We start from the raw sequence: 72,089 nt of genomic DNA, 5'->3' as shown, positions 1-72,089 counted from the left end.
AGATGTATTGTGAAGCGGCCGTGAGAATGCCAATTTCTTTAAACAATTCTCTAAGGGATGCTCTTGCTTTCATTTTATACAAGTATCTTATCGCACGTTTTTGCAAAATAAATATTGTTTCAAAATCTGCAGCTTTGTCCCATAGCATGATTCCATATGACATTAGGCTATGAAAGTAGCTAAAGTAGACTAAGCGAGCTGTTGAAACATCGGTTAATGACCGTATCCTTTTTATTGCAAAAGCCGCTGAGCTGAGCTTTCCCGCCAGAGTTTCTATATGGGGGCCCCACTGGAGTTTTGAATCCAGGGTAATTCCCAGAAATACAGTAGAGTCTACCAGATCGATTGCATTATTATTAAGTTCTATTTGAGTACTAACTGTTTTTACGTTTTTACGTTAGGCAAAGAGAATTTTATACATTTTGTTTTCTTTGCATTGAGTTGTAAATTATTTGTAGTGAACCAACTTAAAACTCTTGTTAGTGCATTATTTACATCGTCAAAGTTATTTTTACTTCTGTCGATATTAAAAATCAAAGACGTGTCATCAGCAAATAACACGATTTCGCAAGAGTCCTTAACAAAATATGGTAGATCATTAATGTATATAAGAAACAAGAATGGACCCAGAATGGACCCCTGCGGAACTCCCATTTTCACAGGTGACCCAGAAGACAAAACACCATTTATGTCAACTTTTTGAACTCTAAAGTTTAAATAGGATTGTATTAAATCCAAAGCCGAGTCCTTTACCCCATAATAGTGCAGTTTGCGAGTTAGCGTTTGATGTTCTACGCAGTCAAAAGCTTTTGAGAGATCACAGAAGACCCCTAGTGCATTTTGAGAATTCTCCCAAGCCTCGAAGATATGTTTAAGTAGTGCAACCCCAGCATCGGTGGTGGAACGACCCTTGGTGAAACCATATTGTTCACTATGAAATAGTTTATTAGAGCCAAAGTGAATCATAAGTTGCTCCTGTATGATTTTTTCAAAAATCTTGCTCAGAGCGGGCAAGATAGAAATGGGTCTATAATTGCCAGGGTCGGTTTTGCTACCAGACTTAAATAATGGCATTAGTCTACTATGTTTCATGAGGTCGGGGAAGATTCCCTTCTCTATGCAATTATTGAATATTATCGCTAACTGTGGGGAAATTATATCAATAATGTGTTTGACTATCTTGACAGAGATGCCCCAGATATCAGTTGTACTCTTTACGTTTAAAAGATTAAAAGTTTTAGTGATATCTAATGGAGTAATATGTTTAAAAGAGAAGTGCGAGTCACAGGGTGTCACGTGGGTTTTCAATATTTCTTAGTTAATTAATGAATAAAAACAATACTCCCCTGTTAATTTGTTCCGTAAATTTGAATTTATGAAGATTTTTCGTTGACAGCTGACGAAACTTTGTCTTCACTTTTTTGTCTTAAATATTAAATATTTTCGTCGGATAACACTCGTATACATTATTTATACGATAAACAATTGATTTCAGTAAATTTTATCACAATATTACACGAAATTATAGTAAATTAACATTAAAAATTTGACCCCGTTAAAATTACGCGTCTGACAGCTAGGGATGCCAGCGCAAAAAAAAAAAAAAGAAAAAAAATTTTAATTGTTTAATTCAATATTCCGCTGTAGCTGAAATTTTGTCATTAAAAAGTTGTTCAAGTTGCAATTGCAGTTTCCAACGTCGGTGCCGTTCATTGAGAAGGACATTATAATACGAGTAGTATTTAAAAGTATGTAAACGACACTCATTTAAATAATAAATTGACACTGCCCAATTAAATTAATTAAATAATGACTTCTACTTAATAGTCTTGCACACGGCTCTAGAACCGTGCGCAAAAAGGCTTTCACGATTGCCTACGTGTTCTTAAGTCCTTTAAATAGATAAGGGAAATCATAAGTTCTTGAATTACAAATCAGTAGCGGTTCACTACCCAAGAGACAACGACATTCGGTATCTCTTATCAATAAGAAGTCTTTAATAAGGCGATAGCTGTAATCATGTGATTGTCTTATCCCTATTGGCGAATTGTGAACAAAACGTGCTACTTGTATTAACAACTTTAATCAAGTTTTAATCCTATTTCTTTTGTATAGACTGATGTTATAAATCAAATTAAATAACTGTCATTAAATACCTGTTATTAGATCTGTCGTTATGACAACCGTCACTATGTCTGTTTTGGTATAACGATATCAGCTTGATGCTTGTGAGACCTCTCCTGATGGAGCCAAGGAGGATTTTCCTACCTATCTGGCATAATATTATATTATCTTATGCTGTGGCAATAATAATTATCATCAAAAACATATTCTTATATGTACAATAGTCAAATCTGCGATTTTGCATAAAGGTGTCTCTACCTATGTATGCGTGAATATAGAACCTGCCCATCGATACCGAATAGAGTAGAAGATTTTTTGTTATGTGTGTTTCTACTAAAACTTAAACGAGACTGAATAGTATTTTAGATGGCAGCTTAATAGAAGACAATTCTGTAATATTCTATGTTAAATATTAATTCATTGTAGTACGCCTGTTGACGTCATTTATACTGACTTTAGTAAGGCATTTGACAGGGTGGACCATCAAATTCTAATATCCAAGCTTCACCACTGCGGAATTGGTGGCAGCTTGCTTAAATGGTGTGCATCTTACCTGGTTAAGCGGTCCTCGAGGGTGGTTGTGAATGGTTTTACATCAGATGCGTTTAAGACGTCGTCGGGCGTCCCGCAGGGCTCGCATCTGGGTCCATTGTTTTTCAATATATTCGTTAACGACGTCGCAGCCTGTTTTCTTCATTGTCAAATTTACTTATACGCAGACGATCTTAAAATAGTTAAACGACAGAAGAACGACAATGACCAGATTCTACTTCAACAAGACTTAAATCGGTTCTCATCTTGGTGTGATTCCAATAACATGAAACTTAATGTGGATAAATGTTACTTTATACATTTTTCTAGAAAAAAGTCCCCATACTACAAGTCGTTTACCATCAATAGCAAAGTTATTAAAGAAGTTGAAGTTATTCGAGACCTCGGAGTCCATATAGACAATAGGCTCCGTTTCCATATCCACGTTGATAAGATAGTTAAAAAAAGTTTTAAACTCTTAGGCTTTATATTGCGAAATTGTAAGGACTTCAAAAAAATTGGCAGTAAAATAAAAATATATAATTCATTAGTGCGTTCTGGTTTAGAGTATTGCAGTGTAATATGGACCCCTTATTATGAGGTGCATAAGCGTCGTTTAGAGGCTATTCAAAAAAGATTCCTCTGGCACCTATCTTATCAATGTGGATTGGCAAAGCGCCTTCCTACATATGAGTCCAGACTGAAATACTTTAATTTAAATAGTTTAGACAATCGCAGAATAATTTATGACCACCTTTTTTTGTACAAAATTATTAATGGGCAAATCGACTGCCGGGATCTACTGTCTCAGGTTAATTTTAACACTCCTTACAAACTGGCTAGACCGTCTAGGTATATGGCTTTCCGAGCAAAAGAGTTTAGGACTAACTTGGGCCATTTTTCGACAATCAATAGAATCCAATCGCAGTTTAGCCGCCTGTCACGGTCATCTTCTGGGAACATCGACATAATATCATATTCACCTCGTAAATTTAAAGCTGTATTGCATGACTTGTTCGTTTCGGATAAATAGTCTAAAGATTGGACTATGTATCCGAAACGAACTGTAGACTCTAAACATGATTTATGTAAAAGAGAAAAGAAAATTGAAATTGTGTTTGCCTTCTATTAGTAGGTAGTACACTTATTTGCATGCCGTGGCAGCCTTTAAGTAAGGCAACACCACATGATGTTTGATGTATTAAGGTTATATTAGATAAGGTGTATGCTTTGTTGGCTGTCCTTAAAATAAATAAATAAATAAATAAAATAAATTGTTATCAAATTATTTTTGTTTTTCACAATCTTTTCTTTTCAGTTTTATTACCTTGTTTCAGATTGAGAAAACGTTGCGTACTTCTAAATTATATCCTGTACATTTTGTTACAAAATAACATTTATTACGACAACCAAAGTGTTCACCTTGGATGTGTAAATTTTACACGATTTAAAGTAAAAAAATCTAACAATGAAGTCATAAAAGTCCAAATATGTATTGTGATATACTAAGTACAAGGTTTGATCAGTAATATTGTATTGTAATCAATGTGACCGAATGACAGTGCAAAGAGTAGATATTTGATTTTTTTACTTATAACTTGATTGATTGATCGGTTTCCAAATGTTAAATATATTTCTGCATTATTTAACTTTTTTGTTTCGTTAGTAAAATATAAAAGGTATAATTTTCTTGCTTCTCATCATTCGTTAAACGTGGCTCTCACAGTATCTACAACAGTTTCAAGAAACGAGGAATCAAGACAAGTGGTAAAGATGGTGAAATTAACTTTGTTTTGTATTGTTGGAGTTATCATTATTCAAGCAAGTATGCAAACCAACACTGAAAAAGCAAGCGATACAAAAGGCAATTTAGGGGAAACCCCTGAAGATAACAGCAAAAACGACTCCTCTGAAGAACCGGAATCCCTAGTAGTTATACAGGAAGAATTCTTCCCTAACGTGACTATTGCCGATGGAGACGCGAACTCCACAGACTCGACGCCAGTATATGTGACTGAAATAGTTGAAATAATTGACATCGAGAATTATCCACGTCAAAAAAGAGAGATTTTTGATGCCTTGTAAATCTTGTAAATTACTGAAGCCGCCTAAATACTTGCAGACGTGGCAAGAATGTGAAATCTGGAAACGTTGTTTCTCGATACCTCAAAAAAAGGTATCAAAACAGGAATTATGGTATAAGGTGAACTGTTAAATTCGATTTTTAAAGGACTTGAGATCACTCCAATGGACCCTGGATGGCCTGGATATTGAAATTGAGTTGACAGATATAATTTTACAATACTTGCTTTTTGTCCAATTTGTTTGGGGGAAAGTGTATTACTTAATAGTTAATAAGCAGAATTATTATGATAAAGTATCCAGTATTATGTGAGTATTAAGCTCACCATACCACAAATATTATTACTAAAATAATATTATAACAAATGTGATTCAGATTAGGTCCCAATATTGTTCCAAGGCAGTAGGGTTATTTAAAACGTGTAATTTATAAGCATTTTTTGTATATTTTAATAAACTTAAATATAATTGGATGTCTATTTTTAAATTTTATAGTTAAGGTAGATAATAAAGTGATATTCGTAAATAAATAAGAGACTAAGAATTTCTGTGTATTTTTTGCTTTTACAATCTCGTTGGCTCTCTGGCTCATTTTTGCACCGGTATTGAAATTGTTTAAGAACATAATGTACAAAATGTAATATTAAGAAAGTTTCCAGTTTACCTATTCATCAATTCAATCTACCATACTCGTACTGTCATTAAAAAATGTGGTGTCAATCACCTACATTTGTACCAATCTACATATACATGAGTATTCATTATTTCCTACTTTCTGTTTTACAATTTTTAGAATAGAATAGAAAAACATTTATTTGACGTTACGTACCTACTCGTACAGAAGAATTACAAAACTAACAAATTACGCAATTAAATGTATGAATTTCATTATAATTATTCATGAAAACTCTAGTGGTACAGAAACAAAAAAAAACCTGTACTACGAGTACAAGCGGACAAAAGACAGAAAGTACTTAATGAGTCATTCCTTCTTTCAATAAGTATTTAATCTAATAAATAAATAAATAACAAACTGTCGCACGATAGAAACCATCATTCCTTCATTCCACCCTCTAATGTTTTCACAAAACGATTAGTGTTTACTTACAATTAATGGAAGTTGTTAGTAAAAAACTCATTAAAACTCATTTATTTCTGTAAATAGGCTTAAAAAAAGCACTTTTACACGTCCCAGTATTAACCCTACCACTGCTTCAGGACAATAAATGGGCCAGTGCTGAGAAGAAGCAGCGCAAGAAACTCAGTCACTATTGTCAGCCTCTTTTTCAAAGGTTTACATGCTTTAAAATGTACAAAGTTATAAATATTTATGCGAGCTAGGCAGTAACGTATCCCAAACATTTTTATCTTTTAAATAATCATCGACTTTATAGTAGCCCTTTTTCATTAAGGTACTTTTAATATGTGCTTTGAATTTATGAATGGGTAGTTCTAGAACAGTTTGTGGTAATTTATTAAAGAATTTAATACATTTTCCCATAAATGAATTACAATCTTATGCAATCTGAAATTTGGAACGGCAAGTTTATTTTTGTTTCTTGTATTAAAGTTATGCAAATCGCTCTTTTTCGTGAATAATTGTTCTATATTTTTGCGGACCTAAAAAAGGTTTTCATAAATGAACTGTGAAGCTACTGTCAGTATGTTAAATTCCTTAAAAAAATCTTTCAAGGAAAATCGGGGTCCAAGGTTATAAATGGCCCGCACTGCTCTCTTCTGCAGAACAAACACAGTTTCAATGTCCGCGGCTGAGCCCGACAACTATGAAAATAGCTAAAATATACTAGCCTTGCCGTTTCAATGTCAGTTAATTGCCTTATCTTTCTCACTGCCAGTAAGTAAAATGAAGACGTTGTCGTTTAAAAAATTGGGAATCATACCTACTGTACGCATTTCGTACATCGCATAGTGGATGTATCGCTGAACATTAGTTAAATAAATCTCTATCAATTTTCTAAGTAAACATCCAGTTGTTTCTAAAGGGCAGTGTTAGACTCCATTAGTGTTTCGAACGCCTCCTATGTTCTTCTGATTAATTTCGTTGCGGGTCCAATGACAGTTTAACTTTCCCCCGGGACAAACTTGATCTTCATTGGTTGGGTTTTTATGGCGGTCAAGCTGTAGATCCTGGCTACACAGGAGTTGCAGTAGTGAGAACGAGAGGTGAGAATAGTTCCGATCGTGTGAGGGTTGTTTTTTCAGCTATTATAGGGAACGGGCCGGAAACATAGTGTGGGCAGGTCCTCCACTAGATAGACCGACGATCTGGCGAAGGTCGCGGGAAGTACCTGGATGCCGGCGCGCAGGACCGGTCGTTACCGAAATCCTTGGTGGCGGTCTTTATGCTCTATGGATGTCCAGCAGTACGGGACGGAAGAGAAGCGACTGGTCACGATAAAAATTGTTTCCCTGTTCATAATGCAGTCCGCAGTATCACTTAGTGACACAAAACCAGACTTCTGTGTAGCTCTAGCTCTCTCAAAGGCCCTAGAGCAATTCTAAGTAGGTATATGCCATCATTTAAGGCGATTAGAGTCCTCAATCCGCGTCAAATGGGCATTTTGTAAAGCCTACTCCTCTTTTACTGCTGGACAGAAATAGTTGAAAAAAATATATGTTATACAACAGTTCAAGGACTACATTTGTGACGTTTGAATTTTCGCTACGTCTCTTTGTTTTGGATTAAAAAAATAAATACGGGACATCGATTTTTTACTTAAATTCCCTACTCCTCCAAAACGGCTATGTTAATTTAAAAGATTTTTACACGAATAGATTAGGAATTCTTTAATCTTTAAATGACACGTTGCGTTTTTCAATCGAACATTACTTTCATTCATAAATTTTACTTTTGATAAATTCCGAACGTTTTGCTGTTGAGGGGGCCTTCGCGGGGTGCGGGCGGCAGTCGGCCGCTGGCCTTCAGACGGGGAGGTTGTGTCACTCGCTGCAAACTGACATTAGCGATTAAAATGAAATTTTTCTTTGGCTGAGTTGCACCACCTGACGTGACCTAACTTTGACCGTAGCTTTGGCGATAACCGGTGTTTTTTTGTATGGAGTTTGACAGATTTTTAACTTTTATCAAATTTAAAATAAGATGGTGCAACCTAGTCTTTGTTTGACAATAGTTTTTATGTCAGAGTTGTTCATAGAGCACGTTCAGTCAGACGATACGATTGAATTAAGGCCTGCTCGGACGCTATTATCTACCTAAATAGAATCTACTAGTGTAAAAAAATCGACTCCAAAAAAAACGGCACCAGATAAGTAAAAGTTGAAAATATATTCCGTTATTTATTTACTAGACAATCAGTATCCAAATTAGGAGCGAGTCAGAATCAGTAACTTAATCGATTTACGTGAAGAAAACAATTTATATTTTTCATACTTAGGCTCGTTGCAAATGGGCCATTTAGAATTAGATTTTCAATATGTTTCTTCGCGAAAATACCACAGTTAAAAAAAATAAGATAAAGTGGTATTGATAAATTGTTCTATAGAGCTTATTAAAAAATGTGGATACTGATTACAAATGCCCGTATAAATCATGATTGATATTTTCGGAGTTGGTGACAGCCTACCTTTTGGTGATTCGTTTTGGAGTTGGTTTTAATTTTTGGTGAAAATTAATTTATTTCATGCCTTTAGTAGACTATAGGTACTCAATAGACCTTGTTGTTGCCACTGAAGGTGCATAGGTACACAGTACATTGATACCATATTTTTCATGTTAAGTGCAAATAAACTTCCCTAAACTACCTAACCATGAAACGTACCTATAGGCTATAATAATTAAAAAGTTTCGTCGATAAAAACTGAAATCCTCTTATAAGATGATGAGTTTTGGGAGCATGTCATGAAACTAAAATTATTAGCATACAAAAACTTGTTTTAAAAAAAAGGTTTTTTCTTTTAATTTATTTTTTTATTTATGATGCGGAATTTGCTGCGGCGTAGTAGCAAAGATTTTTCGTTATGTAGCTCGTAATAATTTCGAAGAATAGGGATGTTTCCTGGTTAAAGCAAGAGTTTGAATTAGTCCGTCGGTCAACTTACCAAAAAAATACTTTAAATTTATTTTTCACTTTTTTAAACTTATGAAAATTTAAAGAGATAAAGCGCGCCAAAGTTCAGAAGAGGCCCATGACGTTAAGGCGTGCTTAAAATTGTTGTGATTTGTGACGTCACGCGGAATTTAATCGCATCATAACTTCGTAATTACTTGTTTGTTGACAAATAAAAATATCCCGTGTCCAATATTTTTTGATAGTGTAGTAATTGACGGACTAAAAGTGTTTTTTTAAGAAACTAGCCTATTCCTACGGCCACATTCCAGCTCCATCATCAGACCCTGTTTGTCTTTGAGAATTGAAGTAGGTAGGTACTCGTGATTTTTAAAGTAGCTTACTTACATAATACACTCGGCATCAAATAAATCGCACCTCCCGCAACAAGCACTTTTCAAAAGTATGCATCCTCACTTCCCACCAACATTGGTACCATTTGAAAGCCTAGTTCTAAGCTTAATTTTATTAAGGCTTGGTATTTCTGCTAAAGTAGGTATTACGCGCTGTCAAAATCTGCGCGCGCAATACTTCGCCGAAGACAGCGCGCCAAAGAGCTCTCGCGGCTACACAGTATAGAAATACGCAGTTTAGAAATACGCAGTTGGTTAGGTTAGGTTGACTTCCTTCCGTTCAAGCGTCACACTCACAGTACTTTCTAATACAAATCATATCCAAGTGATACAAATTAAAACAACTTTCAAAATTTTTGGGAATATATTTTAGAATCGAATAAATCTATACTAATATTATAAAGCTGAAGTTGTGGAACGTGACGCTCAACCACCATAAGGAAGCTAAAGTGTTAGTGCATCTAATCTGCACAATCTTGGTTTGTCTATATATACTGGGCAGGGTAAAAAACTCCGTCACCGCGATGCAGGATTGTATGCGCGGTGGAGTTTTCTATAGTAAGATCGTAACAGCGCCATCTGTTGGTACGGTTTGTAGTGGCGCAATTTATTAATCACAGTTTGTTTATTTGGTTGAACGCGCTAATCTCAGGAACTACTGGACCAATTTGAAAAATTATTTTTGTGTTGGATAGTCCGTTAATCCCTGAAGGCTTTAGGCTATATATCATCACGCTAAGACCACTAGGAGCGGAGCACCAATGAAGAATGTTTCAAATCAGTGATTTTTTTCCTTTTGAGAGCTGACGCTGCGTAAACGGTTAAAGTTTCGCATAAATTATGTATGATAGGATTTTCCCCTTTAAAAGTTCTACAAAAAAGTCCGCAACAGCATATGTCTATCTTTTATGGTTGGCTCACTGTAACCTTTTTGTCTGGATGTCAGGATGTTTGTTCCTCTTTCACGCAAAAACTAATAAACGGATTTTGTTGAAACTTTACAGTATTATTGTTTATAACCCAGGCTAACATATAGGCTACAATTTATGACGATATGTGACAAAATAAATTTCAATAAATAGTTAAGAGGTGAGAAATATCTTTAAAAACGCCATCTATCGACGTGCTTTTGACGGTCGTAAACATTCATGTGTGTGAAGCTGTGGCGAAGCCGTGAAACGTATCATTAGTCCTAATTAGGAACTAAATATTATAGAACTGTTCATAATTTTTAAAATTTAATCAATAAAGATATTTTATGTAATTGAATAATTCACTGGGTTTAAACGAGCAAATCAAAGTCTAAATTAGTGACCGCCATCTATCGACGTGCTTTTGACGGTCGTTAACATTCATGAGAGCGAAGCCGTGAAACGTATCATTAGGTCATAATTTAGTAATTAAATATTACATTTACAGAACTGTTCATAATATTTAAAAATTTATGTAATTGAATCATTCACTGTGTTTAAACGATCAAATAGTATTCAAACATTTAGATAATAACGTTAAAAACCATTTAAAAATCCTATGAGAACTTTTTCGACTTCTACACGAACGAAGTCGCGGGCAAAAGCTATTTGTAAAATCATCATCATCACCATTATCATTTCATCCATAGGACGTCCACTGCTGAATATAGGCCTTTGTAAAATAATTAGACTAAATTATATAGAATATAACTGCCAAAGTAAACACGGTTCAAAGAGGCGTGGCGTCACCCGACCTTCCGGAAGTTCCGCGCCGGCTAAAAGAATTTCAAGATTACGTCACCCGACCTATCGGTAGATCCTCGGGAGCTTGAGCGATTGGAAAAACATTTTATGATCAGTTATGTTACTCGTAGTAGCGATTATTTAGAGCTTGGATAATAAATTATAGTTGTTGCAATTCACAAAGCTTTGCATGTGGTTAATTACATTAATCAGTACACGCATCAATTTTGTTCAGTCTTTTTGTTTATTAATAAATAAAAATATCACACTAAAATTGCATACATATTTGTTTGTATTGGTCTGGGTGTTTTCTTTCCATAATTTATGTATAACGTATGTACGGGGCTCTGTATCGAAAATCACTATGAGCAATAAGCATCACACACGGTTACCTGGAGTGCATTACCGCAGCAAAAAGCTTGCCATCTTAAATGAACGGTATAATATCGAGGTTTCGTCAGTACAGTTGCGAACAAAGGTGTTTGTGTAGTGTAGTTGAGTTGAGAGGTCAGATTATTGAAATAATAAAACGAACACTTTATTTTTTAAATACATTTTAAAAATAATTTACATTACAGATAACAATGAGAGGATGACATTGCAAGGTGGTGCCAGTCCAGTCTTAAATCCGTTGATATTCGCACGTTCATAATCAAACCGTCACTATACGAAATTGGGAGAAATTGAGTTAACATCGTCATCTATCAGCGCTCCGCGAAAAGTGCATGCTGTAAAAATCCCACGCTTAAAGCTCAAATAGTTCGGCAGATATCACTAGTGTCGTTATGGAGTTTAATGGGAAAACCGGCATTTGTTGTGAGTAACAGTGACACGTTTTTAGTAGTGACGGGATCTGGACGGGCACGCCGTGATAGTTATGTAAACTCTGTGTTGAAAAACGTCATTTTTAGCATAAAGACGCTTTTACTCCAAAACCATAAGATAAGTCACAATAAAGTAATACGAAAAACGCCTTAAAACAAAAAGTGACAATATTTCTCTTACATTTTTAAAAAGATTGTTCATCACTTCGTAGAATATTGTGTTTATCCAAATAGTGAAATATTAAAACAACAAGAAATATTTTTAAAAGACTAAGTAGTTATAATTTTATGTAAAAAAATGCCACCAGTCAATCCAAACACTAGTAAAATCAAAGAAATTATCAAGGTAATTACTACTTTGTCTAGCGTTTGTGGACTATGAAAAAGCCTTAGATTCGATCGAGATCTGAGCAGTGCTACAGTCTCTCCAACGGTGCCAAATTGACTATAGATACATTGAAGTGTTGAAAGGCTTGTACGAAAACGCCACAATGTCGATTCGTCTCCAGGATCAGGACTCGAAACTCATCCAGTTGCAGCAAGGGGTGAGACAGGGAGATGTCATATCTCCGATACTGTTCAACACCGCCCTGGAAGATGTTTTCAAGCTTCTGAACTGGAGCGGATTCAGCATAAATATCAACGAGTACATAATCCACCTTCGATTTGCGGACGATGTCGTAATCATGGCTGAGACTGTGGAAGATCTAGGCATAATGCTCGATGGCCTAAGTAGAGCCTCTCAACAAGTGGGCCTGATGAATGAGTGTGAAAATGAATATGGACAAGACAAAAAACATGTCAAATGTCCATGTAGTATCCACTTATCTGGAGACTCTACACTCGAAAGTTTACTGACCTGGGACAAACAGTCCAGTTACGCAGGTCCAACTTCGAGAAAGAGGTCAATCGTCAATCCAACTCGGCTGGGCAGCGTTCGGGAAGCTTCGTGAAATCGTGATATTCTAACGTCCGAAATACCGCAGTGCCTCAAGACAAAAGTTTGATCAGTGTGTGTTGCCTGTGATATTTTATGAATCTGAGAGGTCACCCAAAAGGTGATGGAGCGTGCGATGCTTAGTTAGTTTCCCTACGTGATTGAATCAGAAATGAGGAGATCCACAGGAGAACCAAAGTGACCGACATAGCTCGCAGAATAGCTAAAATCAAGTGGCAGTGGGCGGGGCACATAGCTCGCAGAGGTAATGGCCGCTGGATAATGATCCAGAATTTAAACCTACTTCTCTGAGCGTTTTTCCCATGAAAAATCACTATCTAGTTCGTCAAGTTCATCGAGGTCATCAAGGTCTTGTTGTTTAAACTTAAAGGTTGCCTGAACAAGAGAGTACCTTATTTTCTAAGAAATTTATTTATGTGATGTAATTTTATAGTAATTTCATGTGTGTAACGTATTTATTTCTGATCGAGAATTTACATTTATTACTGTTACCATTGGTACCACTTAATCCAAATTATTAAGTTTTAAGTTCATTAAATTTACTGATTTTTCTATGTTAGTTTTATTTAATAATAATCATTTTTTAATTTTTCATCGTCAAATTTATATGAAAATAGTGACATTTCTACCGGAATTAATAATACAACATTAACACGTTTTTAATTTAAAAATGTCACTGTCTCAATTTTAGTGGAAAAGTGACACTATTTTTAGAGAAAAAATTAAATATTAAATAAACCATTATGATAATTTGAAAGATAATTATATTTCCGTAAAAGCCAAATAAGCCACTACTGGTCTTTAACAAAAAACAAAACATTTAATAGCATTTTGCTCATTTTGCAAAGGTTTTAAAATTTGAGCATTTCAAATGCTTTTCCTGAAAAATCGACTTTTTTGTATAGTGACAGTTTGATTATGAACGTGCGATGCTGCATCTGCCATGTTTTTGGCTAAAAGATTCTTCTATCTTGCAGTTTAGACTTTTATTACAGACCTCAGACAGTATTTTTGGAAAACTTTTACGCATGGTAGAGGAAGGGACGCTCTAGAGACTCAAGTCTAGAAGGAGTCACATGAACTCCAAGTTTTAAATCCGTTGACATCTGCTGCATCTGCCATGTTTTTGGCTATAAGATTCTTCTATCTTACGGCTTAGACCTTTAGCTACAGACCTTAGACAGTATTTTTGCGAAAATTCTTACGCATGGTGGAGGAAGGGACGCTCTAGACACTCAAGTCTACAAGGAGTCACATGAACTCCAGTTTTAAATCCGTTGACATCTGCTGCATCTGCCATCTTTTTGGCTAGAAGATTCTTCTATCTTGCAGCTTAGACCTTTAGCTACAGATCTTAGACAGTATTTTTGTGAAAATTCTTACGCATGGTGGAGGAAGGGACGCTCTAGAGACTCCAGTCTACAAGGAGTCATTTATGAACTCCAGTTTTAAATCCGTTGACATCTGCTGCATCTGCCATCTTTTTGGCTAGAAGATCCTTCTATCTTACAGCTTAGACCTTTAGCTACAATCCTTAGACAGTATTTTTTATTATTTATTTGTGTCAGTGTGCTCTTCTAAAGAGTGTAAGACGATTGTATGTAGGTACTATTAAAATGTAATTTTAACTCATTGGTTAAAATTACATTTTATATTTGTCTCATATTTGAGGAATGTACTATGTATCATGAGTAGAGTCTTCGTTTAAAAGGATGCGAACGATTTAAATTTCAATAGGTAGACAAAATTGATAATAATTCTTAATTATCAAAAATTTAAGCTTTCTCCAGTAACACTGATATTATTATACTGTGACTCATCAAAGTCATCATTGTCAAAAATATTGACAAATCGCGAACTGTCACGGCCAAAAAACAGACACGCGTCCGTCCTCCGTAAGCGCCACCGCGCGACTGATTGAGATTGTCCAAGCCGTCATGGACGATTTTTTCCACATTTTTTAACATAGTAACTAAATAAGACGCAATATAAAAATTTCATCCGTTAAAAGCCCTCAAGTTATTTCTGAACTTTAGTTTAGTAAAAGATTTATAATCTCAAATCGCTTATTTTAAAAATAAAACCATAAATAGAAAACGAATAGAGGTAACTTTGGGAATTTATTCTATCGAGTCAACTTCATCAAATCGTGTTTCCATCCGTTAATAGCCCTAGAAAATATCCTCAACTATGCCCAATAAAAATCTAAGCCTTTAATTTTACTGTTTAGTACCTCAAAAATGAAAAATGAAAACCTCATTTTCGCCATTTTCTCTGCTACCCGGCCTTAAAGGAAAGGTTTTTACCCCAAAAATGTGTCTTTAGAAGGATCCAGAGACACTTCTTCAAAAAATAGGCAGTTACGCTTGAGCCAACTTTTATGGCGATAAAACTGTTAAGTTGGGATTAATCGCTATCCATCTGTTAAAGAGGACACGTGAAGTCATTATTTGGTTTTATAAACATAAAAATTGGTCTAATTGATCCCACAGGTGAGCCCAAAGTGAGGTCATTTTTCAAGTCACATTTATGGTACCTATATGTTAATCATTTATTAAGAAATTAAATGTGTTTTTCTTTAAGGATATTTATTGGGCTTTCAAATAACACCAACATTGTTGGGGCACCATGATTATGTCAGAAGAAAATCTTTAAAGTTTGCGTCGCGGAAGGTCCGATTTATTTGACGTTGAGTATATTACTTACTTATATTTATATAAATAAATAAATACAAATCAAACGAGCCAAAACTCGATGGAATCGTTTAATCCCGGAGTTGCTATGGGGCCACTGGCATTCCAGCTCTATCATCAGATCGACTCCATGTCATCACAATATTGCATTGTCATCCGAATTACATGTATATCCAAAATTTTAACTCAATCAGCTGTTGAAGGATTACTAATAAAAAGACGAGATTAAACACATTTTCAGTTTATTCTTTATAAGTGACACAAAGAGAATGACAATAGACAAAAGAAGAAACATTTGCTTTTTTAAACCATAGACAATACTACTATGTGTTCCAATACCTACAGTTGTCGTCAGGAAGTTGGTCTAACAAATTCAGCTTGCAAGATTCCACCCGAAGTTACCTACATATTACATGTTCAAATTTCGAGAACGGCTGAACCGACAAAAACATTAGAAAATTTACGAAAAAAATAAATAAAATAAAATAAAAAATATCCCGTACAAAATGTTCATGGATTGTGTTATTTTTATTAAATACCTTTACGCCTGAGCTAAATGACACCGACATCAAGGTTCATCAATTCAAGTTTAAAATAATAGGCAGTAATGTCATGAAAAAAGAGCTTCTATTCTGTATCTACCTATGCCCGTGTAATTTTGATCGGTGTCAAATCGGAGTTTTCGTGCGGGGTGCGCGGGTGTTTCGCGCGGCGTGAAGGTCAAACGCCCAAGGTCATTGAGGACTCTAATCGCCTTAAAGCCTAATCATTAATGACTGAAACGTTTGATGACTCTAATTAGACTTTAAAATGTGGCATACTTAGAATTGCTCTAGGGCGTTTAAGGGAGCTGGCAACACAGGTGAAAACCAGGCCTACTTACATAATAAAGAGCAACTGAATTCATAAATATCTTTTAACACAGTAAGTAGAACCGATCATGACGATTAACAAAAACCAATAATTAACATTTTGTGCCTTACGGAATCGGAATATCTATGTTTTTATGGCCAAAAATGAAGTGGGGGTTGTTTTCGATAACAAGCTCAGCCAAAAAATGCGAATGGATCAGCCAAAAAGGCGTATGAGTTTAGTGCAATGGCTGTTCATTCTTGCTTTGAAGCTCATTTGTTTCAATCAAAGTAAGAAATCATAGTCACAAAATTTTTATTAAAAAGACCGGTGAAGTGCAAGTAGGAACGCACACCGAGGGTTCCGTACAAACCTCGAATATAAATGAGCGCGGGACGACAGATTTAATCATTGTACCTATGCAAGTATTTCAGTTTGTATAGAAAACACGCGCGGCACTTCACACTGACAACGCGTCTGCGCGCGTGATTTTTTATAAGAAATCACGCGCTCCGCGCCGGAGCGCGGCGCAGTGTGATAACCGCCTTATTGTTGAAATTCAAAGATTGGAAATATTGTCACATTGCCCAGCAAGTTGCAAGCAATACACACACATACCTATATGATAGTACACGCAGATTCGGAAACATTTTGATCCAGTATTACCTTACTTAGACCATTATTACGAATATTTCGCAGCAATATTTTCAACATCGCTTGGCAGCAACATATTGCCTTTAAAAACACATGTTTACTTTGGGTACTGACTACTGAGTGATGATCAGATTCGTTAAAATCAAGAGAGTTAAGATGGGTGAATTCATTAAAGAGCTCTACGGAATAAATCGAAGTTAAATGGGTAATTTAAGTACTTAATGACTTTTAAGCCAAAACATGCCACACACATTACAACAGACACACAACGCAGTTCTAGGGATTGCAATCCGGTCCGGCGGATCCGGTAATCCGGCGGATCCGGTGTGTTTTTGGACCTACCGGATCCGGTGAGTCGGCGCCGGATCCGGTGGCGGATCCGGTAAAGCAAAAAAATACGCGAACGTGAACAGGGAAAGAGATGACTGCGTATGAAGTAGAAGCAATAAAAGGAAAGCACTTATCGCTCATCTACAGTTAGGTACTTAATGGCGATTAGGCCAACCAGTGTTGAGGCAGAAAGGGCCTTTTCTGCTGCAGGTTATATTTGTAGTGACATTAGAAGCAGGTTAGGAGATAGTACAATCAACACTATTTCTTAGATCGTTTCTTCAGGCAGTCTGTATAGATTATTAATAAGAGTTTAATAGTATTATTACTTAAGTACTTTCAGATACTTACATACAGCAATAAGTGAGAGTCAGACGGATTACTAACTTTATTATTTAGAATTTTCATTATTTTATTAATACAAATAGTACTTACCAAAAATTACAATTAATACCGAAAAATATAAATAAAAGTGACTTTATTTCCCATAAAATAAATACTTACGTATTTTATTTTTCTATTTATGTACTATTATCAAAACTAAAAATCACTAATTAAGTAACATTGCAATCCGGCAGGATTATCGTCAATCCGGTGAAATCTGGCCGGATTGAAAATGATACCGGATTGCAATCCCTACGCAGTTCTCATTTTCATAATTTGTACCACTTCTTTAATGGTTTGTTGTTGTTGATGAGCACCTTCATGCTGTATAACGTAGAGCTGGCTAGCTGGAACCGCTATGATAGAACTGTCATTTATATTCAAATGTGATGTTGTCTTTAGCTGTGTAATGGCTGTGCCGAACTCTCTATTGTAAATATTCTACGTGTGCTTTGATACCAATATATTTATTATGTTACTACCAACCACTGTGTTTATTGCTCTGTAGCGGACTTAATATATCCCTAACAGTTGTGGTCAAATGAGTGTAAAAAGAAACGCTTATGTGCAAAAAACTAACCGTTATCAGTACTTAATTTAATTTTTTAAATAATACTATTCTAATCAGGGATTTTAAATTGAAATACTGGGCATAAAGTAGCTGAGATGGCAAGAAGTCCAATTTATTAAAGCAAGAGAGGTCAAATTACCGCAGTCTTATACAAATGCTTTAAAATACTACAAATTGTAACAATACAATACAATACTACAAAAGCTATAAATACCTACTATTATTTCTATCAGATTGGCATATCATAGGTAGGTACTCGTAGATGCATGCTTGTTAGTACGACTCTACTTTATGTCGACCGATAAGTTTTGATTAATTTTTTTTTTAATTATTCTAAATGATAATGGAAAGTTCGATAAAAGTAAAAATCTCTAAAAGTTATGAGAGTCAATAATCCAAGTATGACCTAGAGACAGGATTCCGTTAATTCTTCTAACTACCATAAACGACTATAATTTTTATTATTGAAGGTTACATTGGAAAAGTCATTACTTCAGATGATGATTCGAAAATACTTTCAATTAATATGATTTTCCACATCCAGAAATAGTCCATGTTTGTCTACAAAAAGCCATTATTATTTTCTGTTCCATCGCTTATTGCTTGTCCTGGTGGTCCAAAGATGCTATTTGGGGTTTTTTACTTTCCTTCTTCTACAGCCGTTTCTATAACTCTGACAGTATTAAATAGAAATGAACCGAGAAGTCCAAGACCACCTCCTACAATAGCGCCAACGGGCCCAAAAGTAGCACCCAGACCCGCACCTGCCGCGACAGAAGTAGCTGTATTGGATATAATTCCAGATGGTGTTATTGCTCTCTTTTCTTCCACTTTGTCTCCTTCTGGATTATCTTCTAATACTTCTTCCGCCAAGTCCGCGCTCCTCCTCGCCCGGGCCGCCGCGAGTCCGCTGGAGTAGGCAGCCGACACCATGTCGGAGAAGTCCTGTGTCTGGCTGGCGATACTTCTGGTGAGTCGGTTATATGCATCGAGTACATCAGAAATATCAACCGTTTCTACTGGTACGGCAGAGGAAGAGTCGGGGTGTATACTATTTAGACCATTCGGTGTATTGCGCGCTTCAATACTGTTCTGGGTCAGGACAAGCAGAGTTCCAACCATACAGAACAGACTGGATTTCGACATGTTTTCTCAAAAATCTCTTAGATTCCGTTAGGGCAGTTTTAACCTTTGTATTGTACGACGAAGAAGGTAACCGAATGACGAATGATTGGTATGGTTCGGGGTTTTTATATCATAAAGCACTGACTGCCCCAATCGATAAAAACAAGAAGATGAAGTGGGGTTACCTTGAATCAGAAGAAATTCTCACTATAAGTTATTTATGTCACATATTATAAAGGTACTGAGAAATAATACCTACTCTTATTTCTGCAGTTTTGTTTTTGTGTATTTTTAATTCATTTTCGCCCAAACTTTAAAACACCTCAACGGAGTAACCTTACGTACTTGTAGGTGTCATTTTTTTGGGTCTTGCTTGATTTGATTGATTGATATTCGTATAAAGTACCTACCACTTTCGCGAATATAATAGTGGGAGTTCGCTTTGATCCTCATCATTTGATCAGCTTCTATCACGGTCGTTGCATTATATCTGTCTAAAAGTTTCGTTAATTGAAACAGATCTTTGGAAAATATGACAAAAATTTCTGTATTCTCCGTTGTTGGAGTTTTGATGATCCTTACTAATAATCATGTGAGAGCACGCGACATACAGGCCGATCTGAAAAGTGTAAGCGCCGACCCTACTTCTGCAGCACAGTTACCTACCGGCTCCGTGTCTGACATCCTCGACGCCTACAACAGGCTCGCCAGAAGCATCGCCAGCCAGACACAGGACTTCTCCGACATGGTGTCGGCTGCCTACTCCAGCGGACTCGCGGCGGCTCGGGCGAGGAGGAGCGCGGACTTGGCGGAAGAAGTATTAGAAGATAATCCAGAAGGAGACAAAGTGGAAGAAAAGAGAGGACTAACACCATCTTCAGTTATATCCAATACAGCTGGTTCTGTCGCGGCTGGCGCGGGTCTGGGTTCTGCTCTTGGGCCCGTTGGCGCTATTGTAGGAGGTGGTCTCGGACTTCTCGGTTCATTTCTATTTAACACCGTCAGAGTTATAGAAACGGCAGTAACGGAAGGATAATAAAAAGACACAATAAGACTTTGATGCCCACGACTGAACTCGATCGTCAACTTTGTCACCATAATACTAATTTATTATAAATAAATTTAATAATGCATGAAACGTAATTTAATTTTTCTTTACGTTCCACCAGTTACACTTGTTCTGTTAGGAAATCTTTAATTAATACCTAATGAATGTTGTCTGTAGCTGTCTATGTAACTAACACATCCAGTTCACATTCTAATTCCGTAATCAGTTCCGGATTACATATTCAGTGACCAAGAAGAAATTACATAGTTAGATACACACATCAACATGGTCTAGGGATATTTCAATTAAACCCAAATAACTAAAATTCTATTAACTTTTTGTTAAGACTCCTACACATTAAAATAAACCTTGTTTAATAAGTAATAAACTTTCAGATAAAGCTAAATTTTAAAATAACTTAGAAGAGGAAAAACTCAGACAAAATTTCAATTTTAACTTAACTTTATTTTTGAAACATCAAAACTTAAAAAAGAACAACTAATTTTTTATAAAAATTGTTGAAAACTTAAAATTAATAATCCGTGGATCCACCTAAGACTCTCCGGACACATCTGCAGCGGTTTTGCATACTCAAAACAAGGGTGTCAATATCCTGCTGTGGAATACTGTCCCAAGTACTGCTAAGATGCAAGAAAAGCTGGTTTTCATGCAAAATATCTTCAGGGAAATTCCTAAGAGCTCTTTTCTGAAGCATCCCAGGCATGCTCAATAGGATTTAAGTCAGGGGATTGTGCAGGCCAGTCTAAAGCTTGGATAATCATGCCGTTGTAACCAACTTGTAACGAACGATACGCGCCGTATGTGGACGGGCATTGTCGTGCATTAGCTGGAAATTTTGTTTTGTTAATTATTTACTATCAAAGTGACCTGCCCACTTCACTAAGGCTGAGTGGCACCATCATATTTTCACTTTAACAAACGACAAAAATCTGTCAAACTCCATACAAAAAACACCGGTCATTGTCATAGTTACGATTAAATGAAAAGCAGTATTAGTATTACGAATTTTTCCAGATTTCTTCAAGTCAACAGTTTTGTTTTTAGAGGGGGAGGGGACGCCCTACTCGAACAAAAATTGGCACTTTAAACTTTAATCATTTGCAAACAGATCCCTAAATGGAAAAATAGTCTTAGAAACCCCGAAGCCATTTTAAAAGACTTATCCAACGATACCCCACACGATGGGGTAAAAGATGAAAAAAAATTAATCCCCACTTTAATTGTAGGGACCCTAAAAAAATTTTTTTTTTTCAAAATGTTATTTTACCGTTTTGCCGGCGTGATTAATATATATACCTCCACAAAATTACTAGCTCTCTGGTGCCAATAGTTTCCAAGCAAAACCTCGACAGACAGACAGACAGACATATCGAAACTATAAGGGTTCCTTGTCAGGACTAGGGAACCCTAAAAAGGCTTTTCGACCATCTTTCGACACAAAAACAGTCACATTTTACAACTTGTCTAGGGAGGCTATAAAGGTACGAGTATAGACAACATTTGTATTAGGCATTGATGAAAAATTTCCTGGCAGATCAAGTAACTGGTGTAAACTAAAATATAAAGTAAAGTAACATTTCATTCAATATTCAATTTATTATGAATAATTATGGTGACAAAGTTGATCGAGTTTAATCATCGGCATCAGAGTCAGACTAACTAATATAGTTTTTTTATTATCCTTCTTCTACTGCCGTTTCTATAACTCTGACGGTGTTAAATAGAAATGAACCGAGAAGTCCAAGACCCCCTCCTACAATAGCGCCAACGGGCCCAAAAGTTGCACCCAGACCCGCACCTGCCGCGACAGAAGTAGCTGTATTGGATATAATTCCAGATGGTGTTATTGCTCTCTTTTCTTCCACTTTGTCTCCTTCTGGATTATCTTCTAATACTTCTTCCGCCAAGTCCGCGCTCCTCCTCGCCCGAGCCGCCGCGAGTCCGCTGGAGTAGGCAGCCGACACCATGTCGGAGAAGTCCTGTGTCTGACTGGCGATGCTTCTGGCGAGCCTGTTGTAGGCGTCGAGGATGTCAGATACGTCCACGGAGTTAGTAGGTGACTGTGCTGCAGAGGAAGGGTCGGCGCTTACACTCTTCAGATCGGCCTGTATGTCTCGTGCTTTAACATGATTACCAGTAAGGATCATCAAAACTAAAACAACAGGGAATACAGAAAATTTTGACATATTTTCCAAAGATCTGTTTAAATTCAGGAAACTTTTAATCAGATATAATGCAACGACCGTAATAGGAGCTGATCAAATGATGAGGATCAAAGCGAATTCAGTCTTTTATATACACGAAAGTACCCAAATTCAATAACTTAATGTATCAATCAATCAATCGAGACCTAAAAAAAACTTGACGTACCTACAAGTAAGAAAGTAGTAAGGTTAACCCGATGAGGAGCATTATCACGAGCAAGTATTAATAAAATATTAATTAGACGAAGAAAGAAAGTTTTTTTTAATTAATTGGTAAAGAAGTTAAATAGTAAGTTACGTGTAAGGTGATCCATATTGCAGACTGTTCATAATATACTTTTTTTGGAGGATACCTTTTATCTCATTTAGTTACTGGAAACAAGATCTCTAGCAGCTTATAAAAAGGTTTTTTTACTGAAACCAACTAAAAGGTATCGTACAGTAAGCACATGAGGTGGTGCGGAAAGTGGTATTATTCAGTAACTCGATGAGTTAAAAAATAAATCGAAAAGGTACTATTAAGACCTCAAAATAATTTTCACTTAGGTAGGTTCCTAATATTAATCTTCACTTTCACTGTCATGGATATGTAAAAAGTTCTGTACAAAAAATAATCTGCGTAAATTGCATTTACAAATATTAGCGAATCAAAAAAACTTAAGTGCGTAAATGAAACAAAAAGCAACATTTTCCTAAGTACTTAAAACTTGTGAATTTCTTCAGATTCAAGGTGAACCTACTGCATTGCAAAAAAAATTAAATAAAAACAAAAATATAAATTAAAAAAAGTAGCTCAATTAGGGTGAAATGGGCGAACTTGTATTCTTAAAATGACCTTACCTACATAATACCTACATACACCCACAAAGTTTGTCTAACCATCCACCAAACACCCTGTATATTTGAGGCCGTCAGCGCAAAAGTGGCCTAAGCTTAACATATTAGTATGGAGCCTAAACTTGGTTAGGCCACTTTTATACTGCTTCGTAGGCAAAAATAATGCGCGCAAAAAGAATGTTTACAACGCCCCATCTCTTAACTAAGGGTGAAACTAAGGATTTATTGGGTTTTGAATAAATTGCAATAGTACGAATATGAAAAATGTGGGTTAGGCCACTTTTGCGTTGACGGCCTCATTTATTATTGCATTATATTTACAATTAATTATTGTAACAATTAAACCCCACTGCATATATTTTAGCAGCATTTTCTTACATTTCTTTTAATTGGATCGAGGTAATAATATGAAAAGCCTTACATTTCACATCTAATTCGCAGTTTCTTTGTGCCAGAATCCTTCGATTAAAACTATCCAAATCCAACTTAGGTCCTAACCGTAACCTTTTTGCCCAACTGTGCTTCGAGAAGAATATTTGGCGAGTGCTGACAAACAGCACCGCAACAAACTTTGGCACTACTGTCTGCATAGGATTGACTATCAGCTGAAGTAGCAAACGGCACAAGCCCAAACATTTTGAGAGTCCAAATTCTCCTACTAAGTATGTATAGATATTTTAAACTATCGGAAAGAACGATGTAGAGATGTTTCGGTTTGTTTAATTCTAATCGCTGAATCCGTGGCGGGCTCCAAGGCAAGGCAATCTTCCGGGACTACATAATCAACCATCACACCATGTTGGGTTACACTGACGTGGACGAGGAGGAGTGTGGGAATGACTATAACTAGAAATCACTGCGCAAGTGATATTTTGGAAACTTAATAAGTTTTTGCTAAAAATATAATTTGAAACAAGGTTTCTAAAGGGTATATTTTAGCATTTTACCATCCTCATTTACACGAATAGATAATTCCGCTTCCGTGGAATAATGAGAACGCTAAAATAACAAAATTCAAAATTTTTTGAATTTTCAGTACATGTTGAGTATTGATAGTACCTGTAGTAGATATTAATAATATTTTAATACTTTGGAATCAAAGACACATGTTTTCACATGAACAACTTTATTATGAAGAAAAATATTGTATAATATTATGTTATGTATTTAGGCTTATTTGATTACAAGAGAAGTGAAATACTTATAGTACTCTCATTATAGGATTATGATCAAATGTCGTTGGCCTCGCACACTCGCTAAACTAGAAAATAAATTGAATCCCTTAAGGTAGATTAGTTTCATAAACACCAATTTTATGAAGACCAAGTGGACCCGGTACAGCAATGCCTCCGGCCACAACTCCCTCGGGTCCGAACAGGCCCGCGCTGGTGGCAACGGGACCGAGCACATTCGACACAATGATTCCACCAGGCAGTAGTATTACTCCTCTTTTTTTATCGACTTTATCTCCTTCTGTATCATCTTCATATTCTTTAGCCAAGTCTTCGTTACTTTTTGCTTGGGTAACTGCTTCCTCATTAGGGTTGGCAGCTCTTTTGCTGGTCATCAATCTTCCTTCGACGTTATTTTCTAGGAAAATAAAAAGTCCAGCAATGCAGAAAAATATAAATTTTGTCATGTTTATAAGATCTGTCGTCAAATGCACCCTTGAAATTAAGTTGCAAATATTGTATGGGTACGCTCGTGACGTCGTTCCTAAATGTTTCTTCAATACATAAAATTGTATTTGAAATTGCGTTCGGAAAGTATTGATCGAATCAAGTGAATAAAGATGGCAAAATGGCTTTATACCTTCAAAAAGCAAAGAAAGTTATTGTACAATTTTCTTCATTGACGCATTTTCACATCAATCAATCACTTCAAGACATAGGACGATTGTCAATCTGATCTATAGCAAGGTGTTTGGTGCATTCACCTTGCTTTTTAAGAAATTTCCAATTTATAAAAATAAATAAATTAGCGACAATTTTTTTTTAATCAAAATACTTGAAAGATACAATGAATGATTTGAATTATACAAAATTTTAGAAAAATTCTTGACTGACGCTGACGACATTTGCAAAACTGATAAGAATTAAAATCAGATTGAGGCCAAGATTAGCGGACTACCGAAGTCAGTGTGTATGGTCCTTACCCTGACTATATTTTCGATAGAAAATTTCACTTCGTTAGCGCAAGCGTCATAAATGGCAGGATTTCCAAGCTATTTTATGTTATGTTTCCATGACGGAAACAAAGATTAAAATCGAATTATTAATCTATTACAATTACATCGAAATTTCACTGGAAGTTGAAGAAAATTTAGATGAATAACATAAAAATGTTTAAGCGTGTGTGTCTCTTACTATAGGAGATCATGAGATTTTTCTTCGATGCCTCATTGCTGTAAGCTATTTTGGTCTTCGCCGGCCTTTTTCACAAGTAAATGGGCTTTAAAAATCGTTTTCACCTAGTGATCGTTATTAGTACTAACGTAGTAGGTTTGTCACAGAAAGATCTTAGAGTTAACTTAGGTATTGCTATTTGACCAAATAATCAATATCGATAACAAATACTTTAAAGTTTCATCTAAATCCTTTCAGTAAGTACTTTTTGCGTGAAAGAGTATCAAACATCCATCCATATTTATCTCCTAAACAAACATTTATAATTTTTTGAGATATTCATGATTAAGGCTGCGTTCCATCATCTTACTTTAACTTTGACAAACGTCAAAAATCTGTCAAACTCCATACAAAAAGCACTGGTTATTGTAATTGTTACGGTTAAAATAAGGTGGTGCAACTCAGCCTAATTCTTTTAGGTCGCTATCGACCAATCATTATGGAAATCATTGCGGGAGGCATAGATTCAGCAGTGGACGTCCTATGACTGAAATGATGATTCATGATTAGGTTTTAGCAGGAGTTTTGTACTCGTAAACACATTGTATACTCGTTTTATAATGTATTATAGTATAGTTTTGGTACGTTAGCATTACAATATGAGGAATACTCTGAGGAGTTAAACCTTATATGAAATGGATCATTGAATATACCTACGTACAGGGTGGACACGATAAGTGATCTCACTCGATTACTTTTAAACTAAACAAGACTAGCTTTTGCCCGCGGCTTCACCAGCGTGAAATTTAGTTTGTCACAGATCGTCAAAAATTATAGCCTATATGTTATTCTGGGTTATAAACAATAATACGGTAAAGTTTCATCAAAATCCGTTCAGTAGTTTTTGCGTGAAAGAGTAACAAATATCCAGATATCGAAAAGCTGGAAACATTGAATTTTGGGATAGATCCACTGATACCGTCGGAAAAAGCTCACTTTCAGGATCAGTACAGTAACCAGTTTTTTGATGTCTTGTATACCTACTTAGTTTAGAAATAATCGAGTGAAATCACTTATCGTTTCAACTTTGAGCAGTAAAATAATCTCGTTGTAGCAGTTCTATAAAAACAATGAGGTGGTTAAAGGACATTGTCAGAAATGGCCTCAAAAACCGCCAAAAAACATTAACCCATCATAATAATTTTCTTATTTTTTTAATACATTAAGCACCCTTTCATGTTAATGGACACTTGAGCATTAAAAAATTAAATAAATAAGTCTTTTAACGTTTATTCTATAATACTATTACAACTTCCGTTCGTTTTACTAGAAGTCCAGGTAAAGTGATGTTCCTGCGGATGTCATAGACAATGAGTTATCGATTTTTAAAATAACATAAATCAACTAAATTGCTTCGAAAACTAGATTTGCATTAAAAGCTAAAATGATATTGACAGTACTGCAAGATACTATCAGAAGACAGGCAACAGGTCGAAGTTCGTAAATAAAATAAAAATAATTGGGACCTTATTACTGTGATATTGGTAATGACAACATCATGGAGTCTTCATTAATCATAGATCTGTAATAGTGTCAAAATCCTATGTTAAATCCAATGTCAGTTAAAGTAAGAGAAATGAATACAAAAAACAAATACATATTTTATTTTAATCGATAATTCATAAATTAAGAATCGTTATTTTTAATAATTCAATTAAAAGTTGTTCAATCCTTATTTGTGTCAAATTGTCGATGATACTGATTAAACATTTTTTCTTTCTTTCTATCTTTCATAATGCCGACAATGATGTCACGTCAGCTGTCACTAACTCGATTTCAGTTTGCTATGGCATCAGGCTTCTTGTATTTTTATTTCAATAAAATAGCGTTTTAAGTTAATTGACGTATTGCTAAAAGTTCCAAATATCTCAAACAATGTGGTGCCCATTTCGTACCATTGGAAAAAGTAAATGAGAGAGGTGCCGCCGTTACAACACCGAACTAAAAGTTGTTCCAAACTACGTACACTCTACGTAAAAAGGTACGTCGTAGAGTAACAAGAATTTTAAATTGGATTGAATTAGTTAGGTACATCAGAATATTTTAAAGAAAAAGGAAGAATGATAATTATTATATATAGACTACTTTGATCCTGGTGTTCTAAAACATGTAAGTGTCTCTTCAATGTTTATTTTTGATTTGATTTCTGTTCAGTGTCTACACCTAGATAATGTAACTTATAAAAATAAATACATAAAGGTAGCAGGAAGGCGCTTGCATCCAGCGCCTTCCTGCTACCTTTATGTATTTGCTGATGCTGTTATGATGAAAATCGGATACTGTGAAATCGATGTTTTTTCTTAAAAACGTAAATAACATTGTTATTTCAGTATCTACCTCTTTTTAAAAAAAGTTATCAATACTTTTCATATGTGTCACAGAAAAAGACATTGATTAAACGAAAATAATGGACAAGACGTCATAAAAACAAAATATAGTACGTGGCGGAAAAACTGCACATCGGCAATCATCACATATTATTATAGGGAATTTAGTGCAATTGTTTGTATGTATGGAGACACCTCCACTTTGGTATAGTAGGCTCATTTTTGCAACGGTGGTTCTTTGGATGCTTCTGAGTGGATTTCCGTCGGTAGACATCGGGACAGGGGGGGGGGGGGGGGGGGCAAGTTTCCTTCTGCCGCGCTTCACTTTCAAAACTATGGCTGGTTTTAGAGTCACGCTGACCGTCAGCGCTGACAGCCGAAATGTATGAAGCGTCGGCGCCGAGCGATCAGCGTCACTCAGGAACTTTCCCTTCAATTACATACATATTGATCTGTCAGCGCCGAAGATCAGCGAGCAGTCAGCGCGATACTAAAACCAGCCTATAGGTATTAGGGCAAGTGTGGTATCATTTTTGGATAATTCAAGGATGGCAGATTCATTTCGTTCATTTCATTGAGCACAATAAAATTCACAAAAAGTAAAAAGTATTTTTTTAAACCACTGGTGATAATCTAATAAAATAAAGATAATTATGTCCTGAAAGCTACATTTATCAGGATTATAATATAGGTATATAAACAAAATAAAACATTTTCATAACCGACTAAGTGACATTATAAGACTTTCGTCATCAGAACTCTCAGCCCATTTTAACGCGAAAATTCAAACTGTTATTTCTGGGAATGCCGGGTGGCTCATGCAAAATGATTTCAGAATTTAGTGGAGTTTTAAATCCGCCCCTGCTTCGCACAGGCACAATCATCATTACCATCATTTCAGCCACAGGACGTCCACTGCTGAACATAGGCCTCCCCCAATGACTTCCACATCGCACGGTTGGTAGCAGTCTGCATCTGCGCCTTCCTGCTTCCTTTATCAGGTCGTCGGTCCACCTTGTGGGTGGACGTCTCACGCTGCGTTTATAACCTGCCGCAGCGTATGGATGTGGTCTATGATACTATAACCTTTCCGGAAACTGGCTTGTTCGGAAGGCTGGAAATCATGGCTCAAAAGTGAGATGGGTCTGTAATTCTTCGGTAAAAGTGTTATCTCCTTTCTTGAAGCAGAGCACCACCACGCTTCTGTTCCATGCCTCTGGCGTTATTCCCTCGAGTAAGACGGAGTTGAAGAGCCTCTGAAGGACCTTCAGTATCGGTGTACCACCCGCGTTCAGAAGCTCCGAGGTTATTCCGTCATCATGTCACCGGCTTTAGTTCGTTTACGGAGCTTCTCATTTCTGATTCGATCTCGTAAAGAAACACTAAGCACAGCCCTCTTCATAGCACGTTGTGCGACTTTAAGAGGCCATGTTTCCGAGCCGTATATCATCACTGGTAACACACACTGATTGAAGACTTTCGTCTTTAAGCACTGAGGTATTTTGGACGAAAAGATGTTGTGTAGTTTCCCGGAAGCGGCCCAGCCGAGTAAGATTCGTCGATTTACCGCTTTCTCGAAATTGAATCTACCTAGCTGAATCGTTTGTCCGAGGTAGACATACTTGTCAACAATCTCGAGAATCGAGCTCCCAAGCGAAAACAGGTAGGGTGCAACATGGTCATAAGCTTCGTTTTGTCCATGTTCATCCGAAGGCCTACCTGTTGGGAGATTCGATTAAGGTCTTTGAGCATTGTGCCGAGGTCTTCCAGCGACTCCGCCCTAGCACGTAAAACTGATGGCCGATGGGGCAGCAAGGTTCTGGAGTGGAAGCCACGTACCGGAAACCTTCCGATATTACATGCCCTAATCAGAACCGAAAGTATTTTCTAAAATCGGTTTTTCGGTAATCATTGCCGATTTTCCGTGGTTTTCAGTTCATACGGTGTTGGACATCTATAAAGTTCCGTGTGCAGTTTTTGGTCTGCCATAGGACGCATCTCCGGGTTGTGAATAGGGAAACGCCCTCCAGTCACCGGGGGGCCTACTAGTTTACCAGCGCAGACAGAAACCCAAGCGCGGCAGATCTCTCGGTGAGCCTGTCGGGCAACCTGTAACCCACAATTTGAGTGAACAGGGGGCCGTCGAGGCATTTGCCCGAACTACGATGCAGGGGACATCTTTAAAAACCTTCACAGGTGGGGGCTGGCGGGCTTTGTGGCAGGTTTGGCGGTCATAGCTAGTTTTAACATACTTGTAATAAATTGTAATCTATTCTACATGGGGTTCTTTAATATATATATACGCATAATTAAAAACATTGCATGTTCCATAAATCTCTTTCACAAAAGGTCGATGTGCGATTTTCCATGCCAGGCACTGTATCCATCATCCAGCAGTTTCCCATTTGGAAAAAACAATTTCAAATGTAGGATGTAGGTATTTTTTATAAATAACAACTACTTGAATAACTGTATCGATATCTCTCTTTAAGGACCTATGTGAGTTGAATCACGGACTGTACTAAGGTACATTATCTGCATTCATTACAAACGAACGATGGAAATGATGGAATCTATATTTTGTGTAAATTGTGGCTCAGCTAGTGGCTCTATGGTGCTGGAAGATGAACAGATTCTTCACTGCATTCAACAATGGAGGGCTCCACTTTCGGTTAGTTATAAAATACTTTTCTTTAAAAAATAGACAATATGTTTTATAAAATTATTTAAAGCCTTTAAAAATTATATAAAATTCCAGGTGCAGCCTCATGATTTAATATGTACGACTTGTTGGACTGAAGCCAGTCAAGCAACTACAAACTCGAGCTCAGGTGGGAGGAACTGTGCTCTTTGTAAAGTGGTTTTGCCACCTCGTAAACGATCACATCAATTAATTGCATTGAGAACAGATACTGAACATCATGTGAAAATCAGAAACATTATCTTGGAAAGACTTCTACCATTGCAGGCATGAATTTTTTTAAAATACTGAAATTATTTTCAGAAACTCAGAAATCAGTAATTAATTCATTTACAATACGATTTTAGGTTCGTGCATCACATCACATTTGTCATCCTTGTTGGCAAAGAGCTGACAGATCTGCAAAACATTATTCATTGCCATCATCATCAAGGGATACTGCAGCTTCAGGCGTACCATTGAGATGTATTAACTGTAATATTGATGTGACCCGATTGAGACGACATGTTTTAGTAGAAAATAATGCAATCCTGTTACAAGTACAACAACAGATTACACCAAGAGTGGTAAGTGTTATGCCTATTTAAAAGAGTAAAACAATTTGTTTACTTTTATCACTTTGAGATAATTTATGAATCTTATTCTTTTCTTGACGAAATAATTCTTTTAATTTACAGGCTACTTCAGCTGACTTCATTTGTGATGCATGTCATACATTGATATCTGAAAGATTAAGTGCTGCAACAGCCTCAGAAGATACTACTCCCATTGTGGGTCACCAAAACATTTGCATAATATGTGGTCGATCATTGTTTAATGCTCGAAGTCACGATTTGCAAGAAGAAGTCTATCGCCACATTTCACACGTTGTTCAAAATTGGGTTCAACCTCGTCAGGTAAAACACCATCAATTAGTAATAAACTCTATATCCATATCTATTACAAAAAGTCGCGTTGATCACTAGTTTAATTAACATTTGGTATGGAACTGTTATTTTAAACCAATGTTCATCACGCGTTCAACTTTTTTGTATTAAGGCACTATGTATTATAATATTATTTTTTTCCACAGCTTCAACCGTCAGACCGCGTATGTCATAGATGTTACCAGCGAGCAGAGGCCGCTTTGAATGAAACAAGAGCTAATAATGTTCCACAACTTGATAGAATTATACTACAAAATTACTCAAGAGCTCCTTATACACATGCACGCTGCATGTTTCCAACCTGTACCAGTACATCTCAACAAGTCGTTCCACATATGTTACGAGTAAGGCTTTTTAGTGACCACAAATACTATATTCCACGAGATTGTCGCATATGCAGCTTCCATTTAGAAAGACAGGAATGGTTACAATTGTTTGAAGAAACTTCAAATCACTGTTTTACAGCTGCATATATTGAAGATTTTTGTGAATTACTAAAAAGTGATAAAAACACAATTACTTTTAATGATATTGATGGGATGGATGAAAATCTATTTTATTATTGGTTGGGACATACAAAACAGCAATTCAGAGACTTAGAAGCAGAATTGCCTGAATTCCGAAACCGTGCTACAGCACTTGGTGCATACTTAATGAAATTACGAACTGGAGATTCAGACGAAAGAATTTCCACATTGTTGAATATGAGTAGAACGACTTTAACAAAGCTATTAAATAAAGCACGAGATGTTATGACAGAGCATTTCGTTCCGCAACATTTAGGACTTCAACATATATCGAGAAACCAAATTGCCGAAAAGAATCTATATATTCCCAATGCCTTATTCGGAAACCCAGGAAGTAATATTGAAGATAGAAAGGCAATTGTAATAATGGATGGCACATATATATATGTACAAAAGAGCTCCAATTATTCTTATCAAAAAAAGACGTATTCTTTGCACAAGTACCGGAACCTGGTCAAACCGTTCCTCATTGTATGCTGCGATGGTTATATTGTCGACGTGCTAGGTCCGTTTCCTGCAACGAAATCAGACGCTGACATATTAAAAGATGAGGTCAGGGACCCTTCACAACCTCTACGACAGTATTTTAAAGAAGGAGATATATTTATTCTTGACAGAGGATTTCGAGACTGTATTCCGATTTTAGAAAACCTACATTATTCGGTGCATTACCCTCTATCACTAGAATCGGGGGAATACCAAATGAATACTGAAAATGCCAATGAGTCCCGTAAAGTTACTCTCTGTCGATGGGTCGTAGAGGTTGTGAACGGGAGATTCAAAAGAGACTTTAAATTGCTACGGCAGGATTATTTTAACAAAGCGTCGAAACATTTAATGGCCGATTTTAAAGTAGCAGCAGCTCTAATTAACAGATTCCATCCACTTTTAGTAGACAGAGATGACGCTAGAGAAATCGTCTCAGTTATTCAAGAAAAAATATTTACAAATAATACGTTGGCAGAATTTGTGGAAACCAATAATTTAAATCGAAAGAGGGCTAATTTTGAAAGCATAACCGTTCAAATAAATAACCTCAATAATTTTCCACAACTGGAATATAGCGATTTAATTTTGATATCGTTAGGCGTATATCAAATTAAACAAGCGAGATCTTACTATGGGGAGCATATTCGCCAAGACGGAAACTATATTATAGAAGTTTGTCGGGAGGTTGACCGACAGTTGGTCACTGAATTACATTTGCTTCATTCTGAAAATGTTTGGCTACTGAGGGGAAAAATACACAGCCGCCACATCAGTCACAAAACTTATTTAGTTTATGTTTTGGTTGACGGATCAGAAATTGGGACATACGCAATTAAGCAATATTGCTGCAATTGTGTTGTTGGGCGCAGAACCATAGGTTGCTGCGCCCATGTAATGACCATTATATGGTATTTAAGTTGGGCCCGATTCCAAGAGAATCTAAACCCCCCGGCACAGTTTTTGGACGACATTTTGCTTCAAAATATTGATGAAATGCAAAATGATAGTATTTAGTTATTTTTATATATAAAAACCACAAATATGTAAGTGTAGTTTTTTCATCTCGGCTTTAGGCTAAGAACTCACGGCGCGATTACGTTTGTGTTTTTTCATCTCGGCTTTAAGGCTGCGTTTCTACCAGACATGTGCGAGGATACGTAGCAAAGAATGTGTTTGTAAAGAATCAATAGAATCGATTCATTTACCTCGAGGTTGTTTACAACACATCCCTCGCTACGCATCCTCGCACATCTCTGGTGGAACGCAGCCTTAAAGCCGAGATGAAAAAACACAAACAGGTAAAAATAACTAAATACTATCATTTACCTCTGCTATTGGTTCGATTCGATTCTGTTGGTTCTTTACAAATACATCATCTGCCGTTTGGTGTAGTGATTCGGAACGGACTACTATGCCGAGAGGTCCCGGGTTCGATTCCCGGCCGGGCAGAAATTGAAATAATGACTCTTAATTTCTGTGACAGGTCATGGTGTTACCATGTATAATATGTGTATTAAAAAAGTATTAAAGCAGAATATCCGTTAAGCTAGCATCCAAAACACAAGCATATTAGTTGTTTACTTGTGGCAAGATAGCGCTGTGTGAAATTGTCCAAAGATATTATTAAGATATTAAGTATATCCCCCTTACTTTCCTTACACATCTCTGGTGGTTACGCAGTTCGAGGGCTGGTATAAGATCAGCTACGGGCATGGCCAAGTAACTGACCCACATTGTTATAAAAATATTTTTATTACGATGGGCCCACTGAGGCATCATGCTCATCTTGAAGGAAACGCGTACTATTCGGCAAGTGTTTAGTATAGCTGCTTTTTGCGTTGTGATTTAAGTAACTATTTTCCGGAAGATCGATAAGTTTTAGGCTATGGTTTAAGTATTTAGGTATGACACATTTATTTTTGTTATTATTAATAAATATACTTATTCGCAACCTGAGTTTCACTTACTAATTCTTCTTCAGATAAATTCCAATGAATAATATTTGTATTGCATTAAGACACATTGTGTCCTAACAATTTTCGAGACATTGTTATGTTTAAGAAGTTAGAATTTTAAAATATCACTATTATACTTCTAACCTTCATTACAAAATATTATATAGGAACATGAGGTTTTTCCTTTGTTGTATGGAAAAATCCATTTACGAGATTAACTAGATTTTGCAGACCAAACTTCTTGCTCCTTGCATAGACTAAAGATGGTATGGCCAAGGAGATAGGAGTTTGTTATTTCATGTGTCAGATGTCAAAGATGGAGAGAAAATTGATTCATGTTATTTAATTACGTGCATATTTATTTGCAATATGTAGGTACTAGGTATATTATAAAAGTGGAACGCCGAGTTATTTCCAAAACCATTTCATAAACGATTTGGCTTCGATAAATACAATACAATAGGAGTTTGTTATTTGCTGTATCAGATGTCAATGGTGGAAAACAACTTATGATTCATGCTATTTATTTACGTGCATTATGTAGGCATGTTATAAAAGTGGAATATCGAGTTATATTTCTAAAACCTGTTCCATTATTATATACGATTTGGCTGAAACTACAATACAAAACATTTTTCGCATGTCGGTGTTCATACATTCACACAATACATTAGACGCCATGTTGTCATAAACGACATATTATAAAATCGCTGTGATTTAATATTCTTAATCATTAATTTTATGGCAAGTGTCCATCAGGAATCATTGTTCTTACACACAGAATCGTATTATTTCGCTTTCGGGTAGTAATATGTCAAAATTGTTGGTTCTTTAGGCGAACAATGTATGGAGAACGAACATTGTCCTTTGGTAAGATAGATACCTAGTATGAAATATTGTTGAAACGCTCAGGAGCTAAAATGAACATGCATTGTCATGTGTAAGTAATGCTCCGTCCCCTCTAACAAAAATGTACATCTTTTCAATCAGGGCTAGGGTGTCTCCTATCCTATCTTAGAGTCCTAGTACACTTATCAAAGGAATCATCACCGTATCAACTCGAGCCGTTCAGTATACTTTATATATGAAACTCCTTTTTTCCCGTCAGGAAATGCATTAAATTGCATTCCCACTAGTCTTTAGGTGTGGGTGGTAACACACTGGTGTGTGTTATGTGAGGCTCTCCCTGACAAATGGGCAGAGCCTACTCACTAAAATCTGACGGTGTCCTCCAGTTTTTGGGACGGAACTGCGAACTTTTCTTCGCTAACGGCGCGCGGGATCGGAATTGGACTTTACGTTTTTACTGGTCATTTGTTTATTAGATTGCTTATTTTTAGTACTGAAGCTGATAAATAACATCTGTCCGTTAATTTTAGCACCTGATCATAATTTAACTTCTCGAATTAAATTAGAATGTCAACTAAGTATGTAGATTGCAGAACTAGATAACGAACGCTTTAAGGATAGATTCATTAGGTTAAGCATTGATTAAAAAGTTCCTGGCAGAACAAGTAACTGGTGGAATCGAAAGAATAAAAACAAGAAAAATGTCATGCATTTTTAAATTTATTGTTAAGTTATTATTATGGTGACACAGTTGAGTTGATCGAGTTTAGTCGTCGGCGTCAGCGTCTTATTGTATCTTTTTAACCTTCCTCTACTGCCGTTTCTATAACTCTGACGGTGTTAAATAGAAATGAGCCCGCGAGTCCCGCAGCACCTCCAGCAAGAGCGCCCAGCGGCCCCACAGTGGCGCCCAGGCCCGCGCCCGCTGCCACCGCAGTCGCTATGTTGGATAAAATTGTAGACGGCAGTATTCCTCTCTTTTCTTCCACTTTGTCTCCTTCTGGATTGTCTTCTAATACTTCTTCCGCCAAGTCCGCGCTCCTCCTCGCCCGAGCCGCCGCGAGTCCGCTGGAGTAGGCAGCCGACACCATGTCGGAGAAGTCCTGTGTCTGACTGGCGATGCTTCTGGCGAGCCTGTGATAAGCGTCGATGATGTCAGACACATACACCGATTCGATCGGTGTTGTGGCAGGGTCGTTGCTTAAGTTCTTAAGGTCCTCGTGTATAGCGCTTGCTTTGACATTACACTCCGAGAGGACAACCAACGCTCCCACCAAAGCGACCAGACTGAATTTTGACATCGTTGTGAGGAGTTCTCGGAGGCAGTCACAGAATGATTTGTGGAAGGCAACTGAATGATGAGACTTGTGTGGTTCGGCTTTTATATCATAAAACGCTCATTAATTGTAAAATCAATCAATCAAAGTGTAAGAAAAAAAATAGTAACGTACCTAAGGTTACCTTGAAACAGTAGCATCAAAAAAACTCTTTGTGTCAGTGAAAGAGTGGAGAAAAATGTTTCGTTATTTTTTTTCACCTTTTATTCAATCGCACAAAACTATTTTACTTACTCTGTTAATATCGGTTCAGTATGTAAAAAAGACAGTTAAAGTTAAAGTTGTGGTTAAAGCCTCAAGATGTAAAGAAATTTTAACAAAAAATATTTTCTCCACTCTGTGACTGACACTTTCGAGTTTTTTTTTTCAAGGTAACCTTACGCTTAACGTAACTAAGTATGTCTACCTATTCTAGCTTTTTTCTTACACTTTAGTTGATTGATCTTACAAATGAGGGTTTGATATAAAAGCCGAACCACACATGGCTCGTCATTCAGTTATCTCTTCAATCATTCGGTGACTGCCTACCGAGAGCTCACAACGATGTCAAAGTTCAGTTTGGTCGGTTTAATGGGAGTGTTGGTGGTCCTCTCGGAGTGTAATGTCGAAGCAAGCGCTATACACGACGACCTTAAGAACTTGAGCAACGACCCTTCCACAACCCCGATAGAATCGGTAGATGTATCTGACATCATCGACGCTTATCACAGGCTCGCCAGAAGCATCGCCAGCCAGACACAGGACTTCTCCGACATGGTGTCGGCTGCCTACTCCAGCGGACTCGCGGCGGCCCGGGCGAGGAGGAGCGCGGACTTGGCGGAAGAAGTATTAGAAGATAATCCAGAAGGAGACAAAGTGGAAGAAAAGAGAGGAATACTGCCGTCTACAATTATATCCAACATAGCTAAGGCTGTCGCGGCGGGCGCGGGCCTGGGCTCTGCCTTAGGGCCCGCTGGCGCTCTTGCTGGAGGTGCTGTTGGACTCGCGGGTTCATTTCTGTTTAATACCGTCAGGGTTATAGAAACAGCAGTAGAAGAAGGCTAATAAAGACTCTGATGTCGACGACTAAACTCAATCCGCAACTTTGTCACCATAATAATTCGTAATACAATGCATGAAATGTATATTTTTTTTTCTTTACTTTACCACACACACCACTTACTTACTTTTGCGTCCAGAAAACCTTTATAATCACTACTAATTTATTGTTGCCTCTTCAGAATCTTCATCTTAGCACATCCATGTTAGTCTTTGAGGTCTACAGAAACAGTTGGACATTCTTATCTATTTACTATCGCACGAATTATATGTAATTCTAATAATGATTTGTTCATAATATAATTTCGGATATTATAATATCACCGTTGTAAATGCCTCATTTTTAATCTGCGCAAACCATAACGCAAGAATTTTCATATCTTTTTCTTGAATGATTGATCTACTATATAAAAATAAGTCGGGTTTTCCTCCCTGACGCTATAACTCCAGAACGTACGAACCGATTTCCACGGTTTTGCATTCGTTGGAAAGGTCTCGGGCTCCGTGAGGTTTATAGCAAAGAAAATTCGGGAAAAGGGGGTAAAACGGGATCCACGCGTACGAAGTCGCGGGCGGCCGCTAGTTCTCTATAAACTAGAATCTTTTATTTATCAAGTACCTAATTATTTGGTCTAAACGAAAGATATAAATAAATTAAACCTCTTCGTCTACAAGTCCAATTTAATACATATCCGTAGAAAAAATATCTCAAAATTCCCATTACGTAAATAGGGAAATGCCTGGATAAGGGCTTAAAAAGAAAATTCTAAGAAGTGTTAATCATAAAAATATCAAATACTATTAATACAATCTTATTCTTATCTGATATTACTATGAATTTGATAATTTCTCTGAGTCGTAGTACGAGTAGTTTAGTTATACATAATAATATCGTATTTTACTAGCGTAATAATAAATACTAGCGTAATCTACACTAATATTATAAAGAGGAAAACTTTGTTGGTTTGGTTGTAATGAATAGGCTCAAAACTACTGGACCGTTTTTAAAAATTCTTTCACCATTCGAAAGCTACATTATCCACGAATAACATCTAAGTAATAGGCTAAATTTTATGTTGTAAAAAAATAGGCGGGTCCTCCGGAAAGCTAGTAATAAATATTATTTAAACGTTGCGATAGCGTAGTGGCGCGTTGTATTGCTATGAGCTCAGAGAAACCGGGTTCGATTCTCGGTCAAGGCAATTTAGATAACGAGATATAGTAATTAACTAATTAAGAACTTAGTAATAAACAGTTTCTTAACTGACTATTATTGTGTCGTTGTAAAACACTAAAAATCGTGATCAGTACGTGATCGAAGGACAGTTAAATGGGCAGAGGATCTGACCTGATATATTTTTTAATATTGTTGGGGTGTCAAAATAAAATGGATAAATATTTTATTTTGAAAACAAGGAGTATAACATCGTAGGATATGATTTTTTCAAAAGCGTCAAATTTGACCCAAACTAGGATCAAACCTGGAAGCTTTGGGCCCAGATAAAAAATGTCTATTCTCGGTAAAATGAATCATCATCATGCGGAGAGAATCGCAGGCAAGGGTTTAAAATAAATAAATAAGTATACGTCGTCGTAGCAACTATCGGCAGACAGTCGAATATCAGGGGACTGATAAGAGCAATTGGAGCCGTGCGCAAAAGACTTAAGGCGCATTCTCCCAGATACTAACAGTGTTCCAAGTAATATCAGAATGCGCCGATATTTAAAAACAAGTAGGTAACTGTTTTAGCACATATTTTGAAACGAAACCTGAAAGAAAATGATCTAAATGCTTGTAAATTACTTTAGTGTATTTGCCGCTTTTCATCTGCAGTTTCCATTGTTCTGTTGTTTTCCTCTAATTTCACATTATGGCGCAAGTACACTATGCGGAAAATATTGTGAACACGCACTTCGGTTAGTCTCACTCAACGTGCATCGCCCTTACTTCGGTATGCGATCTAGCGCTTCATCTCGATCAATTTCCCATACCTATACACAATCAATAGTGTACTTGCGCCATAGAAAAATTTAATACGAATAAAATTCAGCGGTGGCAAACACTGGCGTGTTAGACTACGTACCTATTTAAATATTGTTTATGTGCCTGTAGATAATCACGGGTGAAAAACATTTTCTTTTTAAATATAAAGACACTAGGTTATTTTAATTTGTATTGGCACTCGTAGATCGATTACTTGCCTAAGTAGTTAGAGACGAAGCCGTCTACTTTTCCTTAATCACTTATAAAATATTTTAAATAAGTTATGAGTAAACTGTAAGTAGCACCCACTTGGTGCAGAACTTGTTTGTTTCGTCTTTAATTTAATACACTTCAAATAAATAACAAATATAACTTCTACTTAATTGTTGTGCAGACGGCTCTAAAGCCGTGTGCAAAAAGGCTTTCATGATTACACCATTTTTATTTTGTATTGCTTATATTAATATGTTTATCTGTATTAATAGGTATAGCTTAAAATGTTTTGGTCTTCGAATAATCAGTAGTTATCGGTCCACGAACGACGCGGCTGACATTGAAAATAAAAATTTATCATTGAATTAATTGTTGTTCAATAATAAAATTGTAACCATGCCCAATTCGGTAGTTTTCTTTAATTTTTATAGTTTTTAAAAATCTTATAATACATAGAAAACAACAAATTGAGACAACTAGAGACATCTAGTGTTGAGCGGCAAAACTAAAAGAAGCATGCTTATGTCTCATCTAAGGATTTGGTGCAATAACAAAACGCAATACCACGCCACCTTTTACCATAAGTCAACAGATGTCAGCACAATGACTTACAAATTCAATTTTATTTACATAATTAATTTTCCAAGACCATAAAATGTCCCGATATGTTTTAGCAGAAACATTGCAATTAAATATTATTACATAGATAGTAAGTAACATACATAATCAACGAACATGAACAAAACAAAATAACGAAAAAAGAAAATTCTAATAAGTTTAAATAGATAGTCAAGTGCTAGTAAATAATTAATTTGTAAAGAATTACAATTTCTGGATATTATAAAATCCTACTAACCTATAGTACATTATCCAGCCAGGGTCATCTTTCAGCATCCTCCAATCCTTGTTCAGCGTCATCATTTCAGCAAAAACTTAACAATCTATTATCTATTTTATTTTTAACACAACACTTTCGTCCAGCCAGTACCTATACTGTTTTGATCTATGAGGATTTAACGTAATAAAAATAAATAATAAATTCTGTAAATCAGTGGGTCTAGACAAAGTGCAAATTATAATCGCAAACCAGTCGAAAAGTGGTCGAAAAGCCCCTTTTTTGTATGGAGTTTTGACGGATTCGATTTTCGATTCGATCAAAAAGTGCTTTTTGTCTAGGGGGGCAGAGGCGCATCTACGTCAAAATGTCAATGAACCCGTATTTTTTTTTCGAACTGATCGTAGGGTCACGCACGGACCAATCAGAATGCAGCTTTTTCAGCGCTAGCTTTTTTTTTCTCTTGTATCCAGAATCCTGGCCCGGAATTCCCAGAAGTAGGCACATGAGTAAAGAAATCATGTAGTCTGGAGCCTAATTGTCTAAACCTATAAAATTCGCAATAAAAAAGTTGTAGTTGTCTATTAATTTTAGAATCAGACGAAGTAAAATTCGTAACGTACCTATTAACTAAATAAATACGAAATATTTTAATAATAAAGAAAACATTAGGTAGGGTAATTGCGCCGGTTTTCCGTCCAGCTCCTGTTTTCGTCCATTTGACCGACTTGCCACAAACAAATACGGAAAATTAGAATACAAACCTAACTTTCCGTGCAAGTTTGGACTTGTTACAATCTATAATATCTAAGTAACAGTTCTGCCTGCATGAAAATGTAATTTGACAAGTAATAACTCCAAAAAAATCTACGGAAGTTGCTGCTGCGCACAGGTGAATGGAAAACGTCGTCAAGTTAGAAAAAAAACGTGCCGGTAGGGAACTTTCATGGTATGTTTAATTACTGTTTTAGCTACTTTACGTAATGTTTTTGGCACGTATGTCTAATTATTAGCATAATAAACTCTATTTTAAGGGTTTATTAAAGTTTTTGTATAGATATCATAGATAATTAAGTGGACTGATACTAGCATAACAATTTTGCAAGATTTTGGTTTTCGTCCACGTGGACGGAAACCCTGACACCTAGTTAATATTTTTAAATATCATTTTACTTCAATGGACCTACAAAATACAATGTTTTTTCTTCCAATATGATCTTTATTGCTATTACATTAAACATTTTAGTTTACGTCCACTTTTTAACAGTGATAAACCCATAAAAACCGTTAAAAAGATGTGGACGAAAACAAAAAACAGCTTTAAACGTTGTTGTGTTTTCGTCCATGACGTCATGAGCAAGCACTGGGGTGGACGAAAACCAAAATTAGCTATTCCTGTAGATTAGTTTTCGTCCATTTGTCCTTCGACCTATTGCAATATTTTCCTAAATTTAGGTAAGAATCTTATTTATATCTTTTTGATATCATTTGAAAGCTAACAAAATTACCTTTCAAATGATATACCACAATGCATAGTTACTGTATTGTAGAATTGGTTTTAACTCAATAATGCAACTGCACTCTTTTTTCTACACGGTGGTCGAAAACTAGCTTACACTAGGACGAAAACCAATTTTTTTGGACGAAAACTAGCGAAATCGCCTCTTTTGCATAAAATATTTTTTATAAAAAAAACCGTGATATTTACTTATTCTTATGTAATATTAACGTAAACTAGACTATATAAGGACTAAAACGACATATGATACATATAATATATGTAAGGGTATTTCAAGATATTCATTTCGCATCACAAAGCTGGCAACTCCGCTAATTGGACGAGAACCAACGTACTTACCCTACAACATTTTCTTCCATTGGGCCAAGCAGTGATAGCGCTACAATTACTGCGAGAGATAAACGTTCCCGTGTAGGTATTCCTACAGACAAGATTTGCAGCTTGACCGCCAAAACATTGTTTAGCGGTTTTAAAATGCAGCAAAAAATGTTTTTAATTTGCAAATATACAAATTCAACTTAAACGTGTCCCAATGCGTGTCGAATGCGGTGCGCGGGCGCTTTGTAACGCGACGCCATCGCCCCCAAGCGGCAGGATTAAGTGGCGCCCGCGCCCGGGCAGACCGGGAATAATGCCTTGACCTCTGGTGTTAATTTTTTTCTCAACAGGGTCTAAGAACAAAAACTGAAACACCACCCCTTCGACTCACAGAATTATACTGAAGACACATAGATTAATCCTTCAAGGCCCGCGAATCTAGACACAATAGATAATCAATTGTTATGACATTATTTAATGCCGTCTGGGACTCAAGCGGTTAATAAAGTCTAGATACAAATAGATTCTAGATACGAAAAGTGAGGCAACTTTTAGTAGGTCCACTTGAAATTTGTTTTGATTAAATGTCTTTTTAAATAACAAATAATAACATTTTGTTGCGATTTTAATTGAAAATCTCTCAATTTCGAAAAAATCGCCATTGTTTTAAATGGCGATTTTTTAACAACGTGCAACGTTTTAACAGTAATGACATAAGATTTGACAGTAATGACATAAGATTTTTGCCTCATTTTTGACCAAGCGTTTGGTATGAAGATTATCCATTTAGGCTACACACATAATAAAATCTAAGTGTAGACATACTAGACATAAACTTCAGCATTAATACCTAGAATACCTACCCTGGAGATGCTGGGACGTAGCACAGAATACAGGTACAAGTTAGATTTTGTACTAAGCTAAGTTTATTCCAGTAACTCGTTGCTCTCTTGTACAAGTATCCTACCTACTCCATGTATTATCATTTGTCCTCTTTCCTAAAGATTTGTTCAATTCTGGGCGTGAGAGCGGTGGCGGACGGCGAGCGTGTCGAAAGAGCGCGCGTCGCCGCGTCGCAGCGCTCCCGCGACAAAGCCGCCGCTGCCGACTTTTAATTACGAGCCTTGGCTCGGGTGACGAGATTTCAGGGTTCCTTACTGAAAGGTTGGTGCAGATTCTTTACTTACTTACTTCTAGAAATGTCAGCAAATACTCGTAGTTCGTGACACCCAAAGTGACCAAAAAGTTTATTTTAACACAACCTTATTTCAATTGTAACAAAGACGTGTTGCGAACTTATTGGCTACTTTGGGTGTCACGAACTATTTGACGCTGACTGTACCTACTGCGTTCATGAACATGTACCACATCGTACTCAACTACAGTCAGATTTGACGTTTACGTTATTCTACAGAAAAGAAGTAACTACCTGTTAAGTTATAAAGACTGTTTGTTTGCTTAGGTACATAGTAGTAGTGTGTGCAGGTTCCCCATTAGGTGGACCGATGATTTGGTGAAGGTCTCGGGAAGTAGGTAACTGGATGGACTGGACAGGAACGAATCGTTATGGAAATCCTTGGGGGAGGCCTTCCGACACTGGACGTTATTTGGCTGAAACGAACAGTCTAGTAGAGTTAAATAGGTATTCGTTATAATGCCTGAAAATGTAAGTAACCGTTTCTTTGACATTTCTTACCACAGATGCGGAACCTTACCCCTTTGAAATCAGCTCACACATGACCCTTTCAATTTTTTACCTTTTACTTTCGAGCGGCGGCGTGCTCGTAAAATTTGTTATTAATACAGTAAAATTGGGATTAGTATTAAATTGGAAACAAGCGGTTTAATTGGCGCTCCCGCGGGCGCAATATCCGTTCGGTTATTGTTTCGACGCACGCGCACGGTGACCAAACTGTTATGAAAAACGCACTGAAAAAAAAAACGGCCACTGCACTGACGGGCTTGCTATTAGGAATAACTTTCCCATGGATACTGGAGTTACAGTTTTAATGGCGATACTGAGACTGAAACGGATTGCTTTAATTTATAATTCAAGTTCTTCTGATGTCGTGACTGCATTTTCAACGGTTGTGTCTGGTGTAGCTTAATCGTTTCTTTATGTTTGTTAATTAATGATTATACCTACACTTTTACGTGATGAAAAAGAAGCTCAAAATTCATTCTAGCTCAATGCCTGCATACTTAGACAAGCCTGTGATTCAACTACTTGTGTTTGACTCTGAATTTCGTTAATGTCGCATGTCGGTATCAAGTTTAACTTTCTAGCATCAAACTAAGTTCTGAAGCTGTTTGCCTCTGTTTTTCTTCTTATTCACATTAGTAATTATTAAGTTCTGTTTTATATTATATCCAGTTGTATTGTGACATCTGAATAATTGGCCACCCTATCTTCCGCAGAGGCATTGTGCACCGAATCAATTACGCGTTCTTACAAACCAAAATAGCTCTAACACAGGAAGTCGCGTCGTCAGATTTCTATATTATGTCACAAATAGCTGCACTTTTATTACCATGTATTACCGAACTATTTACATTCGCGGTAATGATGTGTAGTCAGTATTTGCAGTGACGTAACTGGTAACACTGGTAATGCTATTTATGTGTGAACAGCGAATTGATTTTCATTTTAGATCACAATCGCGAGATTATTATGATAATCTAGAGATCAAGGAGTAAATAATGTATTAATTATCTATTTATCATTGTCTATTTATCACCATTATCAATGTGCGCAGACAGCGTATCGTAAATCCTCAATCAAGTTTAATCATCAGCTGATTCAATCAGTCACTAATAAATCATTCAATAATCATAATCGTAGGAATTAGTTGTACTTAAAAATGAAATTCACGTTTATGAATTGTTGTAAAAGGGATTTTTCACTTATCAATCTTGATCTAACTTAATATAAATTGTAAACGATTTGATTTGATTTTTCAGCGAAAGTCATAATCTGAAACGGCAGTATCATCACGATATTTAAAGATTTATCTACTGTGGTATCATCTATTTAAGAAATTAAAAAATATCAAAATATTGATCGATGGTATACTTATGTTGCCTGAATCTGTGTTTAACTCCAAAAATGAATAAAACAAAATTCCATGAACAAACCAATATATTCCGAAGATATGTTCAAAATATTCTTAAAACTAACCGTTAGTTTGTAAATATAAATACTTGTACAGTTCTCAATAAATTTAAACTACCAGAGAATCTTGCCCCTGCAACTATAGCTTCTCTATTAAGTACCATATACTAGGAAATAATTACAATACCTATTTACACGATTGCACCCACTTATAATTAATTCACAAAATTATTAATTTCTGGTCCAAAAGACTTTACTTATTTGAAAAAGTAGAAATTATTATCCATTAACATCACAATTTTTAAAGAGTAAACCGAAACTGGAAATAAAATATTATGTTTTACAATTAATTTATCAATAAAAAGAAAGAGTAGGTAATTCGGCTTTGCATTCATTTAATTAAAGTCTCTGATTGTGAGGAAGTAAAATCAAAGCAAAGCCCTATAACTTTGAGATATCTACGTTAATTATTTATTATTACGAGTGTAATTTGTTAACGTTCAGTAAAATTTACTTTTATTCTCAGATAACAACAATTCGTCATATTAATTCAATCTGATGAGTGTGAAATGGTGAAACTATGCATACAATCTAATCAATCTCTATTTATCTTACAACGCTGTAATTAATAGATAATTATTTACACTAATTGTTTAATACTTTGCAATCATTCGTAAACCTTGTTGGCAACACTGACAAATATTTTCAATGTCTTTTTTTTGCCCCAACCGCAAAAAAAATATTTGACACTTCAATTTCATATTGATATCCAGATCTTAGCCGTTGTCTGTATTTTTTTGACATGCAACAAAAACAAATATAATTTAATCACGTCACATCTACCACAACACTATCACTCAGTTGAGCATTATCACGTAACCCTTACCAAATGCTTCAACCTTTTCAGTCATGGTGCTTTAAATCTTATAACTACAATGTCTCTGCACTTCAAGAATGGTCCTCATGAATTGCACTCGTCCTCCCAGTCAAATACTCCACTGTCTTATAAACCGCACAATACACTGCACAGATCACGTTTGTGGAAAATAGCGCACTTTTCAGATCTTCAGATTACCGTATAGCGCGTCAACAGTTTCACTATTGGCACTTTATCGGCGACTAGCGCGCTCATAACAACGCGTACGGTTTGGTCTGGAAACGATGTTTAGCTTGAGTGTATGACGTGCTTCCTTCAGGAACCAGCGTCTAACGAGTAGCGCAGCTGTCAGGAAATAGCGCGAATTAGACAGGACGTTTGTCAGAGCGCGTGCGTGTGGTGAGGAGGCGGTGGTTGCTGGTGAGGGTGGGGTAGCGAGTGGGGATTGCTCGCTGCGTGCTGTCGACCCTGTGGACAAAGAAAACAAGTTCAATATTAAAGCAACCAGAATGTTTGACTATATAGGGTGGAAACGATAAGTGATCTCACTCGATTATTTCTAAACTATACAAGACATCGAAAAACTGGTTACTATTCCTGAAAGTGCTTCACGAACTCTATCAAATGGTACCAATAATAGATTACATCTGTATTTGTGTAATGGAGGAAACATAATTTACCTGAAGGTACACATAATAGTCGTAAGGCTGGTGCAGGGGCCAACACCTCTGCGGGGGTACAGGGTACAGCGGGGGCACGGGGTACAGTCCGCCGCCGCCCAGCTTGTTCCTCAGTATCCTGCTGATACTGGAGACTGAGGGCACGTTGTACTTGTCGCAGACGCCGTCCGCCAGCAGTCTGTCACGGATCTCCCACGCGAAGATACCGGGGTCTTTCGCTTTCAACTGTTTTATGTAGGAAACCACCTGGAATATTAGGGAGTGTTAATGCTAATTTTGAATGATGGATTTATTTTCATGTAAAGTCGAGTTCGAAGGTCTCTACTTTGCCTATTACAGGCTAGGGTACATCTTTACAACTTTCAGAGACATTTTGAATTAGGTTCTTTCTATAAGATGGTGTGTACCTTAGGTGTGGTGACCCTGGGTTTGGAGCCCCCAATAGCTCCTGGCAGTATGGAGCCCGTTTCGTGGTATCGCGCTAAGATCTTCGACACGCACCCGTGGGACACCCTTAACTGTCGACTGATGTCACATGGCCTGGCAAATAAAGTTACAATTTAACAAAAAAGAAGATGAAATAAAATTAAGAATAACTAGGAAATGTATTTCTAATTCAAGAACAACTCTCCATAATACACTAACCAAAAGCCTTGAGACCGCATAAGGGCAGGCAGCTGCGCCCGAGCAACTAGGCGCCATAGGGTGCCAGCCTTTGTTGTAATCGTCACAACTCCAGAAGGAGGAGAGTCGCATATAGGGACATGGATGAAGAGTAAAGAATTTGTAGGGAGTCAAGCAGTGTGGCGCAGTCGAGTACAACCTGTCAAGGCAGACGCAGCTCCGCGCACACCTCCTGCGATTCAACCAGTTATAACCGCAAGGTTGGAATGGCCATGGGTAGGTGGAGGGCTGTCCCTTTCAAACGCCCCTATAAGCGAGCTTACCTAATCCCTAACTGGGCTAGCTCCACAATCCGCAGGCGTACGGCGTTGGGCAGCGGCTGGCCGTTGACGAACAAGCCGCCCAGATGGTTCACCTCGCCGTGCTGCTGCATGCCCTCTATATTGACACTAGAGTTGGATCCTCACCTGATCCCTAACTGGGCCAGCTCTACAATCCGCAGTCGCACGGCGTTGGGCAGTGGCCGGCCATTGACAAAAACACCGCCCAGCTGGTTCACCTCGCCGTACTGCTGTGCGCCCGCGCCGCCCACGCCCGGGTTGCCCATACCGCCCGCGCTGGGGTCTGGAAAGAAAGAAACTGTAAGACAAAGAACAAGGAATTTTGTATCTCTCGTTCGCACATCACTGCAACTCAGGACACTGTGAAGTCAGGATCTAAAGCTTGATGGTCAATTAAACAAAACCAACGAAATCTGAACTAGTCCTGAGAGACATTTTAATTGTAAAAAACTGGGTCTATATAAATTGTAGCAAAAACTATATCTACTCGTAAGAACAAACGCCTAACGACGCACTATGTTAGACAATTAGATACACTGTCGGGTAGAACAGGTTAATATTGAGGTTATTCTTAATAGCCAACAGTTTAACAGCTCTCTCCACTTATTAATTTTGTCAAGATCATAAACTGAAGAATGTTGTTACAATCCGCTACGGACAGAAACATGATGGTTTCGATAGCCACAATTCAGCGGCGGCGTAATTTGTCACTGGAGCACACATGGGCGGTGACGTCAGCGCCTGCGCCCGCGCAACGGTGGCCAAACTGGACAGATTTCTCGGATAACGGCCTATTTATGTTTCGGGCAAGGCAGAGTAAACGGTACATAAGGACCAAAGAGTGTATGTTTGAGAAAATACAGGAGATCATTGAGTTTGCATGAAGAAAATCTCCGTAACGATTTTGAAAAGTTTTCACAAATATTTGAAGGCTGAAGATTTTTTCAGAATCATAAATTCCCTTGTTTTTAATCGGATTTAAACAATATTTTGGTGTTTTCTGTTAGAATTTGTTTTTTATTATGTTACCATAAAAATATATCCTGAAAACATGTATCCCATGGGCACGGTAGCGTGCGCCCGCGCTTCGGCCCGTCTGTCACCGAACACCGCCGCGACCTTTGAAGTCTTTTTGTGAAACCCCAGACGAATGTGGCCGTCATAAAGCAAACTTATTGTTCCCTTTTATTAGTTTAATTGGCAGCCGACACTTTGTCTCCAAGGGCCCTTTGAAGGTGAACTGCTGGGCTCCTCTTTCATCTGCTCGAGATTTATTTTGGCAAGGGCGTGTCGAAATTCAAAGTCCAAATCTATGAGGTCAAATACAGCTAAGCAAAGATTAATAACTGTAGCAACATTGTTATGTTATAACTTTTAAACCTCAGTCAGGAAAAATAACCATAAGGTTCAATAGCGCAAAGCGCAGAGTAAGAATACATACTTTGTAGCCTCTACTCTGTTTTCAATTAGTTTTTAGATACGTAAAATATGTGATTTTTCGGAGATCAAGCAGCAATTGGTGATGAAGGTAGAGATCACCACCACCGAATCAACAAAAAACGATAAGAATACAGAAGTTTTTGTAGAGCAGCTAAAGATACGTAAAGTAAGTAACTGACATATTTTGTAACCATCGTTTATTTCCAACATCATCAACAACTGTTTGTTGCTCGAAACAAAACACCTTCGTCACTTTGACGCGAGCGACACCCGACCCGCGACACGTCAGTTATTGTCGCCGATAGATGTCGCCGTGTCGCGTTCGGGACGCGCGCGCGCATGTCACCTGTCAGCTGTAATAGCCTCACTTTGGTTACAAGTTGGCGTTTAATTAACGAAATTATGCAGCTTTAAGCTGCATGTCAGTATGTAGGTCTTCGTGTTTCAGTAGTAAGAGCCAGAGTTTCGACTCGGAGATCGTTTATTCCCAGGTTCTATGATGAGAAGTCCCAGGTTCTTAGTATTTCATTTGAAATCGAAAGTAAAGCTTGTATGTATTACTTACACAATCAACCGGTACAGTTTCGCAAGCTGCTGAAAACTCTATCGAGGGTGTCGAGAGTAACGAGGGCAGTTCTTCAGTCGAACTGTTCGATAAGTGAACAAAACCAATATAAAAAAAAATAAATAACTTCAAAATTTATGAACTTATGAATCTAAAGGATTATTCCGGGAGGAATAATCTTCATCATAGGAAGGCTGCTCTTAAATCTGGTTTATAACTAGGCTAGGCCCAGCCCTCGAGTTCTATCAGCCGTTATTGGCTAATAAGCCGTCCAATATTTAATGACGGTGTAAATTATTTCCGTGCAAATAATTACCACATTCCTCTGTCCATTTATTACATAGACGATATAAATGGGAAACGTCCCGTGAGAAATTTGACGAACGGCTTGTTGCTGCGAACTGCGCTTGATTAGGGCTCGTGATAAATACATTTGGCAGCGGAATAAGTTAACTGTCGCGTTAATTAATGCATTGAGTAAATACTATTGTATTTAGCGCAAGTGCTCTACCTATACTCGTACCTAGGTTGGTATGCATAAAAGAAAGCATCGGGATGCGTTCGCCTCTCCGACGAAACTAATTTTAATTGACGCACCTATTATGTAAGGGAGTTACTTTTTTGCTAATAACTTAATTAATTGTTTTCACCTTAATAACAAGGACGAAACGCTTTAAACTTACAACGACACGACAAAAAGAAAGCTTTTTAATTAGCTACAAATACAACTAAACGGCCAAGGGGTAAAACCAAATAAAGCGTGTTATAAATCAGTTTCGATGTGTCACTCCCCGCTCGTGCACGCGCAAATTGCGCTCGCACAAAACGGTTGATGGATGCGCTCGCGCCGACGGGGAAACGCGATGGAAATAGCCGCTGAAAATCTTTTTACTTGATCATTTAGAGGTGTAATCTAATTAATCATCATTTCAATCACAGTAACCACTGATGAACATAAGCCTCCCAAAATCATTTCCTTATTGACCGGTTCCGGACCGAGCAGTGCCTTCCTCAACTAATTAATTTAATTATTAGTACTTTTAAGATATGGTTTTGGACCTGAAACGCATTTTTATGCGAGTCCCCAAAAGTCACTTTTTAAGCCATTGCCACAGCTGATTTAAAAATTCTATTAAATCTGAAGATCAAAAGCGCACACTGAATAATATGTAACTTTCCTAATATGAAATCAGTGTACGTACAGTAAACTAATTTAAAATCAAAACCTATTTAAGCCGGAACTCTATAAGTAAACTAATATTAATTTCCTTTAACAATTTACTGTAATGTAGGTATAACGTAAGTGCGCCTATTAACGACCCCCCAAAATTTGTATTCTATTACCGCCCTATTTTTCTTTCTTTCATAAAAGACATAATAACAGGTTCCAGAAAACACGTTACCTAAAAAATATCTAGATATGTTTATTGACTATCAAAACGATTAAAGTTTGTGTTCGTAAATAATTCGTAAACGGAGTTATTTGACATTAAATGGGACGCGCCCGCAACGGACGCACTTTTCATACTGACGCGCTCCCAGCTACTTAAGGTGCACCTTGTTATTAATTAGCGATTTTAACACATTTAAAATGAGTATACCAACATGTTTTTGCATAACAATATTAATTCGTACTTTAGTTTCCTTAATAAACCCTCAATATAGCCCTCTCGCTGTATTTTTATGGATTAAATACAATTTTAAATAAGGGCGGTAATAGAAACACTTTTAATAATTTGGTTCCTAATAACGACCCATGGCGTTGTTAGAATTTGGATAATGTTTTTTATTTTGGTATTTATATCTTTAATTACGCATTTAACCTCCATTTTGTTATCTTGATCGTTTCATAAGAATATTTCACATAATTAAATCAATTAACGCCATACGTTAATTGCCACAGGTTTGGCATAAAACTGCAATGAACATGAAAGAATATCTGTAATAATGTATGACAATAGATTTTATAAAAAACCTGTTAAATTCTAATTAGTTCCTATTTGATATAAAATAAAACCTAATAAAAATGATACTTCACTGATCACGTCTTCATTAAAGTAGATATTTTAGCTAGCTACTGTTTTTTTTTACGGTCGCTAATAGAATAAAGTGATATTCATACTTAATTCTATTACCGCCTCATAACTATAACGCCACCTGCGAAGACTTATAAGCCTGTATTTTGTATATAACTAACATTTATGACATGCCACCAAACCAATCATGCGTTATCACAACTATTAGGTAACTTTTTAAGATCTTTTGAATAATAAAAAAATAATTTAAAATAATTATACAGTGTCCATTTAATTTTGTTCATAGTTTAAATTAAAATACACAATTACACACAATTAAATTCAATAAAAAACTAATTAAAAATAATGGTCAAATTAAAAATAAAAAATTAAATGAAAATTAAATTTTATTAAAACTCAAATACAATTTAATAATGACCCCCACTACTCACTAGAACACCAGGTATCGCGTAATAAAGTATAATAGAGGAATTTATAATTCTACTATTTCTGCTTGATTATCCTATTTTCGAGAAGCGTGCCTTTTCTCTTTTAATAATAAAAAAAAATGAACTTGAAAAAAAAAACAAATTTAACTAAAACTAAAAGCAAAACAAATTTAACTTGAAAAAATCAAGTGGTTCCCGAGCCTCTGAGCGGGAATCGAACCCGTGCCTCTTGGAATATACCCAATTGAAGAGCAATATTCTTAGCGGTCGGTAATAGAAACAGAAAAAAACGTTAATAGAAACACACCTCGTCTATAGGTCGGTAATAGAAGCAACTGCTTTTTCAGATTAAATTGCTATTTATTAATTATTGTGTGATTGTATACTCATTGTTACTACTTAAATTCAAAGATTAATTCATCATTGTTATAAATAACTTAAAGTGTCTTTTCTATCACCACGTCTTATATCTAATTTTCTAACGTTTATCCGAAGTCAGCTTAAACTGGCGGTAATAGGCGCATTTACGTTAGTAAGGCCAAACCAATTATTTCCAACATCTTATTATTCAGGAAAACTGAAACTGGCTTGACACTTACCTTGCCATAATCCTACTACAAAATTATAAAGGCGAAAGTTTGTGTGGATGTTTGTTACTCTTTCACGCAAAAAGTACTGTGCCTCTACCATGAGTTGCCATCGAAAACTTGTATTCGTATACTACAGTCAATAGAGTTTAAACGTGGATCGATGAAGTTTGCATTAAAATCATACCATGAGTTCAATTACCGTATACTTTACTCGCTAGCGATAATTCGATGGTTTTGTGATGTCATGTTGGTGAGCATGTTAAACGTATCCAACTTCACACTCTATGAATGGATGAATGAAAGAACGAATGCCGCTCCTTTCTAACTATATAGAAAAGATAGAGTAGGAAATAACGAAAATGTCAAAAATAACACTACAAAATTTAAGTGTCCTAGAACAGTGCTTAAAGCTGAATTAACATGATGATTTTAAATTTGTATTGTTTATTTCTTGTCATTGCGACTTTGACGCAGCTGTTGTCATGACAACAGATAACAAAACATGTTTTGTTGAAGGATTATTGATGAATAATTTTCCACAAAAAATCAGATTTTAACCAGGATAGGAAAATGAGAACCTGCGGCTATCCGTTTAAACCGATTGTAGAATTTATGAAAAGGTAAGTTAAGTAAAAATAAACATACTATGTAGTGGAGGAATTTCAAAATTAAACGAATAATTTTGAGCTGGTTTTTTTTGGAGAAATACAACCTTTCCAGCATAACTTCCACGTGCCTAGCTAAAATTCAGTAATATGAGTGCTAGATTTATATTTTCTAGATACAATAAAGTTGTTTTTCTATAGATATGGCGATCTGAGTATGCCCACTGAAGGGCCCCAAGAAAGAGCTAACAATAGTCAACGGTGGGTGGAACTAACGGACACGCGAACGTCAAATGCTGATGCCACCGGCGACACGAAAACTACTGAGAAATTGAGAAAAGTGTGTATAAATACCTACTACTATATTAATTTTGATTACTTTTATCTTATTTCGTCATTATTATTTGTAATGTTTATTTGTTAAGGTGTGGAGTGACTTTAAACAGCAAGAAGAAGGCAACTCGCATACACAGAGCTGCCAAGGGAACACTGGACTGGTGGCGGTCCAGGTTCTTCCCTGAAGCCAAAGGATTTAGAGCAGAGTGCTTGTAAATAACTACTTGTAAATTAAATCCATAATACTACTAACCTACCTACCTTATTATTGTAAAACTTAAGATATTATAATTAATTAAATACATTATATTGTTTTAATCTTTCATGGTCACTAAACATACATGGTAGCAATCTCGTCAATAATAATAATAATTAAGTAAATACATATCCTACTAATATCCTGCTTAATATTAAAAATGCAAGTTTGGATGTCTAGATGTTTGTTACTCTTTCACGCAAAAACTACTGAACGGATTTTGATGAAACTACAGTATTATTGTTTATAACCCAGATTAACATATAGGCTATAATTATGACGATCTATGACAAACTAAATTTCACGCGGACGAAGCCGCGGGCAAAAGCTAGTTGAAAATAAAATGATTATTTTTTATTGACTATTTATTTCACAAACCCTAATAGGTACATAATACACAGACTGATTAAAAACAAAAGTAAATTTCAACTTATGAAAATACATATTCATTGTCGGATTAGCTTTCTATCATGATCTCGTAAGGCTGCGTTTCCACCAGAGATGTGCGAGGATGCGTAGCGAAGGATGTGTTTGTAAAGAACCAATAGAATCGCTTCATTTACCTCGCCTCGGTCAGCACATCTCTGGTAGAAAAGGCTCAGGCTGTACAACACTAATGAGCATTTTCAAATCTCTGCTACACATCCTCGTACGATACATTTTCCTCGCACAGCTTTGGTGGAAACCCGCACACATTTTCACAGCACAGCTAGACATCTTCGCACGACACAATTCCCTCGCATATCTCTGGGAAACGCAGCATCCTCTCGCTCCCCCAAGGATCTCCACAATGTGCCCGCATCCAGGTTCTTCCCGCGACCTTCACCAGATCGTCGGTCCAACTAGTGGAAGGTCTGCCCACATGCTGATAACATGTTCCATCGTAATAAACTTCTTTCCGACATAATTTAATAAAGAAAACACCTAAAATGACCTAAAACCACAATTTTATTTTGCTTTTCACACGTCAATAAGCCAGTGAGTTACGTTACTGTGACAGCTAAGGTATTTTTCGATGACATCTTTGAAAATAATTGCAACTCATGGTAAGTTATTTGTATGAAACTTAATAAAAACTTTAGTCGCTATCGTATTCATTTAGATAGGTTTTTTACCTAACGATTTGAGATGAACTCATGGTAGTGTTTTTAGTTTTGCTGTGGTTCAGCTACTAACCGCTAGAGGCGCTGTACAATTTGCCATACATTTTTTTACGCCCTCGATAGCGAGATGCTCGGTAGGTAAACTCATGGTAGAGGCACTGAACGGATTTAGTTGAAACTTTACAGTATTATTATTTGTAACCCAGATTAACATATAGGCTATAATTTATGCGAATCTGTGGCACTAAATTTCACGCGGGTGAAGCCGCGGGCAAAAGCTAGTCACATTATAATGCTAAATGCTACTCCACAACACTTCAATGTGTATTGCTGGTATGAATAAATGATTCCGTCGCGTCGTTATGGCTGAAGGTTTCCACCAACTGAATTCAGTTTCAGTGTGAAAATTCACCTATCTAGTTCTAATTGACGTTAAAGTCGTGTTTGTCTAACATAAATAAGTATTCTTTTAAAAAAGCCATGGACATTAACAAGTGGTCATTCAGTAGACTTCAATTTTAACCCTGAGCAGCACTGGACCACATGTCCAGTTGCTAATGACGGTTTTTGTCGGCGCCTTTGTGGTGGGCGGGGCCGCACATGTGCGCGCGAGTGGAACGGTGGCGTCTAGCTTCCGTTTGTTTGGGGTTTTGCATGGATTAGTGTTATGATATCACTGATAGTGATCAGGTTTTTCTGTTTCATCAATGATACAATCTGGTTTCAGTGGTTTCAGCCACAGGACGTCACGTGTTGAACGTAAGCCTCACCTAATGATGGGCGTTTAGATGTGGCCTGCATCCAGCGCCTTCGCGCAACCATTAAAAGCCGTCTCTCTATCTTCTTGGGGGTAGACATCCCAAATCGCTCTTACCGGTTCATTTAGCTCACAATCAGTAACAGTTGATTTGACAGCTTTCTTCATAACTCTACTTGACAAGTAATCGCTTTTTGGTCAACGCCTCCTTTGTTACTACAACAGTCAGTGCTACTAGCAGAGTTGTAAATCGATTCATGTTTTAAACATCTTCCTTGTAAAAATTGTCCTCAAATATAACCCAGTCCCTCCCCCTCGTTCCGCACGTGTCGGCCAGTTCGCTGAAGCGGCCATACTGCGCGTTTGTCAAAGCACATCAAAGCGGTCTGCGCACTGCCACTGTTCCTGAAAACTATGCAGTTCGTTGTTAGATGGAACTTTTGCAGCATAGTTTGAACCGGCAGGCAGTTTTGATCTCTGCAAGTGTATTTTGCTTGTTTGTTGCCTATTTTGTATTTAATTACAAAACGAGTACAAAGACAGGCATTTTCACCACTCGTTCTCATGGCGGCCGCTGAAACTCCTGTAAGCTAGGACTATTAGTCCTAAAGCTCAATTAATTTATTGCTAGTAAAAAATATTAGTCCTACAGCGGCAAAGGCTTTGGCACATTTTAAGTTGGAAGTTGTCCACAGGTATTTTTCAGGATTTTGATATTTTTGACTTCTTTATTGACAAAAAATACTAGCTTAGAAACGGGGAAATTAATTGTTATATTTGTATGTTATCTCTGGATAACTTTTGTTTTAGGTAGAACTCTGTTTGTGCGATAAAAATGGTCATTCTCATTAATCCAATGTTAATTAAGAGTAAAATTCCACCATACTGCCCCATTATCATTTTTTATGTTTTTATCGAGCGTGTTTACGTCGTTACACAAATGACCCGGAGCGCCATGCTCATAAACGCCATTTGCTTTAATTCGGTGTAAACTAACAATCCTCGCTATAAAGCTCGCTATAAATATTATTCACGGACATGATATAGGACTGATCAACACATTAGCGGATGTCTTATTGCTAGTGACGTACAGCCACGGTCTACATCGATGTCGATTGATGCTGGAAATATTATTTTGCGTTATTAATTTACTCGCAATTAAGGGCTTGCTTTCGCTGTCTGGTTTTCACACAAGATCGTGTGTGTGTAGTGTAGATATACTAAGTTTGTTTTAATTGTTTTAAGCTATAAATTACATAGACCCAGCCCCAGAAGAAAAAGTCTGTCTCTCAGACAAAGAAGAAGAAAGTAGATTATACAGTAGAAGCAATGTCATAATAACCAAAAAATATTATTGATATTCTTTTTATATAAAATTATAAAAAAAATATAAATAATCTCGACAAATGTTCAATATCATCTACATAATACCACTTTTACAGGGGACTATCGTCAAAAATATAATACGGTAGCTGATCCTAATCTATCGAATTAGCTGGATTGCCGCGATAATGTTGTAACAAGGTTCCCGACAACTCCTTTATCGATAGCGACACTTATTAATCGTCACTCTTTGACTCCCTAATTGGCCGTAGGAAGAGACAGCATGATACAACTCTTTGTGAGTGGGAAAGGGACGGACACATGAAATAAGAGATACATCTTTCTTTGCGGTAATTTATTGGTTTCTTTGACGTCCCCCGATGACAGTTACTAGTGTTTTCTTCGAATACAACATTCATTAATTCGGACATCACAGAGTTATACCGTTTCAACATGTACGGTCTGAAAACAAAGTTAATTTTTTCATGAGAATAAATTACCTAAGTTTAGATAATGCCCAGAGTGCACAACAGACACAAATGTTTGTGATCTATTCTTTAGTTAAACCCTCATTTTCAGAAAATATCTAAGAAGTGCATTCTCAGTAGGTTTATACGTATTGGTGAGACAGTATAGTTTTTTACTAGTAGGTACATATTTTAATTCAAGTCATGATTAATGTGAAGAACAGTTTATGTACCTACCTACTAATTTATATAAAATGAACTAGCTAAAATGAATTAAGTAGGTACCTATTTGATGATTGAATTAACCATTGAATTAACTGTAACAGTTATTTTTTTGTAGACGGTAGAGCCATGAAAACTCCTGAAACCGCCGCCCGCGCACACAAAGGGCGTGACGGTTCGTTAAAGACGCGCGCGCATCTTTTGTGGCAAAACTGAAATATCAATTTAACTGCTTTTGTTCTTTCTTTGATTTTGTTAGGGTTTATTTTACGTAATAAATAAAATTATAACATTAAAAAATCTGTTTTAAATAATGTTTTGGTACAGATTTAGTTTTCAAAGATAAATATATTAATATAAATATAATAACGATAACGTTATCAATTTTATGTTCCACCATTAGAGTACATTTATAATAGACAAAGTTTCTGTAGAAGAAATAAAGAATTAGATAAACATGAACAGGCGTATTTGAATGTTTTCCATATTTACTGGTACAGAGCTGTGTTTGCCTCTGAATAACTGACAGTATTTGAAAGAACGAGAACTACCTACAAGGAACCCAAGAAAGAAACTTTTAATTTACTTGAATATACGAGTAACATGACATGATTACATTGTAATCACAAGAACATTATACATAGAACCATGAACTTGAATTAGTTTTTGTGACCCGAAAACTTTCGCTTATCAAAATGTTTCATAAAACATAGCTTGGCCGCAAACTGGGCATATGTTCTACGCCGTGCCAGCTTCATTATTCGTTTTATCGAGCGCAGTAATTACATACATGTTTGGTTGCGCGCGCGCACCACCAACTGTTTCCCGTCCAAAACGCACCGATAAGCAACATCTCAACGCGTTTAATGCGAGTTATTCAATATTTCGATTTTGATTTAGATTTGTGTTGGTTTTATTTATACTTTAATAAGAAAATTGATTTTAACCGGCCAAACACTGATTGTTTTAATATTCATAATCGCTATTGGGATTTATTCCTGTCGTGAGACCCTTAGGAAAATTGGAAAACACCTTTTGACATTTTACACATCGTAGACAAAGCTTGTACGTATCTATACGTCATACCAGACTTTTTATTGAGAAAGACTAAGCCTTTTAGTTGGCCGATAGTTGGGCCCGATTTTAATTTGTATGAAGAATTGACCGATACCAAATCGGAGTAATGTGCGCACTTTCATACATCTCCATACTGATTAACAGCCCGACCCAACCATCGGCCAACTAAAAATCGGTGGTCTGCGCCCAGGCTTATTTGTTTTGAGCGGAGATAGAACCAGCAACCTTTGGCACAATAGTACGGCACACTAACCATCAAGCCAAACGACCGTTTAAAATCAACGTTGGCATGAAATATCTACTTAAATATATGCCTTATTGTCCATATTTCACGAATAGATAGAGCCACGCCATTAAATCATTCCAAACGTGACAAGACAATGAATTTAGCGTTATTATTGTCGCTTCAATAAAATTATAAACGCTACCAAATGTTGCGCGTCCGTCACGCGAGGAGCAGCGTGCAGCGCCGCTCGCCAATGGGAGTGCGCGGACGCAGCGCCCGCCCAGAGGTAAACAAACTTCGGTTCACGTGAATTTATTACTGCTTTTGTGAACCCACAAACGTTTTCATTCGGAAATGATTTAGCCGCCTTTTGACGTGATCGTTTTCATAGTTTTTGAGAAACTATAAGGTGTGTTTGAGTTACACTTCTAGGCCAGTAACGACTCGTAAAGCTTTGTAAGTAGACTACCACGAAAATGCTATTGTTTCTTAGGAAGTAGTGTACCTATAGTGCAATGTGTTACTCAAACACTAACGAGTATTGTATCCAACTCCTCGGTCTAATTCTCACCCCAGGCAGGTATGAACCATAACTACAAGCCTTTAACGATTTGTGAGCCTATCTGCAAAATTCAGGTGTCACTTAGAATGAATGGCGATATCACCTTTCAACATCGTCCTCAAAGAGCCGTCTTTGACAAATTCTTAGCTAACTGTTTGCCGTTTAACATAACCCATTGGAAACACACGGCTACCGCAGCGTGCGGCAAGACAAAACACTCGAGCCCTCGCTCGGCCACACACGTCGCGCCGACACAAGCCACTCAGCAAACAGTTGACTAAAAAAAGAAGCCTCAACTGAAGCACGTCTCTTGATGCAAGCGATTGGACTCTTCGATTGACCGCTATGGCTATCTGGTGATGGCGATTTCATAGCGACCGAATGCAAAAATGTCATCGCCCGAAGTGTCTTTTTCGTTTCAGGAAGCACATTACAAGTGAAAAAGAAGGAAATTAGAGAAGATGTAATATCCATTTGCCATAGAGCTAAAGATTTTGATCAGTAAAAACTCACAACAGTAACTGTTGATGATAGTTTCTTCTTAAGGCGATTAAATTTAACACTTGATTTAACAATCCAGCAGCATCCAACGATGTCATTATAGAAATACTATTTATATTTGGTTCATAACATTCAGACATGACACAAAGTCATCAATATACAACTTTCAAAATGGGGTGATATGAAAAATGGACGCATCCCTTCACCAGCTGCCCTTGTTAACCTCTTCAGAGCCATAAGTCAAACGGCACTAATTGTGCGCACGCGCCGCATCCTCGCGATGGTATTTACTAATAGCTACCCAAAAACAACACCTGAATAGTAATATTAAATATCGTAACAAACCTACATAAAAACAGTACAATATTTTGGTAACGAGATAACTCTTTTGTTAACTAAATTAACTTAATTTAATTTAGATCTCAAGAGTTAGAGAGAAGATTAGAGTTTTGCTTAACAGAGCAAAGATAACTACATAGATAAAAAAATGTAGGCATGAGTACATCATAGTCATAAACCTAGCACAATAGTAAAGCCATAAAATGTTCTGTTCCGAGAGGTTGAACCCTGCAAATAATTTCCATTATGTGTTGAGATGTAGAGCCAAACAATAACTCACTTACGAGTATATACTTTATCTGAAGTGGTCTGCTAAACCCCTGCGGTTAGTATAGCAAATGTATTAGCTCCTAATATGACCTTTTAAGTGGGTGCGTTTTGGGGTGCTCGCTAACAATTTGTTGCCCCGAGGCAGATTTATGGCGTTCAGGAGGTTTTGATTTGTGGCCGCTATTTCTGGATATCCTTGGGACAATAATTAGGCACGTGCCAGGTGGACCACCGCGAAAATATTTGGGACCATACTTTCTTAAGAAAGGTGAAGGGTAGTGTGTGGGGCGTTACGGGTAACCAACATGGGTTCATTTCTTAATTTTCTTAGATAAGACAAAATGATGGAAGAACCACATTTTCAGGTTTGACTTGATACTTATGCAAGATTGGGTTTTCTTCTGTATAAAGAAATCTGTCTTTTCTAATAGAAAATAACCCAAAGTCACGTTTGTTTATTAGATACCTATATGTGTGCTGAGATGACAAAGAGTTTGGTAATGAGTCTTGAATGAAAAGTTTATCATCATTTCCAGTTAGTTATTTTTATCCTCAACGAATAATATCTTGGAAATCTCACCTGATGGAAAGTGATAATCAGACCGAAGGTAGAAGCGAGCTTCACCCGGAATCCTCAACCACAGAGGAACTGGCAATCTTACCTCCAACACGGAACACAACAATGTTGTTATGGCGACAGACTTAGGGTAAAATGGTGGTATAGCTAGCCAGGCGGTCTTAGAACAAAGCCTACCACCAACACCAACCAAACCGAACAGAAATATCTGCCCCCATATAGAAATCGAACCCGGGACCTCTAGGTCTGAAGGAGGTGGTCTTACCATTAGACGGAGGAGGACTGGAGGCGGTTTTTAGTAACCAGTTGCCATCTCCGTTTCATTACAATGGATAATCTACTGGCACAGTTTTGATGAGCGTTCAAAACGCGACTCTCCCACAGATTTTGCGGCAATTTTCTCCCAGTCCTGCATCTATTAATAATGTTCAGCATGTAACCTTTAATACATATTCCTGAATCTAAAAAGTAAATAACCATAGCCGTCCCCAAGTCCCGTTGCGCACAGTAGCCGGGGCGGGGCGGGGGGCGCGGGGTGTTTGCCGCCATTACGCTGTTGACAGAAGGCGGCGCGGCTAATGCGTGCGCAAACACGCTGCGTGCGCGCAACCGCTGCGATTGACAGCGGCAGAGATTCTCGTTTGATATGCATTTAAATGGTTAATAGTTATGATGTAAGAAAAATATGACACAGAACATGATTATTGATTACGGTAGTATTTAAGTTATGCCCTGCAATACGAGGAAAGTGGATTTTCAATACTCCTTTCACTAAGGAGTATCGTGGGACTGAAGTGTTAAACTTTAAAATACCCACGATACCGCCAGGGGTATCGTGGACTGATCTGAAGTGATATCCCTAAGTAGGGAGACATAGACGATGGTCTAACCTAACTAAGCGGTTGAAGGAAAGACATCGTTTTAAAAGTTTTCCATGTGTCTTTCCCTAAAAAGTGTTGCCCAATTGACACGGTCCCATTCATCGACAAATATCGATTCGTCGATAAATGCCAATAAGCGTGGACATTGAAATGCAAATGAAGAAAGGCGGCGGGCGACGGTTGTCGCCGTGGAGTGTTTGCTTTGGACGGGAAAGTCAAGCGGCCAAATGACTTAAAGCACTGCGCCTGCGTCGGCTTCGCGAAGTGTTGCATTTCCCACGTACTGTGTTTAAACTCAAAAATAAAAAATATTCAGCATGTTTATTTATTTATTTATTTATTTTAAATTCGGAAAACCAACAGCAATACAATACAAATAATGGGACCTTAAATTATGTATCTGCTTAGCCATTTATAGGTAACGCCTCAAAACGGGATGTGGGGTTTAGTTAATAGTCGGGTCAATTTTCAAAAAATTTCTCGCCATATTTTATTGTCTGAATATCCTTGCAAAAAATGTTATGGCTGACATATCGCTGCGCTTCAGAAACGGATAATACTTACTCGTGTTTGTAAAAATGTTTAAACAATCTGCCTTCAATAATCGCTGAAGATAGAATGTTACAAGTATACTATGCAACTCTAGAGCTTTCAGTGAACTTTTTCAGGTTAGTGTCCTGACCCCAACAAATTAAGTAATGGCATGTAGACAGAAATAAAGCGAATCATACACAGACATTAGCACTGCCTCCCAAAACAAACAGAGACAAAACACGATTAGTAGCAGACGCTTACAAATAGGACAATTATTTGGACAAAGGCTTACCAAACAGCAAAATGGTATCTCCTTATTGTTACAGCACTAAAGCTCAATTTAAATAGTTAGTTGGGGTATTGGCCCAAAATCGGAGTCCCAAATATTCACATTGCTGGGCAAACAAGGTTAATTGACAGGATATTGTAACTTTATTCCCTGTTTAGGGATGTACTTAGAGCAGGCGTCGGGAGGCTTTTGAGGTGTGTTGTCAAAATATTTTGTGTCTGTCTGGTAAATGTATCATCAATCATTCGAAGAACAAAGTATTACAAATTCAAATTATGAAAAGAGTAAATTAAAAATTTTGTAACTACCAACAAAAAAGATTTTAAGTTATACTCGTAATCAGACTGCGTTTGCTGCATTGCTATGGATTTATTAATTAGTGTGATAACAACCTTCAACTACAATTATTTACCACACGTTTTGATATATTGTTATAATTATTATGACCGTTTTAATCCACTTTCCGAGAGTACCGAATAACAAACGAAACGTTAAATAACGGCGCGTTAATAATATAAAAAGTTTTATTTTTGTTACGAAGCTGTTATAAGGTAAATAATATCTCGCGTAAAAGCGTTTTTTAAAAAGTATGTAACTTTTTAGTGACAAAATCATTTCAGCATGAGTAGTACCTAAGCAGGGAAATGTAGAGTCCTAAGTATCCAATTTATCTACCAATTGATTTTAAGGATTGAAGTCCAAGTTATTCTGATTCAATAGTTCTTGATATTGTTCCAGTCCTCGATCATAGTTAAAAATAAACTAAATCCCAAACCCGCGCTTTGTTTACCTGCTTTCAGTAGCGTATGCGCCCGCGCTCAAACAACGACTACCGACTGTTTGTTGTCGTTGTTTGTACTGGAACGAGAGCAAATCTGACCAGACCGATGAGGTTTGTTTGTCATAAAAAAGGAGTTTTTATTTAAAAAAATATTCGCTGCAATTTACATTAGGTAAAACTCGTAAACAATATTTTCAAGATGGTAGTCTTTGGGTCACACAAAATAAGGGCTGCTTAGATAGGTACCTTATGTAGCAGTTTACGTATAGCGGGTAGTTTTGTTAGATAAAAAAAATCGATTTTTTGGGTTTGATATATACTTAGTAATATTAATAATAAGTAATTACCCTGTGGAGTTTAAACGGGCAACTACATACAACTTTGATACAACTAACGTCATAGTTCAGTCTGTGGTTCGGTACGCGAGACTTACTAAGCACCTAACTAAAAAACTGCGTGGAACGAAGTCGCATTATTCCCTAGTGAGAATTAATAATTAAAATGTCCGTCGCTCGTGCTGGAGGATAACCCCGATAACCGCGATTATCGGCGACCCGCCGATCCCGCCGATACCCGCCGGCGCGCCGGTGTCGATGTCGAAACAACTCATTATGTTGACCAAGTCAAGGCCTATGTTCTAACTAGTCTTAACCAATGGTTGAATAGCTATGGCAAACTAAAGAAATGACATAAACTAAAAAAATATACTCTAGGTACTTATTCAAAGGTTAGAGTTTAAAGCTAAGCGAATTGTCTCCTTTGTCTGCAAAAAAATAAGTGAATTTATTCGAATAATATAAAAAATAATATAAATACAAGACATATATGTTTGTTGACATATTTATTTGTCGGCCGTTTGGTGTAGTGGTTCGAAACGGACTACTATTCCGGAGGTAGCGGGTTCGATTCCCGCACAGTACAAACATTTGTGTGCATGAACATATTTGTTTGTATTGGACTGGGTGTTTTCTATGTATAATAAGTATGTATTTACAAAAAAAAAAAAAAAAGTATTTAAGTATGTTTATATCCGTTGTCTAGTACCCATAGTACAAGCTTTGCTTAGTTTGGGACTAGAAGCGTAGTGTAAAATGTCCAAGGATATTTATTTATATTTATTTTATTTATATTATTTTATTGGTTTATTGGGCCTTCATTTGCGCCAGCTCGATCAGGTTTGATCTATTGTGGTAGCCCTTGTGTTTAGAGTTCACTGCTTAGTCCCGTTGAGTCTATTTTTCAGATTCTTTGGAGCGTGGTATCTTTGTAGTAATACAAGACATATACAATATAATACAAAACAAACAAGTGTTTTTTTTTGTTTCAAAGCTAAGTAGACGAAAACAAAGTTTCTGGTTTGCCTCCCCTTTTCACCTGTTTTACGTATACGATAGATGAAATCATTGTTATCGTGGTTTTACCGATTGTAGATTTAAAGAAGACCTAAAAATGTATGAGAGAGATCGTGGCTTTTATTATTTCCACATGTTTTAAGTACAAATACTGTTAAATTGCTACGGTACGAGTTCATAAGGTCGAGTATCTGCTGAGGCAATCTTAAAAGGTGAGAAATGATACGGAATTATAACAAAAATGTATTTAATAGTCTCGTAACTATCTCGTTTTCAATAACATCACTGTGCGTGCGCGTAAATATCGATAACACTTGACACCCGCGGTGAATGCTTGTCATCACTAGATATTGTACGTACGCACAAATACTACTTTACGCTGCTTAGTGTATTTTATTGATATACTAATGTGTTTTTGCAACATGCGCGGTGCCCGTGCATGGAGCACATCATAAGGTCGTTCAGTTCAACTGCAGGAGCGTGACATTCTTTTATTTAACAAAAGTAAAGAGAATTTGGCCCTACGCTAGCCAGTCATGATGCACAGTCTTTACAAAAGTAAAGAGAATTTGGCCCCACGCTAGCCAGTCATGATGCACAGTCTATAAAGATTACTTACGTCGTTTCGTAGTTCTTTTAAAATTTAAGCTCTATCTTTCTAAAGCTCCGTTTGAGATCATTTTTCAGGGTACTTGTTAGAGCAATGATTTGTGTAAACTCTGGTCTTAATTATTAGATATCTTAATGCATTGGAGGTCTAAGCACAATCATTGCAGTCTCTTGCAAAATCATTAAACTTCAGCTAATCTTCTCGTATTATTCTGAGAATTATGTATAAAATTAAAATATACTATGAACTGATTTGAAAGTTTTGAAAAGTAAAAACATCTAAACATTCTAAGAATTTGTCGAAATGTGTGGCTACTAGTGACGCGCTCGGTGTATCGGCGTCGATAACCCCGCCCTCTGACCGCGATAGCGTGCGCGCGCGCTGCTAACAGGTAATTAGTGCGGCGATAACGCGCATCGATGATATCGATAAACTTTCGGTTATCGATATTGGCAATTCCGGTGATTAGGATTATAATGATCAATATTTAGCATAATAGAGGTAAATGGTAAACCAATTGATTGGTTAACCGTAAACAGTAGAAAGCGTGGGACGTCCACCCACAATGTGGACCGACGACATCATAAAGGTAACAGGGAAGCTCTGGACGCAGACCGCTACCAATCGATCAACGTGGAAAGCTATGGCTGAAATGATGATGATGATGATGAGTAGAAAGCCAGTAGGACCATTTGAGATAGCTAGGAAGATGAAAAATGACATCACACAATAATTATTAAACTGTTTGCAAGGGTCTGACTCATTAAAGATTGATTGACCATGACTAAAATATAGCAAGCAATGGAGCAAATAAATGTTATGATATTTACCTTGGATCAAATGATCCACGGAAAATGACACCTATTTATTAATTTCGAACATTTATAATACTTTTAACTAGGGCTTATTAACAACCTAATTTCATAGGACTGTTAACTAAACCATTTAGCAATCAGCTCATTCATAATACCTGCTGCCAGACGTGACAGTGATTCAAAGGAGCTGACGACAAGATTATTTGATCGATGAACGTCCGACAGACTTTGGATTCTTGGCACCCAAAATAATATTCATAGTTTTCTTCGTATCATATAGCTGTAGTACGCGTAAGTTCATACAGAGATTCATATTATATTCTATAGTGCACTAAATGTTAGTTTTGTGCCAGATATTGCCTTTTTCAGCAGTGTTTCCACCATACCACTTACATAGGTGTTAAGTTGAAGCAAAATTACTGATGTGCGTTTGTTATGTTCAATGTCACTTTATAGACATCACGATCACGTAGTATGGCTAAATGTTTTCGATAATCGTATTAATGGACGTAAGTGCCTCCACCTTCGGCCTGTTCGACACTTACCATCAGGTGAGATACAGGTCAAAAGCTTCCTCGTTGTGGATTTAAAAAAAAGTGCATTATATTGGTACTATCTATTGCAGCCTTGAAGGGAGCCTTCGCTGCATAGCCCTATAGCAGCAGATACGGTTGTCATCTGCCGTCGGCGCTTATTCACACCCATTCATTTCTTTTTTTCTTACTAAACTATGAAGCTGTAGATCCTGGCTACACAGGAGTTGCAGCGGTGGGAACGAGAGGTGGAAATAGTCCCAAGCCAAGCAAAGCTTGACGTAGTAACTTACATGGTTCTAGGTATGAATCGTCTTTCTCATGACACAGGAATTCAAACCCGCGACCGCTGCAAGCTCTTTATTTCTGCTACGCAGCTGTCAAACTACATTCTGTTCAAGGTTTTCTCGCGAAGAGATACTGCAGATCCAAACGATACAATCAATTACTTCGCGTTCTGGGTCATTCTGGTTCAGGGATGTTTATACGCTTCTTTATCGCAACTCAACTGTAAAGCATTGTACGGCATAGATACTAAGTATATTAGATACTGTGAGGATCCGTATACTACGAGTGTGATTTCATACTATTATATTCTTGATTGGTGTAGTCTATTTTCCCATTCGTTAAGGAAGTGCCAATAGCCTCTCATGGTGGTTAGGTATGCGTAGAGCTTTCCTCCGTGAAAAGAAAATGCACTCTACTTATTTTTCAGGAGCTCCCCTTTCCATCTCCTGTCTTTATTCCTTGAAGAAAACTTCTACCAATCATATCTCCAGGTGCATTTGTCCAAACAAAATAAATAAAAATAAATTTAACTCTTGTTTGTGGAATATGTTCACCATCTGTTTTTTGTGCACTACATAATATTATGTAGAGCTTTGGCTTATTATTCTTTATGAACCCTCAGACACAGGCCCACAGGACGTCGTCTATTGCTGAATATAGCAGGTAATGATTTTCATTTTGACCGTTTGGTAGCGGCCTGAATGATCCTGAATCTGCATCCAGCGCCTTCCTGCTACCTTTATGAGGTCGTCGGTTCATCTAGCGTGTGGACGTCCCACGCTTCGCTTTCCAGTACGTTGTCTCCACCCCAGAACTTTGTTGTCCCATCGGCCGTAAGTTCTGAGTACTATTGCCTATACAGCTTGCTAATCCGTCGGGCTAGGTCAGCGACTTTAGTACGTTTCCGGGTCTTCTCATTTCTGATTCGATAGCGTAAAGAAAAACCACAGAATAAGTAATAGTACAGGTACAGAAGGATTACTCCGCAAGACGATTTAAATAAATGCGAGTCTTGCTACGACGCGATACAGTGGAATTCAGCTCGCACAGCACTACGTACCTACAATTTTATTCACCTACGAGTTTTGTCTCTTTCTATCGCGTGCCTCTGAACTCTTCTTACGCTGTTAGGGTTGCTGTCTAGTGAAAAAATAATTAATCTACTTATTTGTAATGAGGTACGTATGTAGGTAAATACGCATTCATTATGGAAAAACCTTGGGAGAGGCCTTTGTCCAGCAGTGGACGTCATTTGGCTGAAACGAACGAACGCATTCTGAGCAGTAGTCATGGTAGGTTAGGTTCCTATACTATCCTAAGAATTATTGATTACCTACATGGCCAACATACCTTTCAGCATCTTTGGGAAGCGAAAAAAAAGATAAATCCGGTAGATTTCTTTTCGAATTTAAACACCTGAACGCCGCACAATAATATGCCATTTTATCTTTATGTCCATTTTTAAATAATACTTCGATCATAGAATTAGGTACTACAACGCACGCCAGCAGCGTCCCGACGGGCGCGCGCGTGACACTCGACTGATATAATACCCGCCGGCGGGGCGCTTCGCTGTAGGTAATTATCGGATGTACCGCGCGGAGTGAGCCAGGCCTGGAAAAACCAAGCATGGGGGCTTCATGTGAGTACGCGTATAATTGACCAATATGGATTACGCCACCCACTGCTCTATTGGGTCAGACCTTGAGTATACTAGAGTTTCTGTCGGCTCTGTCATTGCATCATGCCATTACTCACCGATATCTGCTAATTCTTAAAACAAAACACATCAGCCGCATATGCTCTGCTTAAAACTGCCCACCCCCAATCATAAAATGATAGTTAATTGTTTTGAATTACCCTTATGAGTTTTGAATTTGCCGATAGATCCCTAACAATGAACAAATGATTCGGCACAAGACAGAGTGCGTGCCAAAATACATGTCACGTTCTTGAAATTCTCTGTTATTAAATGTCAGACCCGATAAACTTTATCTCGGGCCTGTGAGTAACTGGTATTGAGATTGATGATGATTACACAATTTAATTATTTGTTTTGTTGACAATATAGTTTCGCAACATGACACGACGTTTTTAGTTGTTTTTTTTATTTCAGTTCAATTTCGTGATCATCTGGTAATCTTTCACCTATTATATCATAGGTATTATATTGGGTAGTTATCTTTCCTGTCTTATTCACGAGTTCAGAATTATTTTTTGAATTATAGAATTGGAATTATAGGTGGGCAGGAATTTATTTCAGGAGAATATCTTGAAAGACATAAAATAAAGAATAATACAGTCTGTTTCAAGCCACGAGACTGATGATTTAACAGACGTGCTGATCCAAATAGTACGAAGCAAATTTTTCCAAGAAAATGACTCGTTTTTTCGGCAAACCTGTTTTACTTTGTATGGTACCTATGCCAAACTTTTAGCAGCACCGGCATCATTAAATGTAAGTCATTCAGATTTTTAAATTACCTAATTTCTTTTTGGTCAATTGTTCTTGGTGGTATACAATAATTGCAATGAACATCATGATTACACGACCGTAATAATTAGTTATACTCGTACTTGTATTAACTATATCTCCTGCTGTAAATGACATGCAACGAGTGTAAAAGTTTTCGCCAATTTCTTATGAATGCCTGTAACTGTATAAATAATGTGGGATTATTTTATATATTTTTTTAATCTACCTCTCTCCATTTTTGATGTCATTATCATCGAATAGATCGATATTTTGGCTATAACTTATAAATAAATAATCTAGATAAGTATACGAGTACCTACATAATATTTTCTTTGAGTTTTAAAGAAGCGTGTTAAAAAGAGTTAATTTCTCTTCACACTACTTAGATAATCTTATTGTTGGTTCTGCTAGAAAAGGGTTGATTTTTCTTCTTTTTATTTTGAGCATCCTAATTCCTAGTGCGGATATCAATATTTGATACTTTTAAGACAAAGATGCTTAAATTGGAATCTTCTGAGAAATAGTTTTAACGGAAACTCTCATTAATTTAAAATAATTAAAAAGAGAGGTGCCTACGATTCCAGAGCTAGGACCTTCTTTTCATCACGAGAAGAAGAACATCGTTAAGAATTCATCCCAGATTCTGTTCAGTGAATTAATTTTGTAATTATTATGAACAGAAGAAAATGGGTGAAAATAATGGACATTTCACAATAGTTAAGATTTTGTGATAGTCAACGGCTTTATAATGTTGGTTATCAATAATTTTGCTGATGGTTCGACACTCATGGACTTATTTTTGTATCGAAGGAATTTCATAATGTCATCTGCAACCTAAGCTTGTCGGAACCAACTCCACTGTCCTTTACTGACTTCTCTTCTGGATGCGGATTGCAAATGGAACTCACCGCCATCCATAGGGTATCCAGCAGCAGCAGCGGCTGCGTGCAGCGCGCCGTACTCCTTGCCATCCATGCCGCCCAGCATCATCGCACTCACTTCACACACCACCGACATGCGTCGCCGACGCTCGCCGCGCGCGACTGCCGCCGGCCCGCGGGCGAGCGCGCGCGCGCACGCGGCCCCGCCCCCCGCCGCCATTGGTGCGCGTCGGCCAATCGCTGCGCTTCATTTCAAACGCTTTCCTTTTTCCGTGTCGCGTTCTATTTGAAGCGTGCTGATGCATCTTTCGCTTTTGCCCAGTCATTTTCTACTCTATCAGTCTCCCATAGAGTGGGTTTTGGGGTGAGAACTTGAGAGAGCAATATGTCTGTTTTCCCGTTCGGTCGGTTGCGCTCGGGCAGCGGGCGCGACGAAAGACAAGGAAAATGTCTCGGGTAGGGCCGTTCCGCTGGTGGGCGCAGGCGCAGGGCCATAATAATATGTTTGTGCCTGTGTG

At 37.1% G+C, this 72,089-nt stretch overlaps 1 protein-coding gene and 1 long non-coding RNA gene across 2 annotated transcripts; one reads left to right on the top strand and one right to left on the bottom strand.

The window, feature by feature from the left end:
- The first annotated feature begins 28,443 nt into the window (after nt 1–28,443).
- On the top strand, nt 28,444–33,541 carry LOC135080335 (uncharacterized). The gene is made up of 5 exons (XR_010258977.1): nt 28,444–30,797; nt 30,885–31,094; nt 31,175–31,393; nt 31,505–31,723; nt 31,900–33,541. It is a non-coding gene; the product is annotated as an uncharacterized LOC135080335 (long non-coding RNA).
- Nucleotides 33,542–45,938: 12,397 nt separating this feature from the next.
- Nucleotides 45,939–71,714, bottom strand: LOC135080334 (paired box protein Pax-1-like). Its single transcript, XM_063974985.1, has 5 exons — nt 71,599–71,714; nt 48,578–48,734; nt 47,894–48,026; nt 47,487–47,732; nt 45,939–47,274 (listed from the first exon to the last, which is right to left on the bottom strand). Exons 1-5 carry the CDS (start codon nt 71,705–71,707, stop codon nt 47,188–47,190), a joined length of 732 nt encoding a protein of 243 aa, XP_063831055.1. The 5' UTR covers nt 71,708–71,714; the 3' UTR covers nt 45,939–47,187.
- Nucleotides 71,715–72,089: the final 375 nt, after the last annotated feature.

Source organism: Ostrinia nubilalis, chromosome 18, assembly GCF_963855985.1.
Source record: "Ostrinia nubilalis chromosome 18, ilOstNubi1.1, whole genome shotgun sequence".
Classification (NCBI taxonomy): Eukaryota; Metazoa; Arthropoda; class Insecta; order Lepidoptera; family Crambidae; genus Ostrinia; species Ostrinia nubilalis.
This window is presented reverse-complemented; position numbering and strand designations above follow the sequence as displayed.

Excerpts from the sequence above, each read along its gene's own strand:
- LOC135080334 (XM_063974985.1), bottom strand. The coding sequence starts at position 71,707 with ATGTCGGTGGTGTGTGAAGTGAGTGCGATGATGCTGGGCGGCATGGAT. Across the intron at positions 48,027-48,577 it reads CTGGCCCAGTTAGGGATCAG|GCCATGTGACATCAGTCGAC; the intron begins GTGAGGATCCAA and ends TTTATTTGCCAG. Across the intron at positions 47,733-47,893 it reads CCAGGGTCACCACACCTAAG|GTGGTTTCCTACATAAAACA; the intron begins GTACACACCATC and ends CTAATATTCCAG.